We start from the raw sequence: 72089 nt of genomic DNA, 5'->3' as shown, positions 1-72089 counted from the left end.
CTGTGTATTTTAACATTTACGGATTGGCCCCATTCACTTCCATTGTAAGTGCCTCACTAGAACCCAGATTTTTGCCTTTTTTTGGTTGTTTAGAAAAAGAGGGACAGGTCGAAATATATTTTTGTGGTAATCAACATTATGCCTCAAATGCTCTCAAATGAGCTTAGCTTGTATTGAACCCAGAATATTCCTTTAATTGGTGTAACCTACTGTAGTCAGGTTGATTCAGTCCAATGAATGACTTGTTTGATGTAAATGTTGCCACATTATGTAGATTTTTTTAAATGAACTGAGAAAACGTTTCTTTTTTTTTACTGTGGATAAAACAAGACTAACTCATATTCCACTTATCTCACTCAGTATTCTTGCCCAACTAAATTGAATACATTTCATGACTAATTCTAAACTATGAATCATCATCAATACTCCACTATCAATAATGTCCTTATATAATGACTAATCAAATGATGCAGCATGAAAAAAGTTTCAAAATCATTGATTCTGTTATGACTGGTCACTCTAGGAAGAAAAGGGATGTTATATTGAACAGCCGAGAAAAAACTACAGCCTGCTGAAACTAAACCCTGCATACCACACATGCTTCAGGGGCACAATAGCTCTATTTACAGCATGCAGTAAAAATGACCAGAAGTATTTCAGTGGAACAGCAGCTGATCAGCTTGAACATTCTTGTTCTCATCAAACGTATTGGATCACTTTGGTCTGCCTTAACAGCTTTAGTTTATAGTAGTCTTGTAAAATATACTTAGCCATTTTAGGAAAAGTGTTTTAAATATTAGTAAAAATCCATATCATAGACTTTGAATCTCAGGGTTACTGACAAATAAATATCTCACTGCATAAGAATTTTTTAAAATATTCATAGAGAGAGAGAGAGAGAGAGAGAGAGAGAGAGAAATTGAAATTTCTTGACGATAAATAGTTTAGAACCGAGTATAACCAGAAATGTGTATGTTCACTATAGAAATTTCCATCATGATTTAAAATTCCTATATTTCCAGTTTTTAAAACACTGGTGAACCCTGAAAACAGCACAATATATGTATTTTAATGTGTCCCAAAGACCTGAAAACAGCACTTTAAGCTGACATTATTTTAATAAATGTAGAAGATGTGTCATTTTGATACACTGGACTTCAGTTATTAACTTTTACACCCACAAAAAGAAAGAGAAAGAATCGGTATCATTTCACAATTGTTTAATACGTGAGCAACACGTAAATTGTCATATTAGCAAATACCAAAAATACATGGATTCAGAATGCAACATTGGAAAACAATATATGTACACAAACACACACACTACATATTACAACATGTACAGGTCTTTATAAAACAAAGACATTGTGGCCGTAGCCTTGTACAGTCTCAAGTTTGGTGTAATCGGCCCTCAATGGGTTCTGTTATGTCCATGTATTATTGACCTCCATTAGTCAAGCATAACACTTTTGCACATGGTGTAATACCACAACTCGCTCACATGCCTTTCAAACTGAACCAAACACTTAAATTCCCATGCGGTGGCATACAAATCTGTAATCCCACGAAGTAGCACCAGCATTCAGATACTTCCTTCACTTAAGGCATGCCCAGACATCTTCCAGGCCAAACTGAGCTAGTACTTTGGTTAGCACCACTCATGTTTGCTGGGAAGTCCCACACTTCAATGTTGAGCCCACGCCTCACCACGTGTTACCAGTGCATTGAGGACAACCCGGATAAGAAGTAGAGTATAGTACGCCACACACGACGTTTTTACAGTCAGAAAGCCACTATTGCTGTACTCCACGGGTTTAGGTTTTTCAACATTTGGTCGCAGCAAATTTGCCCTGACCCAGAGTCACTCTCCTCGGCCTCAGCCTCGGGTTTGGCGCCTTCTTTGCTCAGAAGTCCCGAGAAACTCGACCCGAAAATTGTTATGAGGTTGGACACGTTACTTGTATCCATTTCCTCGCCTTCCTCGTTTTCGGACGTGTTTGAGGAAGTGACTTTGGTCCTTTTTTGAGGGGAGTCACCGCGTGCCGTCTCCTCAGCGCTCCTTTTCCTGTTTGAACAAACATGCGTTTTGGGTCCTTGCCCTTGTTCCCCGTTGTCCGATGGACTCTCCTGGTTTTGCTTGGGTTCGCAAATGATTTCAGACACCGATGTTGTTTCAGATGAAACGTTATCAGTAGAGTCCAAAGAAGAGTTTCGTGTTTGCTCTTGTTGTAAGGTGGAAGTACAAAGCCCTGGGTCTGATTTAACCTCATCATCGTGGTCTTTTTCAACTGCTTCGTCCATCTGACGCTGTTCAGTTTGTTGGGGTTCTTCGGGACGCTCGAACGGTGCGGCGGGCGGGAATTTCTCCCGCTCCGTGTCTAGAACGTCCCATTCCTTTCCTTCGTGTTCGTTCTGAGCGTTTATACAAGCGCCGCTATAATAGTCGCTCAGGTAGACCTGACGAGCACTCCGAAGGACCAGCGACACCAATAGATTTTTATGCAATTTAATACCCCCTCGCTGGACACGAGAGTTGTAGATTTTCCCTAAGGAAATACTCATAATCCGATGGGCTTCCACTTTGTATTCCATGGCTGGAATCGATCGATCCGCTGAAGGTCGCAATTACATACAAAGTTCGACGTCCGTTGTGTCTCGTGTGATTTCCTCGTAGGATACTCCTCAAAATATCACTGTAAATTCTTAAACAGTGCGAAAAAATTAGTTAGCAACGTCTACGTGCCAAATAAAATAACTACTTTTTTCCTCCTGTAGATGAGTCATTTAGATTAAAAAAATGCCCCGTATTTTTGTGACGTTGTTTGTTGTTTTAACAACGAGGGGCGTTCAATAAATACGAAAGCTTCATTCTCATTCACACAATTTAATATCGTTATTATTGGGTGAGAGCACGAGATTTCGTTGCCTTACACATTCTTCTCTGCACCCGTCAATGGTCTAAGGAGGAATGAGACCGTTTCTATTTATAACTCGTATTTATACTTCAGCGTCAGCGACTACACCAGCCAATCACATCTCGAGTTGAGTTCCTCACCGTTGTGAATCACGCCCCGCCAATCGTGTGATGGCCAATGGGCGAGCGCTATGGCGATGAGTCACATTTAAATACTAACGTGGGAGAATTGTTTAAAGGGAAATAATTGTTTTCAGGATTTAAAAGTATTTTTTTAGCATTTGATTCCCAGCGATTCCGACGTATAGGACGTTATGATTTATAAGATTCAGAACGGCACAAAAAACAATATCCGTTTGATAAAGGAATTGAAACAAATAAACGCAGACGTTGACTTAACCTATAAGAGACAAAAATAATTAAAACATGTTTGTAAAAGTTTAAATATTTCGTTTATATTTATAGCTGTTTAGACTTATACATTCCTATATTATTATTGTTTCACGATTTCCGCACATCACATCTTGTTTTACCGTTAAGAAAAAATGGTAAATTCCCCTTTAATTTTTTTCAACCGACATCCTCGACTGATGTAATGGTTTGTCTGCTACAGTCGTGTCACATGACTCTATTGTGCAAATCCATTGCGGTGTCTGGGCAAATGTGAATGGAGCTGATATTGGGGGGGAAGGGCAATGTTTTGTTTGAAGAAACAGTTAGTTACTACTATCACAATGAAAAGATTTCACGCTGAATAGTAGAAAATGCTTATAAATGGTGCTGCTTTATTCCCCCCCATTTGTAATCCATTCCATTTGGCTCGTGAGCTTGCCTGCATTAAGATGTGGGTCATAAACAAACCTGACAGGAAGAGCGCGGTATGACGTAAGGCGCTTTCAGAGATTGTTTACCTAAAAATAAACGATCGAGGACATGGCTGCCTCACAATCTCTATGCAAGTCCCTGATTTTAAAATACTCAAATAATTGTATCCTGAACGCAAAACCAAATTCAGATAATGAAAGTAGGCCTATATTCGTTTGTTGCTTCATTAAGGTTAATGTAATTATATGTGTGTTGTGCAGGTCCTCGAATTAAGTAAAGGGGGTACAATTCAATATCCCTAAAAAATATGAAATATGTGAATGTATCTTCAATCTTAATTTTTTTTCTACATGCTGATGAGAACCTGCAGTCAAGTGTCAGCTGATGCTATAAACGGCCAGGCTCAAAGTTACTAATCATTCATGCAGCTTTAGTTACAAACTTGCGATAAAGAGTTTCCTGCTGGTTTGCTGGAGTCACATCATACACAACATCTCAGTGGACAGCACTCGTGGGTAGATAGTCAACTAATGAGAAGGCAATACGCTATGATGAATAATGTATGAAGCATGGTGTTTTAGCAGGCAGGCAAGGTGTATTGCAACATTCATGAAGAGAAACCATTTTTTATTTATTTGTTTACTTGTTTGGGAGCAATTTCGTTTTTGTTTAGATGAGATCTGTGGCGTTGAAGTAGGAATGGTGCCATACAGTGATGGTATCAGATTTCATCTGTACATGCCCAAAGAACAATGGTATTACCATGATATAGTATATATTAAAAAACAGTGTTACCATGGTATTTTGTAAAAAAAAAAAAATCATGGTTGTAGCATGGTACCTTATGTTACTGTGGAGGACAGGAAGGGAGGGTATTTTAATACAAAAAAAATTATATATATATATATGAAAGATTTTTGCATTTCAGTTTCATAAAAAAATTACATGAAATTGTATTAAGCAATCATCCTAAAATATAGATATTTTTATTATAAGATTTATTCATTCATTTTTGTCAAAGAAATTACACCATTCAATTTGATGAAATTTTGTTATGAACTTAACAGGTGTAAATCTGATAAAATAAGCTTTTTAAATGCTTTTTTTTTAATTGTTTTTAATTATTATTTTTATTCAATTTTCTCCTCCCATTACTAAACTCATTCAAGGTGGCGGAGGACTCCGTTTCCTCCGTTTCTTATCACGTGGCTCATAGTGCATGACACAGCAGAGACTCGCAGAATGTGGAGGCTCATGCTACTCTCCATCATCCATGCACAACTTAACACACACCCCACTGAGAGCATTTCGATGTCAAAATTACATTGAATCAAATTGATCTGAAAAATAATATTATTAAATTTCATAAAATGTCTTGAAATTGAATTCCGTAAATCTTAAAAATAGTAGGCTACTTATAGGGTAAGATGGGGTAAGATGCAAGTACAGAATGATGATGATGCATCGTCCAACATATTATTAAGGGAGATAAATAGAAACATTTTCTAATTTTGTTGTCATAGCACAAAATAACAAATTATGAAAAGGGGCTGTCTTACCCACTACTGGGGCTAAATATATCAAGGATATTAACAATATTTAATCAATTTCAAAGTAAATTTGCAATATAACTAGATATAACTAGAGTTCAACTGTAACTACATATTGATAAAGCAAGATCTCAAAAAAAAATGTTTAATTCAGATCCTGCTTCTTCCAACTAACAATGGCTGAGTAAGATTAGTGTGCCATTCTGAAGTTAGCCAATATAATTTTGTCCTTCTACTACATTACAATAAACCAAAACAACCAACACAGAGCATGTTGGTGTTTATTAAAACCTTGTGTGTCATTAAAAAAAGTTACTCAGAGGTCCTTAGAGGACAAAAATGTCTGTATAAAAATATTATATATTAATATGATTTTCCACTTTCACTGACTTAACCAACATCAGTCCTGATCATAACTACCAAATATGAATTCATTTTCAGAATTTTAACCCTTTAAATGCCAGTTTGTTTACATAATGTCACTGTTGTTTACACACACACACACACACACACACACACACACACACACACACACACACACACACACACCATTTTAGCAGCATTGTTTATTCAATTAGCCTGCAGTGCTCTTTAATACAGAAAATAGGAAAAAAGCATGTAGTTGTTCCATAGGCTAAACTTGAGAAAAATTGTGCCATCTGGTGGAAAATATAAAAAATGTAGATTTTGAAGCTAGGGCTCCGGAATGAAAGCATAATATCCGAAAATTCATGATTTTATACTTTATTGGCACTGGAATCAAATATTGCAGTTTTAATGGGTTTGAACGGGCACAGTTTTGTCCTGAAGGTCCTGAGTGTAACTATTTTGTATACACAGTGTATTATTGATGTATTATAGGAACTGAGGGTGAAATATCTAAATTTCCCCCAAAATACACACCTTTGGCAAAATGTATGCCGTTGGCATTAACACAGACAAAATGCTCGAAAACACAAAAATGAAAAGGTCGCACGGTAAAACGGGAAGCGTGTGGGCATAGACATATAAATACATGTCTATGCGTGTGCGTATGTGTCTAGACGCTCTGTGACCCGGATGTGATTACGCCGAGCAATGGTGGTTGAGCGGATCCGGGTTCCGTTCCTCATGTAAACAACAAAACAAGCGCACTCTTTTGTTTGAGAAAAACGAAACCAGCGGCGATTAGGAGCATGAGATTATCGCACAAGAGTCGCCTCATTTGAGCAATAAAATGTCGATGGAAGATCCTTTTTTTGTGGTGAAAGGGTGAGTTTACAGCTCAGATCGGAGACTATAGGGAGGATTTCAGCGACAGTAGATGGGCATACTGCCAGATCTGTCAATTTAAGAGGAATCGGTTTTTATTTGATCAAGTTTTGTTTATCTAGCTGATTTTTGTTCGTTTAGAATCACTGATATGAGCGTATCGTGCGCCCACTTTGTTGGTTTGCTACACTTAATACATTTGCTTCAGCGCGATCGTTATCATGTTGCCATGGCAACCGTAATGATCGATTCTTCCCACTGTTGTGTCATGTAACTATATCGATATTCCTTTGAAATAGTACTGTTTTATGGTATCAAACACATGCACTTTTCTACATTAGTATTCGATCCCCTCACCAAAAATACTGTGGTGGTAACATATGGTAATGTCATATTTACATCGTACTCCAAGGTATTATGGTGTAACTATGATACACGTCCAAAAAACGTAAATTATTATGGTAGCATGTTTGTATATCTGTTTTGGAATGACTAATAACGAGGTGTGAATTATATTTGTTTTTTTCTCAGAGAGGTGCAGAAGGCTGTGAACAATGCTCAAGCGCTGCATCAAAGATGGATGGAACTGCTTCAGGAACCAGGAGGTGCCAGCAAGGAGGAGGTGGACTGGACCACTAATGAGCTGCGGAACAGCTTGAGGTCCATTGAATGGGACTTGGAGGACCTGGATGAGACCATCAATATCCCTTCTGTCCTGATATTGCTTATTTTTAGGATATTTAGGCACTTAGATTAGAGGTCGACCACTAGTGCATTTTGCCAAGACTGATAACATATTAATCTGCTGATAGATCTTTAAAAGATTTCTTTCCTTACTATGAAGGTTACAATCCTCAGTTATTTTCTCCCCAGTTTTAGTATGCCAATTCCCAGTACTTTGGTTACCTTGGTAACTTTTGTGTGTACTCTCTGCCACCTGAAACGCATTAACGTGCCCCGTGTTTGATACCTGTGCCGTGTCCTATCAGCCTTTAGATTATTGATGAAATACACAGAAAAGTTCCAAATGAAATGCTGAAATCTCACTAGAGCATGAATTCATGTAAGTGTTAACAGCTGCTCAAACTCTAAACAAACTGCATTGAGCATTTTGCGCATTCTGTTTATGTATATGTATGTGTGAAGTACGAAAGAGAGCACAGCAGCACCACTCATTCTCAAGCGCACAGTGCATGCAGAGTGATCTATTACATTTAATAACATCCGTCTGCTATTCAATTATTACATTTGTCCATATCAAGATTGGAATTAGATTATTTGCCAGATTGTCATTTATTTCATCTAAAAAATAATGTCACATCCTGTAATATTTTGTTAATGGTACTGAAATTATGATCAAGATAATATCATACTATTTTTAAATTTTTGGTATTGCGATATTTTATTAGTACTGGTAAATTTGCGCAACCCTACAACAGAGAAATGTAGGAATTAAAAAAATATTGCCAACTATCGTCATAGATTTTTGTTGATAACAGTTAGTTCCAAAAAGCAAAAAAAAAAAAAAAACGATATCGGTAAAACAGGTCTACTTCTATTTTCGATGGTATATCTGATACTTGTTGCCTTAACTTTGACCTCAAGTATTGTGGAGGCCAATCCAAAGAAGTTCAATCTTGATTTGATGGAGCTGGCCAAGAGAAAAGCTTTCATCACTGGCACAAGGCAAACTGTCAAGGTGCGTGAACTTCAGTGATGTGCGCAGCTCTGTACAAGTGTCGGGTGAAAATCTCTTATTTAAACTAATGTTTTTTTTATTATTATTATTATTATTTTATTTTACAGGATATGAAAGAACTCATGGCTAGTCCAATGTCCATTTCAGTGTCCGAGAGGAAAAATCGACAGGTTTGGATATTGGGTGAATTCTTACAACTACCTTTAAAGCAAGGCTGGTGCTAGGATGAGCTCTTTTGGGGGGGCACTTTGACCTTTAGGGTGGGCAACAGATTCTTGCATTGTGCCGCCCGACTAGGCAAAAGGGGGCTTGGTCATTTTGCTCTTTGAATGGGATAGGGGTCATCAGAAGTTTCTGGGGAGGCTAAAGGAAAATATAAGGGGGCATTGCCCCCCCCCCATCTCCCCTTTAGACCAGATCATGCTTTAAAGTTGGGAATTTACTTGATTTTCTCACAACTTTTATCATATTATGATAGTAACCGTTATGCCCCTGTGTTAGACGTTGATTGAGGGTGGTGGGTCTCGTGGACCAATCCAGCAACCCAGCGGGGATAAGTACACTAGACTGGACAGGGAGTTGCAGTCTGCAAACTCCCAGTTCATTGGGGAACAACAGACCCAGCAACAGGTACATCAGTAAACAAATTAATAAATACATTTTGGTTGAATCTACATTCATTTGAAATGCTTTTATGACTAGCCTTCATGTAAGGTCATTCACTTATTTAATAGAATAAATCAAAATGATAAAGTTAGCTGTTAACAGGTGATTAGAATATGCAGTATACAGTATGTAAGCATTTAGAAGAACAATATATTTTATATTTGGCTACACTGTACTGTAGCTCATAGCAGAACAGCAGGATGAGCAGTTGGAGTTGGTTTCAGGAACCATCGGCGTCTTGAAGAACATGTCGGAAAGGATCGGCCAAGAGCTGGATGAGCAAGCTGTGTAAGTCACTTGAACATTGGAGTAGTGCGCTTGGTAATGATGTCTTATGTCATTATGAAAGAACTTTATGGATCTGTATGGGTATATTTTCAGAATGCTGGATGACTTTTCACATGAGATGGACAGCACTCACTCCAGACTTGATAATGTCATGAAGAAGCTGGCTAAAGTTTCTCACATGAACAGTGGTGAGTAATCAAAAACAGAAGCCTTGCTTATAGTAAAGACATGCTTGGTTTACTGTCTCACATGATCAAATCATGTAGATAAAATGATTCTCAAAACAGTTTCACTAGTCATTGAACTGAAACATTTTAATATCTGACAACAAAGTTGAGTTTACTCTCGTGTATTTTTGAATCTTTCTGAAATAACAGAATCTGGAAAAATATTGTCATAAATCGTTTTTAATATTTCATGATTTATAAAGTTTAAGGTGTGATGTATGAAGGACAAAATGGCACACTCTCTAGAGAGAAATCTGTCATGTGTTTCCTAAGAAGGGGACCCCCTGACATTCTGCTGTAGTTAAAGTTGATTGCCTGGAACGGAAGCTTACTCAAAACAATGCCCCTTTTATGGCATAGCATGATCAGAACAGGAAGTCAAACTTCCGGGCCATCTCAAAGGAAGTGCTCGGTTGAAAGACCAAGAATTAAATCTGAACTTCTACCCAAACATAAGGGGATGTTTTAAATTCCTAGTTCAAGACAAGTTCATCTTAATCTGCAGCATTTGTGGCATAATGTTGATTACCACAAAAATTACTTAAGACTTGTCCCTCATTTAAAAAAGCAAAAATATGCACTGTAAACCCTAATGTTGTCATTACTAGAAAAATTATTAACAAAGTTGTTTAAATTAAATATTACTTGAAAAGTCAAGTTTTGGGCTCATAACTCAAATATCGATGTTCCTTGAACTTATTTTTCTTAAAAAATCTATATACTTAAGATTTTAAATGTTAAAAGTCAAAAGATTGAGTACAAAAGGGGCAATGCCCACAATGCCTTGTGCTTGAATAATTTAATGGTGTGGAACTTAAGGGAAATTATGGAAGCATTTACATAGTTGTTATTAAGAATTAATTGGTGTTTTAGCTCTTTGTAGTATTATTTATGTTGTTTTGTTGCAAATAGATATTTCTCATGATGACACCATTAGGTTGATCGGTGTCCCCTTTGGTCAAGTTGGACCCTGTTAACTTAATTTCAGTTAACCTGAATGTGCAACTGAAGTTGACCTAGAATCGGTTATAATCTTTATTTGAGCTGATCTGAATTTGAGTCCGTTCAACTAAAATGAAGTACAAACAACAACATTTAAATAGCAAATCGGAGTTACATCTACTTGCATCTTGTTTCCTTAACTTAAATAGTTAAGTTCTATATGAACACCAAGTTAAGTTAATTAAATTACACAAGTTTTGGAGAAGCCATTACTCAATTCAGTTGAAGGAACAAGTGTACTCAATCAATTGAGTTATCAGTTTATTAGGGTTTTCAGTGTGGGTTACATTGAGGCATTACAATGGTTCTGAACCCTAAAACGACTGAAAAAGTGACATTTAAACAAATTCACAACTTAAAGAAAACACGAGTTTTAACAGAACAATTCATGTAAGTGCTTTATTTAAATATAAGCTTCACATTTCTGCCTTTTTAACCTCCAAAACTTGCCCCCATCCACTTCCATTATAAGTGCCTCATCATTACCTCGATTTTTGCATTTTTGTTTTCTTTAAAGAAAAGGAGGGATGATTTTAAATAATTTTTGGGGTAATCAGCATTATGCATTATGCTGTCGATTAAGCTTAAGGTGTATTGAACCCGGAACATTTTTGTTTCCCCACTCTTGCCTTAAAGTTACACTATAAAACCTCTTAGCTATATGATTTATTGGTGGATAATGGATTGTTTAACCCAAATGTTTAATTTTTAAAGGCATAGTTCATGTTGTTCGAAACTCTTATGACTTTTGTTGCCTTTTTTTGTTTGGCAGAAGAAAGAAAATTAAATGGTTTGAAATTCCATAAGAATTTCAGAATTTTTGGGGATGAATTATCCCTATAACTCTTTATATTCTGGTCTAACCTCCACAGATCGACGACAATGGTGTGCTATCGGCATTTTGCTGGTGATCCTGTCCGTTGTGATCATACTCTTCATTGTTCTGTGAACAACACTCCATCCTTTGCCAGCTACAGCTCTCTCACCTGCATTTATTGAATCTAAGGTGCTTGGAAGGGAGAGAACGAACAAAAAAAAACACTTTCCATTCCAACTCTACTACTTTAGACTGTAAAACGCTGCTGCTTTGTGTTTTACCCTGTCTTTGCTTCCTTACAGACCGAGCTCAGACTGGTAACACCATCACAAACGGCGTTAAAAACAGCTCTGCTTGTTTGTCCAAAAGCACTATGCCATTTTTCTTTTCAAAAGACCATTTGACACTAATGCCGTCTCCGTCATTTCATTTGAACTGATCAACTGAAAAGGACATGAGACTTTTGTGGAAGTACGAGATTCTTGTTGTAATCCAGGGTAAATTGCGCACTTGTTACTTTTAGTGGTTTTTTTGTTCAAATGGACCACAACGTTTAGAAGACAAAAAATGCGCTAATTGCAGTGTGCTATATTGTACAGCAATCTAGGGCTACTAAACCAGATTTCATGTTATTATATTTACCTGTGCACTGCTGCTACAGTAGGTTTACTCCACTGTAATTATTCAACGCTAACTAAAACGTTCTAACAACTAATCACTAGAGTTTAATGAACCAGATACTGTTTAAGCGGGTATTATACTAATCGTACTAATGCAAAATTCGTTATTTACTGTAAAAGTGTTTTGATTTATGTGTGCTTTGTTTACTTTGAGTCTTTTAACAAGTTAACGATAATCAGTTATTTGTGAGGTTTATTCACAGACACTATACTATTCACAGGCACTACTATTTGCGCAATTTGCAAAACTGGAGGGAATCATGTTCAGTGAAAGTTTTGAAGATATTAAATGTTTGAAATGCTTTGAGGCTAGGGTATACATCGTTTTTCGTGTGCTTGTACATCTCACGTTTTTATCGCAAGCCCATATGGACGCATTCGACACATACACCCTAAGACAGCTTATGCGTGGACTGTCCACATGCAGCCCACTTTTTCTAGACATGTGGACTTTCTGCGCATACTGTACTGGTGATTACATTTATGTAGTCAAAGAAACGAAGTGTACTTCGGCGTTAAAGTTCCCCAAATATACTGACAACTCCAATATCCCCCAGATTTACAAACAACATTGTTGTTTACTAAGTTACATAGGTTTGTGTTTGAATTGTAGAGCTTTAGCAATCATCTTAAATTGCGTGAAAATGGTTTATTCGTGTCATTTATCTGTAGAAATTTAGTATAATTTGACTATTAAATATTTAAGCGGTTAGATCCTGTAACTATCTAGCCAGTGTCTTGCACAGAAGAGGGTAAAGTTATATTTACTTTTAGGACGCCGACCACTCGTGACTAAACACTAATAGAATTTCCCATTTTTAAACAGCTCAAAGCATCAAATTAGTATGATCGGCCAATATTAAGCTTTACATGTTTTGGACACTGTGGAACCGAAATGTATATCTATGACGCAGCAGTCACTAATATAAAAATCATTTAATTCATTAGTTTTCTTTGACAGTATGACACTACACATATTATGTGTAAACCATGGAGTACACTTATCTTATTGGATATTTGTATTGTTTTTGTTGGTTGTATTTTAAGTTTAAATGATCTCTTTGGTAAATTTCAAAGAAATGGCCTATTTCATGAAAATCAAAAGAATAAAAAAAAGCAAATTGTGCATGATTAAGCTGGTCATAAAAAAATCTCACAAAGTGAAAAATCGTATTAGTCCTGAAAATAGGCTGTTATGCAATATATCATTTCTTTTGTTTTGATTGGGGGCGAAATATGACCCTGACATGTTTTTGCCGAGCTTCGTGAGATTCACCCTCGTACATTTTCAACTGCCTGTTGTCAAGCAATCATACCATTTTACTATGCATTTCAAAAAGACAGAAGGGAAATACAGGGAATTTACAGTGTTTTCCTTCAAACTCTTGAAAAAGTTGAATCGGCCCGCAGATGGTGTTATAACTCATACTGACTGCCCTTGGTCACATGAAGCAGTGTGTCAGCTCACTTGATTCAAAGTGTAACTGAACTGATTGCTCGGAGATTTATATATGATACAAATAAAAACGGGGAATGATTGCACAATTGCATTACTGTTCTTGAGCAGTGACTGTCTGGAGAGATCAAGGTAGTGAACTGGCTCAAATTCTGTTCTTCCTGGTTGTGTGAATTTCAATTGTACGTGTTATGTTTGTTTGATCTGTGCTACTGAAGAGAATGCTAGTATTTTTACCACACTTGTTTTTTCTCCTTGTCTCCGAATATTCGGAATGTAAAACCACCCCATGTTTCCCACACCCCTCATTTGTTTGTCACTGTGTGAAATTCTGTGCCCCATTAAAAATAAATGCATATTATTTTTGTTTTTCATTCGAGTTCCTATAGATGTGTGTAACCAACCTAAATGGACATTGAAGGAATGTTCCACGTCCAAAACAATTTAAACTTTATGGAAAGCATTTGTAAGCTGTTGAATAACACAGAAAAAAACATACAAAATTGCATTTACAGTTATGCACTTACAGGACAAAAAAGAAAAAGTGTTTACAAACGGAAGGTTGTCAAAATTATTGTCTGTGGTATTTGACAGTGTTACAGATACTGCCAATAGAGCTTAACTTGTATTGCACTCAATACATCTCTTTAAGGGATATTTAATCAGCATTTTTCTACTGTTTAGAATTTGAACAAGCTAACCTCGTCTTAGATCAGTGCAGTATCTATTAGGAAATTACCATTGATTATTTTGTTGATGGTGACCGTCATCTATGAGTAGTGATCTATTGATCCAATAAGCCTGCAGGAAGAATAGCTGTTCCATAGAGGCCAAAGAGGGGCCATTCAACCCTGATCATACGACAGGTGGTGTCTTTCGCCTCTACCTCCCCCCATTTGTCTGAGCCAGTAATGATTATAAATCAACACCTGAGTCCCCCAACATTTAATGGTCTCCAAGAGCTGAAGCATTATGATTGAAACCTATACGGGTATTCTGTGTTCCCATATATTTGAGGCATTTTGGAGCTTACAGAAACAAATTGTGGATCAAATTGAGAAATGATATTTAGAATACTGCTACATTATATTATTTTAACAATATTATGTCTACTTACAAAACATTTTTGAAAATTTATATTATACTGAAATGACTAAATATATATTTTTATTTTCAGGAAGAAGAAAATAGTGCTGATTTTATTTTTATATTATTACTAATAATATTACTAAATATAATATGAGTGTTTATAGTAGAGAATTATAGTATTACAATTGTTTTCATATAGTTTTTGCATATCCAGATTTTATTGTCAGGTTTAAAGAGGTCAAGTTGAAAAATCTTTTCACAAAATGTAGTTATTACTAACAAAAAACTATAAATAAATTAATGTTTATATAGTAGAGCATTAAAGAATTATTATAGCCTTATTTAAATAATATTGTTGTAATCTATGTAATTACTATTTGAATTGATTATTGAAATTATTATTTAAATGTTTAAATATTTAAATGTAAAATAATTTTTACATTTATTATTTAAACGATTATATATTTAAATATTGCATTTAATTTGATATTATAATAGGTTTTGCATATGCAGTGTAAAATCTTATAATGCAAACTTTATTTTCAGGAAGAAGATTTGTCTCGAAATAGTGGTGACATTTGTGGCTAAAACTGGTTTTGCATAGCTGGAGTGGTTCTAATTATGGATTTATAGAGTTTGTGTGTATGTGTGTGTGGCAGACAGCAGGTGCAATTGCAGGTTCTGCATTTGGCTCCTTTATCCTGCAGTAAATGGAGGGCCAGCTGAGCTCTTGCACCCTTGGGGAGGTGGGGGTTGGGCTACAGACGCACTCCTCCTCCAGCTGAGCTCATTAGCATCGCTACACACAACACACATTCAGACAACACAACAAACTCGCCACTTGAGAGCACCAATCAGATTAATAAGGGCTGAGCAAGTGTAATGTCCTTGTAGAATGCCTATAAACAGAGTCCTTTAAAACAGTGTGACAAGCTATGAATATTAGGTAATGTATGTTAATATTAGTTAAGGTAAAGCCAAAGAGCAATTTGGCAAAATAAGGTATCCCAGGTATGCGGAGACTGGTGGTTATATTCATTACTATTTCAGACCACATTATATCAGATATTACACTTATTCTGCTGTGTCTCGTGGATGCATTTAATAAAATTAGATACTTGCTCCAATCTTGCAAATAAAACTGTCCCCAAAGCAGGGAGATTATTCAGCTGCTCCATCATGACAAGGCGGCTCCTTCATGATAATGCGCATTACGTAGTGGATGGAAACACGTAACAATTAATATTTTCTTGAGTCTAATTTTTAGAAATCCGCTTAAAAATGCTAAACATTTTGGATGGAAACCCAAGCACTTAGCTTTTCAAAGTAAACTATTTTGAATGTGACCCCGTACGGACGTGTTTAATGAATGCATACAGTGACAGTACTACACTTTGTGATGCTCTTAAGGACAACAGCATATGCAGACATTACATATATAGTACACGTGGACAGTGCGCATGATGAAATTTAAATCACATGCACTGTGGGTGAGACATAGATGCTTGCAAACAACCGAAGTATAAGTAGAATTGTTTTTTTTTTATTAATTGGGGGGATTTCTCCCCAATTTGGAGTCCCCAATTCCCAATCTAGGTCCTCGTGTTGGCATAGTGACTTGCCTCAATCCAGGTGGGAGTGGATGAATCTCAGTTGTCTCCGCGTCTGAGACTGTTAATCCGCGCATCTTATCATGTGGCTTGTTGAGCGCTTTATTGCTGAGACCTAACGCATATGGAAGCTTTAGACTACTCTCCATGGCATCCACGCACAACTCACCACATGCCCCACCGAGAGCGAGAACCACATTATAGTGACCACGAGGAGGTTAACCCAACGTGACTCCAGGTGTGGTAGTCAGCATCTAATACGCTATTGCTCATACTTATGGTTAGGGATATAAACAAAACCTAAGGCCAGAAGAATACTTTAGGGAAGTACGCGTACTGTATGTAAATGCAAGTGCTTGGCCAGCAAATTGCCAATGCCCAAATCTGTTCAATCCAAATCTATGCTCTTGAGTCTGACACATTTTGGAAAACAACAACACATGGAATCAATCTTGCATTGATCAAACGTCTGCGTTTACATACTTTCATAGAGTATGTTTCGGCCTTTAGTATTAAACTGAATCATAACTCATCTAGCACTACAGCTATGTGATTGCTACAGACATGAATGATACTTCAATTTGTTAAGAGTGTGCAATTGCTTTTTCTGGAAACCTAAAGACTTAGCAACCACATAGCAATGACCTGCTGTAAACCTCCATCCTAAAATCGTGATAATCTGTTTAAGATACACCCTGTCTCCCATTTTCATAAAATTTTGGGTGTCTCATGTATGCTTCCGTAAGAGAATCATCAATCAAATATGATCACCTGACATCAAATATTGTTGCTTTTGAAATTCTAGATATTAGAATCTTGCGGCATGCGAGATGTGAATGATGGTGGTCAGGATGGGATCAATCACTGTCTAATCAATAGTGGAGGACAGGCAAAACATTGATCCGCAAACAGACCCCTTCACCCTGACAGCTGGAGGAACCAAGACCCTCTTCAACAGCTTTGAGGTCTTCAAACCTTGTTTTGCCACTTTACCACTGAAAACCCCAATCCAGAGCTCTTAAAGGCCATTTGGCATGATTTGTTTTCAACAAAAGGTCTAGGACCCAATGAGATTATGAGGAGTAGATTGTGCTTCAAAGCTAGGTTTTGTTCTTTGTTGGACCCTTTGTAACTCTTATAATAATAGAGTATCACTGTCAAGCATCTTTTTCCTTGAACAAAGCCAAACCAATATTTATAATATGGATAGCTGTGATTCTGGATGTTAATTGGGGCAATACAGTAGCAACTATAACATAAAATACCTGTTCACATAGCTACTGTGTATATAACTGCACAGTCCCTATAGAGGCCAACTAATAACTTCTCTACATTTATGCCTCTCATCCACACTGCAACAGCGTTCATAATACTCCTACATCGAGCAATGTTATGAAAAGTTATAATGTTAGGCCACATCCACACTAATTTGTTTTCGTTTGAGAGCTCCGTTTTCAGTTTCCTAACCTTATAGTGTTCCAAAAAATTAAGTAATGGAGAGCGTGTTAGAATTGTTACGTTTTTTAACAATTTAAAGAATTTTAAGAAAATTCTGTATCTATGTGAAAGAGAGGTGTAAACAGCAAAATCCTTGCATTTAAAAAGAATTAAGGCCAAAATATGGTCTCTATTCAAATACAATGAATGCAGATACGCAAGCTCGATTTTGTGAGTTCCAAAATTTGTCAGACGGCAATTCATAACACAATGCTAGTATGTGTTGCATTGTCAATGTGGCCACAAGGGGTGCTATTGCAAGATTAGTTTTAACTGTCTGCTGATACAGAGAGTTTTCTCTTTCAAGTCAATGCAGAGCTTCATGGCAGAGCAACAGTTTGAAGAGAATATTGCTGAGCAAAGTATTCAATATATTTATTGAAACTTACCAAAATATTAATGCATTTAGTCCAGGCGTTTGAAGATAACTCTATAGCCCTTTTGAACACTGAGGTCTGTTTGCACCATAGTAACATAAATACGCACATAGGCAATATAATAGGGATATGATCATGGTATAAATATTGGAGAGGGTTGTACTTGCTTGTTTTGATTATGGGGGGGTTACCCCCTGGGTTATGGAATGATTTCGGTGGTTACCCCCTGGGTTATGGAATGATTTCGGTGGAGGAAAACAGTGTGGATAAGAGGCGTAAAAAGAGCAAAATCATGGCATAACAATGCCCTCAGCCCTGACTGTATTCACAACAAAGAATAATGCTTAATTGTAAATCAAACAACATACAAGGTTATTTCATATTTAAATTGATATCTTCCAGCACACAAATCTTAGAATGAAAAAGCAAAGCTATCCCACAAAAGCCATTTTATAGGAGCACATATATAAATGTAACAAAATACATTAGGTTGGTAGCTTTTCGTGTTGCGTGCACTGTAATACTGATATCCTTAAGACAGCACACCAATGGTGTTGGATTGCACTGCAGAGGCATTACAATATGCTGACTCGTGGAGAGATATTGAGCCAATTTGCTAAAGAGCATTTGGAGTTCAAGATCAATGCAATTACAGCTTGAGTGTTGAGCTCTATGCTGGTGAGCATTTTAAAGAGAATATTTAAACCATTTTGCATTGAGCACAACATAGTTCTGTGTATTTGTCAGCAGCATGGAGACTTTTTGAAGTCTGAATGCAAAAGCAACTGAGGCTCTGAATGAAATGGAAAACAAAATTTTATGAATAATTGAATTATAAAAAGATCATTAATCTTTCGTTGGTCATTTTGGCCTACACATTTAAGCCTAGATGCATTGACATTGTCCTTTACAATAATACTTCAGTTCTTCATAATCTGTTTATAGTAAATGTATCTTCAGTACTTGAAGTACACTTGTCATTCATTCATTTAATTGTACCACAGCAATATAATATTGAATTAAAAAATATATACATTTTTATATAGTAGCATTCTAGTTGTATAAAATGTAGGTCTTTTTGAGGTACCATAGAAAACTCACTGTATATTTGCCATTATAACGTAAGCTTAAAGGAATGTTCCGGGTTGAATAGAAGTTAAACTCAATTGACAGCATTTGTAGAATGTTGAATATCACAAAAACAATTTGTACTCATCCCTCGTTCATTTATCCGAATATTAAATAAAGCTAAAATCTTGTTTACAGTAAGGCACTTACAACAGAAGTGAATGAGGCCAGCCAATAAAAATACACACAGTTTCAAAAGTATAGCCACAAGACATAAAAAAAATAGTGTGATAGTATGATTTTAGTGTGATAAAATTGCTTACTGACCTTATCTATGTAAAGTTATAACCATTATTACAACTTTGTTTTCATGAAAATGTAATGCAGGTAACTCTGTTGTCGGGTAAACACCGTAAAATGCTTGACTTATCACTAACATAATGTGAACATGTATAATATTTACATCCTGTGACTATACTTTTGAATCGTGTGTATTTTAATAATTTTAGACTGGCCCCATTCACTTCCATAGCAAGTGCCTAATTGTAACTGCAATTTTTGCTCTCTTTGTTTTGATAAACAAGGGACAAGTCCATTTTTTGTAGTAATAGACATTATGCCGCAAATGCTGTTGATTGAGCTTAACTTGCATTATTGAGATTAATGCATTATTGCACAGTGCTGTAAAGCAGTGGTTCTCAACCAGGGGGTCAGGATCCACTAGGGGGCATTGGCACACTTCCAGGGGGGCCTAAAGATCTCTTACAATTATTTAAAATATAATAGATTATTATAATTATTAAAATTCAACTTACTGATAATGCAAAAAATGTAATACTCCCTTCAACAGCTTGCTTTTTATGAAGAATATACAGTTCTAGACATTTCTGGAATCACAAGTTTTAAGAAATATCTTATAATATAATTATCTAATACCCAACATGGGGGGCCTTCAAATATTTTCTCCAACAATGGGGGGCCTTGGAGTCAAAAAGGTTGAGAACCACTGCTGTAAAAGAACAGCATAAAGGAACGTCACTTTCCTTTACATCATTGCTTAAAAGTGCACAAAACAATGTTCTGACCATCTAAGCTCAAAAGAGCAGCAAAACGTAACACTGCCAGTTATACAAACTCTTCTCTGACTTCAGCGCTGATAGTCTTGAGTAATCAATTAGATATCAACTAGATATCACCCAAACAGACCATTATAAGTCAGTACAAGACTCAAAAAACAAAGTTTACGCTCTTCATAATTAGCGCTGGAGTCTTCGGTGCCGGAGCACACGGATAGAAGCGGTGCTGTTTTGAGTCATTAAACGGGTCACCAGGTCCATACTGAGTCCTGCAACCTTTTCGCCGTTCACCTCCAGAATCTCATCCCCAACTCCAAGTAAACCCGCGTAGAGCTTTTCAGTATTGCTGTCGCCCATTTCTTCAACATACACCCCTGTAGACACAGAGCATTTATTAGAGAAGTAAAAAATGAGTAACTACACATTTAGTCAAAACTGAGATATGAGCAGATTCAGATTTCTTAAGCCTAATCTATAAAATGGAAAGATTAACTTTTTTCTCGTGAACAAACCAAAGCATCCTAGTAAAACCAAGCCTTCGTTTATGCTATGCACGTTGTTTCAGAAGTAGTTTGTTGAGGAAAATGCATAAAGATTGTCGTGTCCAAACCCCATCTATAATTAGTTTTAACCAATCATCAATGCTCTTCACCTAGCAAGAATCTCCTAGGTCAAGAATATCAGGGTTGCACGTGAATGCAATAACTATCATATGAATATAAGGCTGGACAACTACTAAAATCAGTTGATGTCAGCAACCCATGTAGCATTATATGCCAATGGTGTTTAAATCCCTGAGATATAGGTTATGTAGGAGTCCCCATTTTTGTACTCACTCCATTTGGCCTCTTACCTGAGTCTGGCCTGCCTTTGCCTCGTGAGATGAGGAAGCCGAAGGGGCCGTTGGGAGGTCTGGAGAGCTCCAGCGAGATGGTCCCATCAGGGAAGGCCTGAGTTACACGTCCCACTGGGCGAATTGCACTTGGCCGGCCCACATCCTCTACACTCAAGGCATGCTGGAGACTCCTCACACACACACACACACACACACACACACACACACACACACACACACACACACACACACACACACAGACAGATTTAGCTACTTAACTTCTTAAAACTTTATGGACATCTATCTATCTGTCTTTCTTATTTATTTTATAACACCCTTGTAATTACCAATTTGTAACCTAAAAGAATGTCCTCCTAAACCACCCAAATCCACCCACACATTAAAACAATTATTGACTCAGAGGTGCTATCAAGTCACAATTGCAGAGACAAACACACTACATGACACTGTGAACCACCCAAACACACATACGTTCTTAAGGGCAGCATCTGCTAATATGCGCTAGAGACTGAATTTAGCAGCAGCTTGTAGACTGGAGATCATTCCCCGCATTCCATTTCTTTCTTTGGCAAACCCACACATCTCTATTTTTATCCTCCTCCGCCTACCTCTCTCCCTCTTTTTATCACTGCTGCTCACCCAATCAATGGAAAATACTTATCCCCGTTGCACAACACGACAGCTGTCTGGACATTGCATGCTCCATAGAACAAATTGCCTTCATTCACCACTCGAAGGTGACAAAGGGGTAAATAGACAAATTTATTATGATCAAGTAATGTTATGTTCAGAAGTATTAAATAATATTGACAATTACTATGGCAGTATCAGTTTAGGGATGGTATCACATTGTAACACTATATTAGTTTTTTGCACATGATAGTTGATGTTTAACATCGCACAATTTGATTAACATTCATATATAATGATATTTACATGGTACTCCAACTTACAGTATGTCAAGTAAAACCACAGTTTCACCATCATGACAGTTGCCCTTTTTTGAAAGTTAACCCTATGTAAGACATTGCATATAATATAATGTTATTAAATATTATATAATATATCTGCTTTTTTATTTTGTAGTATGAATCAGAAATTTCAAGATGAGTGTTTGTTATTCTATAATAATACATTATTAGTTTGTATTTCGTATTTAACCCTTGTACATCAGTAAAAAAAAAGTTACTCAGAGGTCCTTAGAGAACAAAAATGTCCATGTCAAAAAACTGCCATAATAATATAATATATTAATATTATTTTCCACTTTCAATGAGTTCATTTTTTTTAACCAACATCAGTCCTGATAACTACCAAATATTCATTCGTTTCAGGATTTGAAACCTTTAAATGCCAGTTTGTTTACATAGAATGCCACTGTTGTTGTTTTTTTTACACACAAATTTCTCAATACACTCATACAAAACACACCCTGACATCCACACCCACACAATTTTAGCTGCATCATTTATTCAATTGGCCTGCAGTGCTCTATAATACAGCAAACAGAAAATAGGAAAAAAGCATGTATTTGCTCAATAGGCTAAACATGAGAAAAATTGTGCCGTCTGGTTGAAAATATAAAAAATATAAATTTTGAAGCCATGAATCTGCAACAAAAACATAATTCACAGAATTCATGAATTTATGCTTTAATGTCACTGGGATCAAATATTGCAGTTTTAATAGGTTTCAGTGGGGACATTTTTGTCCTGAAGGTCCTGCGTGTAACTATTTTGTATACACAGTGTATTATAGATGTATTAAAGGAACTGAGGTTGCAATATCAAAATTCTCCCCAAAATAAACACCTTTGGCTAAATGTATGCCGTTGGCATTTACACACCTTTGGCAAAATGTATGCCGTTGGCATTTACACAGCAAAAATGCTCGAAAACACAAAAATGAAAAAATAAATAAATAAAATAAATTATCCCAAAGGTCACACAAGGGTCAAACGCGTTACCTGGACAGTACAGGGCTACATGGCAGTTCTCCTTGTGTATATGCAAATGAACGGTCTTTCTTCCTGGAAAATTGAAGGTTTTGAGCCGACGAGGATCTCCTCAGTTGGAGAAATGGAGAACCCTAGCGGTGAGAAATGATATTGTCAGAGCCGCTTTTATTATTTATAACTGCTACTGATTAGCCACATTAGCCTAGACATTAGGCCTACAACACATTGAAACCAAACAAATAAATGTACAAATAAAAGCATGCGAAGATAATTGTATCCCTTTAAAATGTTGATCTACAAAATAAAACATAAATAAAAGCCTAATAATGAATATAGTCGCCATTCAAATATTGTATAATGCTGGTTCCCAGAGTGTGATGCGCACAAAAATACGGAGGAAAAGGGCGGGAAATATACCTAGGTAAAATATATATGCTACCTGATGTCATGCAATGTTTTATTGACATAACATTATTTACATTGTGAGCATTACTGATAGCATCAGATATTCAAATACAAAATGATCGTATATTCGCATACGTCTGAAGTCCAAAAACACTATAATTTTCATAATTGGCGCGAACCAGAGATATTTATAGTAAGGAAGCAACAACCTTCACAGTTCTATCATTGGCGAGAGCATAACGGCTGTAACGATCAACTAGCATTTTACGACAGTTTGTTGATGCTACACAAATGAATGGAGTGAGCCGTAAACTGACACCTTCCGGTAGTAATATCGTCCGTGACTTCACTTATAAAACAGCGATTTTATCATAGTAAACGCCACACATAGTTCACTCCAAAAGGATTGTTCAATGTAAAATATTTGGAGAATTAACAGAAAGGCGGTTTATCCATTAAATGTTGAGCTGTTTCCTGTCAAAAATGATGTGAAGCATCTCCTCCATAGACATCAATTAAAATAACGGCCTATTGTCCATGCTAACTTTGTAGGCGTCAACATCAAAAGGGCTTTATCGCGAATTGCCTATTAATTTGCCCACAGTTGCCGTCACTCACACAAAAATATGGATGGTGTGACGAGGAATTAAGGTGAACAACAATAATCAATCTAATCATTAAAAGGGGAATGTCTAAATATTTTTTGCATTCACAACGTTTAAAATGTTATTCTAGTGAGTTAAATATGGCTAGATAGTCTGAAAGTTTGGGAACAAATGTTACAATGTAACACCAAATAGTAAGTCTGTGAAAGTTATTGTAAAATGTGTTTTTGGTGTCTGTATCTACTCACATCAACTGACCTTAAAAGCTTTCATAAGAAACAAATTCACATAGTTAAAAAGCATTGAAGTTTTTAAGAGACTTAAAGTTGTTGACAGTATAGTAGATGCTAACCAATCGTATGGTCTGCAGCGAGGGAGCTTTCTTCAGCTGGTGGTGGTGTTTGTGTGTGGGGCTTGGGGATGTTGAGGGTGAGACTGGGCTTGGGTTTGAGTTGGGTTTAGGATGCAGGCTGAGCTGGTCCATGCTGCTGGATCGTCCCTTCCCCAGCAGACCCATACTGTTCAGTCCCATAGCAGAGAAGAACCGCCGTAGGGAGAGTTTGGGTCGCCCTTCTCGCTGCTCTGTGTTTGAACCCAATCTGAAAAACAGGACAGTAAGCTCTTTGTAAGTCACAATAAGGTTATTTCATTATATATTTAGTTATTTAGAGACAGATTGTTTATAAGAATATAAGAAGCCAATCGCTTTGACTCTACATGTTTTTCTCTTTTTGTCCCTTTTAGCTGGAATGAATAAACTGCATTTAAGTAAGTAGTTGTAATGTTTGTATAATTGTGATTCTCAACCACTAGAGTGCAGCATGGTAATTTACAAGCATGGCACAAGAAGGGAAATCTCACATCTCTCCTGACCTACTTTGAGCCTGAAGTGCCAGAGCAATCCGTATGATTGTGGGGCCCGGAAATTAAATCAGGATTGGATAACTTTGCAAAGGATCTAGTTTGTTAAAGTCAAAAACTAAAAAGGGGATTATAGAGAGGGAGGTTGCACTTGCATAGGGTCGGTTTTACCAGTAGTTTTTTTTTAAACAGATCATTTATCTGTTCCACCCTCTCTTTCACTCTGTACTCACTGTGGGCCGTTCTCCCTTTGATGGACTGGTCTGATTGGCCCTCTGACATGTCCATCATTCAGCTGAGTTTGGGTTGAATCAGCACTGCTAGATAATGCATCAGATCCCATCTGTCCTGTTGCCTGAAGCTGTTCCATATCTTAGTAGAAACAGAAAATGTAGCTGTACATACCAAGGGATGATGGATGAAATGGGTTACTTTTCATAATGTACAACAAATCCACACTAACAATGGGTTTTAATTGAGTACAATTATGTAATTATTATTATTATGAGTAAATTACAGTAATTTATAGGAAATGGAGATCTCTGTAGTGAATTATAATGTTGTTGTTATGCTAAGCTGTATATTTCATCAGCTAGAAATTGCTCTTTGTGAGTGCAATCTCTACAAAAATATATATTTTTAAATAACCAGTAATCACAAACATTTGCAAAAGACATGGATATTCAAAATAAGTGGGAACCCTGAAAATAACATTGTGAAGCATCTGGTATAACTGAAACATACATGTAAAAGAGCCCACACATAAGGTGGAAAAAAAGGGGTTTGGGAGTGAGAGAGACAGGAAGAGAATAGTTGCTGATCACACTATTGACTAGCCCACTGTGGGATAACCCCACTAGGGCAGTATGGATCTGCTGATCTGGAAAATCCCACTGCGGCAGGAAAGCATTGAAGAGAGGCTCACATGTACACATCCAAAGGTGACACCTTGCTGACTGAACCAGGGCACATGGGTTATCCTGCTTCTGTGTAAAACTAATTAATTTGTAGATTACATTGTGCAAACATGTATTTAAAATCTAACATTCACTAGGGCAAACATTAGTTTCATCCCTTGTGGCATCAAGATCAGTCTTAAGAGATCTGAGTGATGGTGTGAAACAGAACAACATCTGTTACTTGTGATGCATTAGCAACTGTTGAGTAGTGATTTTGTGCTGTTGTTTATCATCCTACAGCCAGAAACATACTTTACATAAATGCGAGCACTTTGCTAGCACATTGCCAATGCTTTGACTGGCTGAACATGCTTAACGTACATTCATGCCTTTCTGTGGCGTTAACAAACTCTGTACCAAATGGAGCGATAGTTACTTTCAAAAGTCTGTGACATTAAACTGAATATGTTCTTATTCATGTAAGTTACTATAACTTATTGACTTTAACATACTTTTTCAGCAATATTCTTTTTAAACTGTTTCTCTGCCATAACATTAGCTAGCTTGAAAGAGAAATCTCACAGTAGAAGCAGACAGTTTACACTAATGTCTGCTACAGCACCTCTTTAGCCTGCAACACATGTTATTGAACTTGTGATGTGTTATGAATTGAGGTCCAATACATTTTGGAACGCAACAATGCACAAAATTGAGCTAGCGTAGCTAGAAACACCAGTTCATGTACTTGTGTAGTGTCTGTTTCGGTCTTAACAACAAAAAAGCAAACAAAGGGAAAGATGTGGTGATGTCTTGAAAAATGAATTTGTGTCAGAGTGGTTTAATTTCAGGACTATTATCATGAAGGCTCCTGGTTTGAGTCCTACAAGGGGTGATGCATGAGTTATTATTGTGACCTTGAGCAAGGCATTTTACCCTAGTTGTGTCTATACAGTAAACATTTTTCAGAGTAAGTATCATGAAATTCGCTGCTGTCTAGGTTAGTATTCGGGTTCCAGTAGGATTCCAAATAAACCAAGTGTATTAATATTGCATGTGAATATCTTAAGGAGAACAAGCGTTACTATCTAGACACGACCCTAAACCAATTGTTTTTCCAGGAAAATTGTCACTTTGGTTAAAAGTGTCTTCTAAATGATAACAATAATACATTTTAAAATGCTATTAGACCATTAAAATGAACAAACCTGCTGATTGAGACCTTTCTTCGCCCTGAAAGGGTACGTTTCGAGCATACATATCTGGGCTCGTTCTAGATAAGGGCCCAAGGGGGCTAGGAGTCGCCAACACAGATCTGTCCTCCCAGTTACCCAACCCAGAAGAAGGCTGTTCCTGCAAACAACTCCCCACAGTGCCCACTGCCTCTGAAGAGTGCAGATGCACCACATGGTACTCTGGTGAGGACATGAGTGTATCCATCCGCTGACCACTTGAACAGTTCTTGGAGCTAGATTTCAGAGCTGATTTTTTAAGCTGTAGTGTTGGAATCGTCAGCTGGGGAAGGTGGGAACTGGGAGGCTCTCCTTTTGGAGGCAAGGGAGGAGCCACAGAGCCTTTGATGCAGGATACAGGGCTACATGTGCCCGTTATCCTCATTGGTCCAGGATCAGTGGCATAGGGGTTGAGTGGCAGTGTTGCTATTCCGTTTGACTGACACATCTGAGTTCCATTAGGTGTGAATTTGTTGCAGTCTGGAGGCATTGGAGCTCGGACTCCATTGACATACAAGGGTTCCTGCTTGCTTTCTAGTTTCTTCACCTTCTTTTTCAGCTTCTGGAATGTTCCTCTTGTGCTCAAGTTATCTGCACTGATCACAGGGCTACAATGTGTTCCATCACTCTGGACAATTACAGAACTCGCTGTCCCAATGTAAGTCTCCTTAATCTGTTCAATGCGGACAAGGCGATTGGGAAGCGTGGGAGCCACCCAGCAAGGTATTGTTTTACCTTCAACTTCACCGTTTGCTTGTGGTAAAGACAGAGAGTTCGAGTTCAAACTAGGCCTGTTGCCCTCATTAAAATAGGGCCCACAAGAATCGCACTGTCTGCTTGCCGCCTCTGGTACCGGACCTTTGTAATGGCCGTTGCCATTCGCTAAGCTCCTTTTGGCTTTTACCTTCCAGAATATTGAATCACTCGAGCCATGTCCCATCTCTCTATGTCCATTGATGTATGAGGACAAGGTGGGTTTGGACACCAACAGGCCTTGTGTTCTTTCTCCAGCCCTGCGACGCTGACGTAGTCGTTCCAGGTAGCGCACTTCAGCATCCTTCTCGGATTCATCTTCGAATCGCACACGCGTAGGGGATTGACCGTGTCTATGCCGAGTTCCACATGCAGAGTCGCCACTAGAAGAGTCACTGATGTTTCCTGAGACCACTGCCACGCCTTCCTTCCCCACAAGAGGAGCCTGGTGTAAGGGTACACGAACCCAGGAGAGCAGCTCCCTGTACACACACACACACACACACACACACACATACAAACACATGAAATTTGTTGCATTCTTGTGCACTTGGATACAAAGAATATGCAGAAAAATACACCTCTCCTCTGTATGTGGCCTCAGCATTCCTGTCCTGCTTTTTTACTCATTTAAAGAAGATTATACTCAGTACCCAAAGAATTTCAATATCATCTGCTCTATGTTACAGACTTTTGCGCACATAAAAAGCAATGCAAACACATAAGTAGCCCCTTTTAACATTCCGTCTCTGCTAAGACTATAAAATAGTAATCTACAGCTAGCCTACATGCAGATGAAAATATTGTTGTGCAGTGGGAATTGTTATGCCCATTAAACTTTGAGTACTGTTTTGTGAAACCTAAGGGACTTTATAGAGCAGTGAGTGTGTGTTAAACAACCAATCCCACAAGACACAGCTAAATGTTAAGTTTACCCTGAGCAAGCTGACAGAAGTTTACCCAACACCACTGAGCTGTTTTCCCCAAAAAGGAAAATCAGAGAGGGAATTATGGAGAGGGAATGTAACAGCTGGCAGACATGACCGGTGTAGCGAAGCAAAAACGCAAAGCAGTTTCTTCAGAGCTCCAAATTAAATCAGGAGCTGGAGAGAGAGTTTAGAAATGAGAATTTTAATCTCTTTGTTTCCTATTGAACTTTTTTTTTTATTTATTTTTTATTCAAACCAAAATGTGGATGACCAAATGTAATTTTATTTATTTATAATAATATTAATAATATTAATAATTTGTTTTTATTTGCTTTGTTTATCATTTTTGTTTGGTTTAATGTTTTTTTTTTATTTTATTGAATTTCTTTATGAAAAATTAATCAAATATGCTTATTTGTGGCTAAATAAAACTAGTAGCATCTACACAAACCCATGAATATTATTTTTCTCTCTGCGTGTCTTGTTTCTTTGTGACATTTGAAATTGCCATATTCTGTTCTGGATGCCGTCATGCAACGCACACCGCTTGTCGTCATACCAAACAATGAATCCGCCATTAGGGGCGGCACTCGACTGTCTTTGTGTGAAAGTGCTGAGGTAGAGAACAGAGCGCTGGATGGGAAAGTGGGATTTTGAGGCACCAGCCATGTGTACACATTGTATAATGCAAGTTGTCTTCTATAACATATGGCAGGCAGAAGTGGAGCCGAGAAGAAGAGCTTGGAAATACAGAGGACACCCGTTTATAATTTTAAATTCAGACTAATATTATCTTTCTGATTACAGATGTAGTTTCACTCTTACCATCGAATGGACATCTTAGTGTTTTTGTGAAATAAAAACAAAGATTCTTCACCTAAATGGGATTTTTCACCCAAAAACATAAATGCTGTCATAATTTGTGAATTGCTTCTGTGCTTTTTGAAGCATCCGCTTCATGAAACACGGAAGATACAACCTTATAAAGAATCTTTATAATGCAGTGTTTTGTCCACAACACTGCTTGTGTAAAAGAAAGAAGCACCTGTTGCTTCTAAAAAGGGGACTAAAAATTCACTGAACACTCCCCCACCCCCTCCCTTTTATCAGCTGCCTCTCTCCACCCTTAGCAAAAACAATTCAGTCCAGCACCACATAATACAGTCCAAGATTTACATTCCCCTCACAAACCCACACACAAGCTTCCAAGTGTGTGTGAACAAGCAAGGGTTTCCTTGTTTTGTTTTGAATAGAGCCATATGTAGACGCCCTCCCTTCCCATGATGCATACAAATCTAAACCTCAAACCCCCAACAAGACAAGGATTAAAGAGAAATAGACAACGAAAACTTACGGGTTGTCCCTCTGGATGGGTAGGATGGTGTGGTCGGCTTTGAGAGGGTTGGACCGGGCCTTCATACGCGCTCTCTCCAGCAGTCGTTTGGCTTGCTCATGGCGAGGGCTTAGTGGAAGGTCGTTGCCCAACACAAAGGCCCTGTGGGATGGCCGGAGAGAGAGACAGAGAGAAAGATACACGTCAGCTCCAGTGCAAAGTGTGTGTGTGCGTGTGTGTGTGTGTGTGTGCGCGCGCGCTGGGGGGATTAAGTGGAGCAGGCCGTCACTGCTAATTAGGCTGACGGAGTTTGAATGTGTGTGTTTGGTTTTTCCCTGACTGTGATGTGCTAAACAGGCCTATGACAATGTTTACATGATCAAACATGTTTGAATATCATTCAGTAATTTCTTCCCCATTTAAATTTTTTTGCTCCTAAATAAATTAATTGTAAAATTTAAATATATGTATATGTGGTGGTAGGGGTGTAGTTGAGCACTGGCTTGGGAATGGAGAGCGAGATCAGGAGATGAGAATGGTAAGGATAATCACCTGGCAATGATTGTCTCTAACAGCTGTTTGTCATTGCAGTGAGAGTTTGAGAGAGTTCAGAGCGAGCCAGACGCCAGTGAGGGATAGAGAGTGTTACACCCCCCAAGACTGTGCAGTTCCCATGAGCATTTGAGATTGCACTGAAAAGCGAGTTTTTGTTTGTGATAATCCGACGCCTGCTTCCTCCTTGCACCCCATCACAAACTCGTTACAGTATAAAATCATAACCACTCACATGAGATGAGGACTCTAGTCATATCAGTAACCTTATAAAAACTGTTTGACTTTACATGGAGAGGGTCTGCACATGGAGGCTGCCATTTTAGAATCACATGACCAGCTGAACACTATACTCGCTAAATCTCAGAAACCGCCCTGTTGCTAGACACTTTCACTCTTGGATTACATTTTTGTGACTTGTGATTTTCTAAAATGTGCATCCACACAACTAGGTGTCCCTAAGTCCAAGATGACAAAAAATAAAAAGCATTTTCTTATTTTTATTTAATATAGAAATATGGCCATACTAAGACCTTAACCTCATATTTTGGCTTTGCTATATGCAACGCATAATTTTAATGAATTAAAACCATCTGAATACTGTTCGCAAGACTCTATACTGTCATTTAAGGGTTAAACTTCTGGCACACCACGCCACCTGACACAACAGCATGACAAGCCTCTGGTAAGAAACCTCTACGTTTGGTTGCATTTTTATTTTAGTTTGATATGCAGCTTTAACACATCTGTTAATTTTTCATACGTCAGCGTGCTGATAAACACGATGTCCACATATGTTGAAATTAGGACCGGGTTCCCTCAAATATTGAAAAAACATGTTTTCAGTCTGCAGATAAAGTTTGAACCACTCAACATGTTTGGCAGACATGGGACAATGATAATCAGTACACAGATTCAGAATTTTATAATGTATAATTGTATCTTAACATGGTTGGCAGTGATTTGATGATGCTGGCCATTACTTTTAATAATAATGATTTATTCAGCTTTATAGAAAATCAGCTGTAATGTCTATAAGGTCTCAAAAACATGAATAACCAACACTCCTGGACACATAAGAAACTATTTGATGGAAAAAAATTAGCCTTTCTATAGCTTGGTATTACTTAAAATGTAGTCCAGCTGTCATCATCAATTTTATGAAATCTATTTGCTCGAAAAAGAAAAAATATATATTTTTGCTCGTTAATTAGGTCCTAAGCCTACTAATTACAAATCAAAAAGTGAAATAGAAAATGCACACAGCAGTCATGCGTGGGTCTCAGGAGGTTAAACAGTATGATTTCATAAAGTTTATGAAATCATTCAAGCAATCATCAAGAATTTAAGAGTTATTCTCAGACAACTCAGTGCCATTTGTGTCTCATAATGTGTCCCCCCTTACTACTGATATAATTAACAGGAAACTTTATTATCTGATAGATTTAACACTGTTTAGTGTGTAATGCAAAAGGAATGTTAAAATGAAACAATTTGGTTAACTATTTCCTTTGTTGAAGTTCAAGTTGACAGAGAGGCAGGAAAAGTCAATTATATGATCTTGGCCCTCTGCTTGTGAAATATTGGTTTTGCCGCTTTTGTCTCCAGAGCTCACATTCCCTCTTGTACTGTATACTGCTTGCACTGCAGTAGGCATTTAGACATGTGGTGATGCTGTTTTTTAAGAGAAATGAGAGCACACTACTTTTGAGAGTCACAGAAATCTTGAAGAATAAAAGAGTAAAGCACTGATACCCAATTAGCACTCTTAGAAGCTAAATAAATACAGAATGTGTATGACAGTAATGTGAGAGCATCAGACTGTGCTGCACACCTTTGGCTTGGTTCACTACCTTGGAGGGATATCGCAGAATCCCAATCATTGGCATTCAGGCCACAGATACCTGTGGTAAGAGAAGACAGGAAAGGGTAAATAAACAGATCAGTTAATTCTACATGTTACATATGGAATATTTCAACAAAATCAGAGTGTGTATTTTCACCTGAAGCAAAATAGACACTCGTGAACAGAAGTTGCATTTGCCGGAGGAGGTAACGATAGCAACAGCTGGCTGTTTGAGCATGTTCCTATCAGTATCGGACTGCACTTAGACAAAACACTTGTATTGTCATTATTTATTGTCACTCTATTATTGATTTACATATCAGAAATATATTGCAAAAACATTAGGGCTGTCAATCGATTAAAATGTTTAATCAAATTAATTACATAGTGTCCCGATTAATTAATCGCGATTAATCGCATATACAAATATTTGCTGAGAAAGCCCCTCATATAACAATAATTCAATATATAATGATTATACATATTTATATCAATATATAATTATTCATAGTTATCTTTTAAATATAAAAAAAATATATATATATATATATATATATATATATATATATATATATATATATATATATATATATAGATAAATCATTTAGATAATTAAAATGCATTACATTCTTGTGGCAGAAGAGTTAATAATTAATATGACAATATAAAAAGCATCTTTATAATACAATATATTGTTTACTACCATATTATTGATCATAAGACAATCATTGGCATACAGTTCACAGCAATCCATTTTATAAGTGAATTTGTCAATCAGTTGGAGATTTTTTATGAGGGTTTGTTTAAGGACCCGTCAATTTACACCTACGTCAGACATGCTTGTGTAGCGTCTCAGGTGCATTACGTCATAAACATAAAATGTTTAGGTCACTGTGTCAAGTTAAATATAGTTTAATACTCAATCTTTAAACACATCTTGAGATACCTTAGCTCGCATTTGCGCCCTGAGTGTTTTGAACGCAAGAACGTAACGTTTGTGTTCTGCCCACTGAAGTGTTTTCTTCACTGTATAAACTGCACGTTGCTCATACAGCTGAAATTTCACTTACTGCCCTCTGGAGTAAACAGGTGGTACTACAAGCATTTCTCAGGAATCTTCCTTATTATGGTCCTTGGGCATGCGATTAATTGCGTAATTTTTTTTAACACGTTATTTTTTGTAAAAATAATCGTGCTGAATTAACGCGTTAAATCAACAACCCTAAAAATAATTATACAATTGTTTTGATAAAAGTAGTCTTTAAGTTAGTGGATGGTTAACCGTTAAAATCATTGTATAGATCATTTGTTTTCTGCATATGATGAATCATTCTTTAAGATGTCCTTGATAACGCAAGTGAAAAAACAAATGCCTTTCTCCTCAAATACCAGCAAAGATGTTTGAATCCAGATTACAAAGTGACCATTAAATTAATAAATAACTACAATGTTGTCGAAAAATAAGATGGCTGTACAATTAATTTGCCTGTGCCCTCCACTATACCACAATTCCCCTACAGTGCAGCTTCTATTTTAAATCAAGAGAACTGTGTTATCCCTTCAGCAAAAAGCCAGTTGTTTATCTCACTTGTCATTTCAAGGTCATGTTTCTGGTGCTGTGAAAGTGAAAGTTTCAACAACAAATACACCACAATTAATCTGAATTTCTCTCTTTACCTTTTCCTTTCTTTATCTTTCTACCCCTTTATTTGAGTTATTTTTAATCTGTGTAATTCTCATTCTAATCCTTCTGTCCTCTCATATCTGGATTATCCAGCTCTTGTGTCTATATGACCTCTGCTTCATTCTGGAGGTCATTTCGTCCAGTGCATGTAATCCTGATGAGTAACATGGAAACATGTTAAAGTAGAAAGTGTCATCTCATCAGGCATGAGTTAATGGCATTTAACACCTGTTTGATAACCTCAGATTAATTCTGCCACGCATCATAGTGTACCTTGCCTTACATTAGATAAAGCAGATTACATCTGAACCTCCGGAAACAAGATAGTTGTTCTGATTTAAGTACCATCCGAATCAAAATGGATTTCACAGTGACACAGGTTCCTGGATCAACATATTTTGATGGGTCTTGGAACAACAAAGTTGTGTCTAGGAAACATAGCACTAACCTTATCCTTAACCTGCCAACCTTTACCATGAACTACCCATAAAAGCACAAGAAAGGATAAGTTGATAAGAATGGTTTACAAGCCCCTTACTCCAGCCCAAAGCCTAACCCTAAACCTATCCCTTTGCTCACACTGAAAACTTTGAAATGAACAACTGTCACGGCGGAGCAGCAATTTGAGGACAAAAAATATTTCTGTCGTCTTTTCAGAAAATACAAAAGGACACAGTCCTCAACTGTCGACATGTTGACTCCACCACATCCAGATTGGTGGCTCCTAAAAAACTATTTCGCCCCCTTGTGGTCCGAGGTTTGTAACCACCACAGCAATGCAAGAGCACATGTTATGTATGTACAATAGGACCACTCCGTTTGTGTACTTGCGTGAAGTATGTTTGGGCCTTAGGGCTGTTCAGACCAAATGTGTTATTGTGCTAAAAAACTAAATGCAGGTGTCACCTAGTACAAGATGCTGACAAAACAGCGAGACACAGCACAACAGCCAAAGACGTCGGTCTAGCACATGTTTACATAGGAAAACAACTGAAAAAAGAACAGAGGGATGCAAAAATGTGCTGCTGTAAACAGCGTCTTCTACAGCCTCAAAATCACAGCTGATCTCTTTACCTCTTCCTCCGATGTGTGTTGGGTTATTTAGCATCTGCACCTGACCACCCTCTGCGTCTTTGTTCTGGGCTTTTTGTAGCATCTGTTTGAGAAGGCTGCGGTTCATCTCGACCCTCTCAGCCAAAGACAGTGAGCTTCCATTGCTGCACATGCTCTCCAAGCTGTCGGCCCGCCAGAGTCCACTTTGCAGCATAGCTGGTCCTACCTCACTTTGATTGTACCTGCATAGGTGGCTCTCTAGGCTGTCAGACCTTTGCAGTTCCCTTTGAAACTTGTGGTCTATTTTGGAGCCAATGGACCAAGGTAAGGTTCCTCCAACTGGTCCGTCTTTCACCATTGATACATCCCCATTTGGAAGCCGCATCTCTGGCCTAATGGATTTACAGAAGCACTTCGGTGGCATCCATGGTTTATTGGATGGGAAAGCTTCATTTTGAGTACTACAGACATCACTCAAGAGGTTTTCCAGGCTTGTTTCTTCTCCAAGGCCACAAGGAATTGCCAGCATGGCTGCAGAATAGATGGGATCATAATCTACAAGATCTCTCTCTACAAGGTCTACCTGAGTCTTGGGTTCTCCTAAGTGGAACATCAGAGGTTTACAATGTTCTGTATCCTCATCACTGCTGCTGGAACCCCAAGCGTCAGTGAGAGTGTATCCCAACAAGAAGGTCCCTGGAACCATCCTCTTGTACTGGCTCTTGTTTCCAGGTTCTTTCCAAGCAGCTTTGTGCTCAGAGAGAGCCTTGACCTTGGACTGGAGTGCTGATACTGCAGAACCTTGTGCTTGCTGATTAAGGGGTGAAGAAGGGGAGCCAAGTTCTGGGCTGGTGCTGGAAGGAAAGCCATCTTCTGGCAGCTGGAGTTCCAGTCTCTCCCCATGGTGGGCATCAATGTTTTTGAAAGCAGCAGGCAGGGGTTCAGCATCCTCAGATACAACTACTCCCTCCATTGTCAAATCATTGGAGTCATTGGAGCATAATGGTGTCTGAGGAGGAAATGAAGTTAACAAGAAAAAGTAAGTCAGTGTTTTCATGTTTAAAGTGAACATGTTATTTATTAAAATAAAAGTCCTTTATTAAATAAAAGCCATTTGCCAGTTCCTCAAATTATTACCTCAGACACATTTAGTCCTACACTAAATCTTTCATTGAGTTTATGTAATATATTATCAAACTATAACAGTCAACTATGTCTCTGCTCCTGTCTGGACCTCAGTGGAGTTTGTGGGAAAATAAAGGCTAAAAGATTGACTGAAAAGTGAATTGTCTGTAATCACCACACTTTCTATCTGTAACCATACTCTGACCAAAAACTTTCACACTTTTCTCGTTATCTGTCACCATTTTTTTACTGTACTGTATTTAGTTACTTAATTACTGTCTTTGCTTCTAGCCACACAACTAAAATATGAATGAAGTCTTAAATCTATTCATAATCTGGAAGAAATCTCGCAGTGCAAGCATTTACCTTTTTGACTGGGAATTAAAATGTACATTTTTTTAAGGGGAAAACTGAATAATTCTGTGCCAACAGGCCTTAATTCATCAATATCAGTTACTGGATGATATGTTGGGCATTTTAAACTTTCTCCTTGAGGCTCTGTTAGTGGTCACAGAGGATTTAATTGCCCTCAGACCAGTGGAAAGTTTGGCCAGCAGCCCACATTCTTCAATCAACTGTTGTTTTGTTAAATCATTTCTTTTGACAAAAAATACATTTACATTTACATTTATGCATTTGGCAGACGCTTTTATCCAAAGCGACTTACAGTGCACTTATTACAGGGACAACCCCCCGGAGCAACCTGGAGATAAGTGCCTTGCTCAAGGACACAATGGTGGTGGCTGTGGGGTTCGAACCAGCGACCTTCTGATAACAGTTATGTGCTTTAGCCCACTAAACCACCACCACCACTTAAAATAATTTTTTACCTTTCAGTATTTCCAGATAGCATTAGCCAGGGCTTGTATAAATATTGATCACATTATCTAAAATATGTCTTTAAAGTCATGAACAGCTCAAAAACATTATGCCATCATTGCCTTGAAATGTGAAACAACTTGAGATTCATTGTTTTTCCTAGCCTGAGGGAAAATAAGTGTTAATATTTTGACATATCACATGCAAAGTTTTTGTGTAATCCACTCTGCTAACACTACGGGAGCAGAACAAATAGTTTGGCTGTGAGCAGTAACCGATTCCTCACGCTAACCTGTTCTAAGAATAATGCCGGGCTTGTTGACCCCTTATACTCATTTTGTTGTCTGGCTTAACAGAACTGAACTGCTTTTAAAACCTATTACCTTCATCAAACACAATACACTATCATCAAACTAACTCGAAACTGCCTTTGACAGCTTTCAATTTTAATAAACTGAAAGTGTTCAGTGTTTGAAACATGCACTTGACATCTGACAGTAATTATATGTGACCACTGGAACATAAAATGGAAAAGCAAACACTGAAAGGCAAGTTTCCTCTGAGGTAGGTTCATAAATGACTGAGTTTTCTGGAAGATTAATTTGATTTAATTGGACTCTTAATTAGGACTCCCTACCAGTACTCTGGTCTTCTTTTTCCTCCAAGTGTCAACCAAAACTTAAAGCTCAGATGCCTTATACTGTCAGAGGAATTATTCCAACATAGTCTTAAGACAACTTGTAATACTTTGTACGAGATGGTGAAGATAAAATGTTACGACTTTTATTCCCATAGAGTTCAATCAACAGAATTTCAAATCGATACAATACAGGCATCACATTTTAGCTAGCCTCCCATCCAACACTTTATTTAAAGATTGGAAAGTCTATATTTATTTAGCCTATACAATAAAAATGACTGATGTCAATAACCTACTTCCCTCGTCTCGTTCCAAATCCAGATGGTTTACTTTCTGCTGGTGTACACGAGTTATTTGACTATTAAAATCATTGTTAGTGTGAGGGATGTTTGAGTATGGGTTAGACTTAATGATTAGATTTAGGTTTGGATTAGGGGATAAAATTAGGAATAATTGTATTAACATTCGCAAGTTCATTCATTTTTCTCTATGGGAGTAAAAGTAGTGCGTTTTTGTACAAGCCAACTTGTATGATTCCGGACCATTTCGCATCTTGTACTATTATTATGACTTTTCATGAGATTGGGTTGGTTAATGTATGTCTTAATACACATAAATAAGGTAAGAATATAGAGGAGAGAGACTCTTCTCTTCAAAAAAAAAAAAAGAAGTACAGGAATGTTGTTCGAGGCCCATCAAATTTTTTAAAACATCAACAAGCCATATCCGAGATTATACGAATTATATATTTCAATTACGAATTAAATTACTATACTTTATAGTTAATTAAAATAACCTTCACAAATATGATCAAAGTGTTGAAGTAGCTAGTTGCAACAAAATCCAGTTGTTCAATGACTAGAGATGCCGATATACTTGATGGACTAACATCTAACTTTCAAAAGAGAGGGGAAATGAATGATTCTGGAAAACCAGAACTATATTACAAGACAAAAATAGTCTCAAGGTACAGAATGACTCCCATTCCTTATCAATAAAAATCCAAATAATTAATTACAGTTACTCTCAAATAAGGAAAGTATTTTTTATCTGCTGATGACTGGAGAAATTAAAGGACATGAGACTATATCAAAGGAATGGATGAGTAAACATTATACTGCATATGATACATCCTCTACTCCCTGCCTTGAGTCCAAGTTGACTATCAGCACATTACACAACAAGACTTATATTAAAACTGTTTTAATCAAGTTTCTGTAAAAAAAAAAAAAAAAAGGCTTTTGACTTATTCAGTTTGATTACATTGGATTCACATACGTTTGATACATGGGTGTTGACCCACAATGCACATGGGGCTCACTGTGTCAAACCAGGAAAGAAAACAATCATCTTTGCTGGGAATGGGGGCTTACATGGGACTATTTCTCTCATCTGACATTTATATAACACTAGGGTTAACAGAAGCATGGGTCTCAAAAGCACACACCATTCCACCCAAATGCACTGACTCAGACACAGGTGGCTTTGAAAGCTAGACAAACGACTTTAATTTTGCGACTACACATGATTAAATGCCTAAGAATAAGAGAACACATTAAGGGGTACAAAAACAAATGGATCTTATTCAAGAATCTTACCTTATGTTCTGAGGTCTGACTCCCATAACAGCCATGTGTACCCTTTAAAAGCTAATTTTAAGTAAAAAATAAATAAATAAATCATATTTAGTTACAAGGAGTCAGCAAAACATGGGCCACCAGTCAAATCCCATCTTGCTCTAATTTCTGCTTCGCTTTCAGTTCTTATCTTCTCAACTCTTCCCTCATCTCTCTCTCTCTCTCTCTCTCTCTCTCTCTCTCTCTCTTGTGCCAGCTGTTTTGGGGCAGCACAAGTGAGCGGAAAAAGTCTGCTCTGTACACTCCCACTTCTTAAGGACGCAAATATAACCTCTAAACAGTTGACTCCACGTCTCCAGGCACTGACAATCATTTACTACCCACCGCTCCAAACACTTTTCTCGTGTTATATGCTAAGGGACTAACTGTAAAACTGGACTGCATGTCTAAAGATCCCTGGGTTACTATGGAGACAGCCATGACCACCTTAGAGACAGATTGGCCTGTAAAAAGTTTCTGTTGGTGGAGCTACAACAATAGCTCCACCCCTTGTAGGAGGAGTGTAATCCTATCCTTGAATATGGGAGGAAAGGTTCTGAAATGCTGCCGAGAGGAAGTTTGCAAGTCTCCAGGCACATATTCCAGCTGCCAAGGAATTTCCTTTGTTGATTGTGAATGTGGGCCACCTGATCTGCAACCCGCTTTATATTCACTAACCCAGACATCTCTGTGACTTTTCCATTAAGGGAGTTCCATTTAAACAAATCTTGATATGGCATCTGGTTTGATTTTTCAAATCGGATACCCATTAGAAGCCACTCCATACTTGATTATTTTGCTTGCAGTAAATTTGAGACCAGTTTGAAGCAAAGCCAGATATAATAGAGAGCATTTGGTTGAGTCTTGGACTCGTACATTGTTAGGTCCAAGGATGCATAAAAAAATGTATAGACTTTTCCACTGTGCATTCCACTGAAAATGACACAGACCCAACCCTGCCTAACCTTGTTCCAGTTAAAGCAGGAAATCTGAGCAAAACAAAATACTTGCTGCAATCAACTTCAGTTAAGTCTTCAATTAAATTCATTAAGGCTTTTTTGTATAGAAAACACAAAAAGTTGTTTTTGTTTTTTATTTAATTTAGTTTTTTGGTTTGACTGATACAACTTTATCAGACACTCATACAAGCAGGTCTCCAAAGCCCTCCGTAAAAGCAACATTTGTTTACTAGAAAGGTGTTAGTTGCATTTATCCATTAAGTTGTACAAAACAGATATGTTTTCCTCACTTCTGAAACCATTGACAAGTGCCAATGCATTCACCTGCTATCCCCTATGCAATTTATATGGTACTTACCTGTCACTGGTGCCATATTCACAGTTGGCCATCATAAGATCTAGAACAGAACAGTTTTCCATCTCCAAAAGAGCAAATGCATTCACTGTACTTCCTCCAGAACAATATATCCCTCTCTAGCTGGAGTTTGAAGGGAAAAGTCAGATTCAACAGACCAACTAAGAGTTCATAAGTTCTCCTTGCACACGATTCCCATGGAGGCATACAATTGGTTCGGTCGATTAATCTGCTCAAAGACAAGACAATATCTGCAACAGCCAACCACTGGTGAGATGTTGTTGTGTAAATCACTTCAATCCGGCCCTCTCTTGCCTCCCCAGTTTGAATGATGTGGCTCAGATGAGATTATTTCATCCAAGAGCTCAGCTTTGCCAACTGACTCGTGACGTCACCCACTGTGATCCCAGCTGTTGAGATGGGTGCGAGAGGTCAATGAGCTGGATAAGGCTTAGGCAAATGCAGTTTTGATAGTACAAATTCAGAATTTGAAATTAGTTGAGTTACATGTCATTTAGACACACCTATGATTACTAAAATTATGTCTACCCAGATAGCAAACATACATCTCTGAGATGTCTGATTTAAATCTTTTAATCTGGAAAGCATCACAATCTAAAAACGTGTGTCAGATGTATGTCTCGGATGTCAATAAGACATTCAGCAGATGTCTTTGAGGTGTTCATGATTTAGAATGTTTTGATCTTTTAGAGATGTTTAGCAGATGTTAACTAGAATGTATTGAGCTGTTTAGAGATGTTAACTAGAATGAAAGGGCAGTGGTGGCTCAGTGGTTGAGGCTCAGGGTTACTGACCAGAAGGTCAGCGGTTCAAGCCCCAGCACCACCAAGATGCCACTGTTGGGCCCTTGAGCAAGGCACTTAACTCCAGGTTGCTCCGGGGGGATTGTCCCTGTAATAAGTGCACTGTAAGTCGCTTTGGATAAAAGCGTCTGCCAAATGCATAAATGTAAACGTAAATGTATTGCTTTCCAGATGAAAAGGTCTAAAACAGACATCTCGGAAATATATGTGTGCTATGTTTTAATATTATTTTATGCAAAAAGGTATTTACAGAACATTTTCCCAGTTTAGAGTAACGTTGCTCCATCTAGTGGTGTGCAATTGCCTAATTCAACCTTTTCCTTTTGGACATGATTATTACTTCTGTCTATATACACAGTAGCATTATTTAGTGTGGGGCACAATCACTCAACAATCACTTATTTGACCGATCTTTTAAACATTAACGAATAATTTCACATTTCTGTCCATCATTTTGACCGATAAAAAAGAAACAAGAAAAACGTTTTAACCCAGTGCATCAGTTTTGACTTCATGTTGCTGTGAATGTGCCCTGTTTATTCCCTGGTATTAATATGTGTATTAGATATTATTAACTGGCACCATCATCATTTACACCTGGTTTTGTGCGTCTCTTTTGTGTTTGGATTTTGTGTAGAGGTTTTCTGATTTGCATGATATGCATGCATTTAATATATGGCAAACATCACGTTTAGAGCAGAATTGTCCGTTATTTTAGTAGAGTAGCTGTGTTAACTGAGCTTCACAGATGTGCATCTCATGTAACACTTTATGTTTACATCAGGGACTCTGAAGTTCTGTGAACTTGTGCACTTATTATTATTATTACATTTTACTATACAGTTGTAATATATTTCTGTCACAATTTCTTCCATTTCAGACATCTAGCTTATATTATGATGTGTGTTTTTTGCCGGAAGCTTCGCTTTTCTGGATAAACAGTTTGTGACATGGCCCAGTGTGAACGTTGAAGACTTTTAAGTCATGTCTGAAATCTCATCTCTTTACACTGACCTATGAGTCTGACAAATTGAAATGTAGCACACAGTTTTGGAGTGTTTGTATATAAATAAAGTTGAGCTGAGAATAAATCACAAATTCTGTGATTTAATTATATAAATATATAGTCTACATGTAATACGTGTTTTACAGTGGATTAGTGCTCTGCTCTGTCATCTGATACAACGTGAATGATTCTCAGTGTCTGTGCAGTTTTCAGTGGATGAGTGGTGTGATTTATACAGTACGCAGCTCATCCACACCAAGATTGCAGCCTATTAGCAGTTTAGTAAATCACACATGGACATGCCACTATTTTAATTTGATTATTTGTCCATTTCAGTGTAAAAGAAGTAACTAATAAAGCCTGTGAGCATTTTAAAGCTGTCGTGAGTCATACTGCATGCTAGTTACCAGTGTTATGGATCAACTAGTTTTCAAGTTGACTGGTGACCTTCTTCCGTTTTACACCACATGTCAACGACCGACCGCAGATTCATCAATTAAGAAAATCATGCTTCTGACTCAATATTTTTCTCTCCATTAAATGTAAACCTACTACATGATTCTGGCATTATTGTACAGATTAAAATAAGATCAATAGATCAAACGGCAGATGTACGTAGTAAGTTTATATTTAATGGAGAGCAAAATATTGAGTCGAAAGCATGATTATCGGAATCAACGAATCTGCGGCCGGTCGTTCACATGTGGGGTAAAATGGAAGAAGGTCACCAGTTAAAGGTGCACTCAGTAATTCTAATCCAATTCACTTTTTTGTCAAATTCTGCAAATATCTCTTCACAGTCTGCTCGCTGTCTGTTCTGGGAGTGGGCTGAAAAAATCTAGTATTTGTACACAGGCCTGGCTGTATTAATGGGACAAAAACAAAGTGGATCTGACTAATCCACACAACACTTCTCCAGCCAATCAGCAACAGGGGGTGGTTGTGCACAGGATGGGGGGTGGGGGCAGAGCGAGAGGGAAATTCATTAGAAGAGTGATTGCAAATCTGGCTGGTGCGAACTTTCTAAACTCCAAGGAGGGCAAATGGCTGAGGAACAGACCAAGAGAAAAAGGTCAGTCAAATATAAACGAAAAAAAGAAGGATTAGGAAAAGTCGAGGGCTAGGAGCTGCGTCAACATTGGTGAGGCTTTTCAGCTTGCATGAATTTGGGAGGCGGAGCTTCCAAAGTAGCACTGAAGGGAGGGGTGTGTTTGTTATGGCAGTTCGAATATCAACAGTGTTTCTCAGGAATGGCTGAGTACACCTTTAACATGAAAACCAGTTGAACCGTAACACCAGATATTCGGTGCTCAGTACAACGGGAACAGCATCGACTTGGTACCGAAGTACCGGTCATTTTGACAACACTAGTGTGTATATTATCTTACTAACTCGAATGAAAAGCATAACAAAACTCATCAAAATGACGGCAGCCATTGTAATCTACTACAAACCAATGCACCAGCAACACAAAACCTCAACGCAATAGCATACAATTCATTGAAATGATGAACGATGCACTTTTACTAATCCATCCAGAACAATAATAACTCAGAAAGAAAATAAAAAGAAAGTAAAGGACAGAAGGAAGAGGGCATTCATTGTAATTAATTACGACATGGCTTGAACGCAGCTTCACATTTGCTGTAGTAGCTTTCATGCTTTACCCTTGTGTGATCTTTGGGACATTTTTCTCTTTTTCAGGACCTTCAGGACAAAAATGTCCCCTTTGAAACCCATTAAAACGGCAATATTTGATCCCAGTGACATTAAAACTTAAAATCATGAATTCTATGATATTATGCTTTCATTCCGGCAAAATTTATATTTTGTATATTTTCCACAAGATGGCGCCATTTTTCTCACATTTAGCCTATGGAGAAAATACATGCTTTTCTCCTATTTTCTGTTTTCTGTATTATAGAGCACTGCAGGTCAACTAAATAAATGATGCAGTTAAAATTGTGTGGGTGTGTTGGTATGGATGTCAGATTGTGTGTGTGAAAAACAACAGTAGCATTATATAAATAAACTGCCATTTAAAGAGTTAAAATCCTGAAAATGAATGAATATTTGGTAGTTATGATCAGGACTGACTAATTGAAAGTGGAAAATAATATTAATATATTATATTATTATGGCAGTTTTTTTGACGTGGACATTTTTTTCCTTAAGGACCTCTGAGTAACTATTTTTATTGACGCACAAGGGTTAAAAATAATTATACTAATAATCTAAAACCAATCCTAGGCTAGTTGTTGCTTTTTTGGCTTTGTTTACACTGTTAAAATGACTCCTGTAACTTTTCGTTTATTTTATAAACCTAACCTTTGTACCTAAAATACAAAAACACGATTGATCGATTACAATAAACATTGTCAACGTCCTCCTCTCTTTAAGTTTGGCCTCTTTTTTAATACACCTACATGGCGAATACATACATTATTTGTCGTATGAAATGTATCTGCATTATAATGTGATAAAACGTTTTTTTACTTAATAAAAGTCTTGTTTGATCATCTGATACTGTGACAAGAAATCAGCTGAGCTGAGAGGAGGATGATGATGTCATTCTGCTAGTCGGACACAGAGCTCAAACATCAAAACAAAGAGGGTGAGTTTACTTCTTTTATTCATTTGTATGGCTGTTTCACTTCTTAAATATGAGACTTGAAGTGTTTAAATATGTTCGGGGCTGTTTTTAAATTTTATTAGTAGTATTGGTAGTCTATTTTATTGGTTTGTCGTCGTTATTTAGCACAACGGCGCAGCGAGCATTCAGGCTAACTGAAGTGACAGGCTGAGAAGTTCAACTGTTAAACTACATTTACTGTAAAATATAAACGTATCTGCATGTGCTCTATGTAATAACAAATACTTAGAAATGTATTTAGGCTGGTATTAAGAATTAATGCATTTCGTTTTCGACAGGGAGTTCAGTTTTTGCAGGATGGCGTTTGTGAAAAGCGGATGGCTGCACAGACAGAGTGAGTGTTGATTACACGGTAATTTTAGAATAAACTCTTTATTCTGATCCATTTAACTTCGAATTGGAAAGTTTTCTGTTTTAAATATTTTTTATAATTGTTTTATAATTCGTTTAAGAGATTAAATTGCCCTTGTGTACTTCACAACCTCTTCTGAGAACTCCTAAAATATCAGTGAATTAAATGAAATGTTAAGTGTTTCTAATCTAAAATTTGTCAAGTTTAGTTTTAGTTTAATGCAGCAAACTGGATTAATAGTTTTTCCACTTCTTGAAAAAAAGTTACATTTGGGACAAGTTAAGAGTTTAGAAGGAATTAATCAAGTTGGATTAAAACAGAACTAAACTTTGTCTATGGCTGTGTCTCAAAACATGGTTAGCTATCTAGACAGCGTTTGTGTACATCATAGGTTCAAAACCTAATAAGCTGTCTACCTAAACAACGTTTTTAGGCAAAAACTAGTCGCAATGTAGACATCCTATTAGGCATCATAGTCCCAAAACCTAGTGTGCGGCCTGTAAAGACAGTATTTTTGGCATCATAGTCCCTAAACCTAGTGTGCGGCCTGTAAAGACAGTATTTTTGGCATCATAATCCCAAAACCTAGTGTGCGGCCTGTAAAGACAGTATTTTTGGCATCATAGTCCCTAAACCTAGTGTGCGGCCTGTAAAGACAGTATTTTTGGCATCATAGTCCCAAAACCTATTGTGCGGCCTGTAGAGACAGTATTTTTGGCATCATAATCCCAAAACCTAGTGTGCGGCCTGTAAAGACAGTATTTTTGGCATCATAATCCCAAAACCTAGTGTGTGGCCTGTAAAGACAGTATTTTTGGCATCATAATCCCAAAACCTAGTGAACTGCCTAGTACCTATTCAGATTTAAGGCATCATAATCTCAAAACCTAGTGAAATGCCTAGTACCTATTCAGATTTTTGGCATCATAATCTGAAAACCTAGTGAACTGCCTAGTACCCATTCAGATTTAAGGCATCATAATCCCAAAACCTAGTGTGCATCATAATCCCAAAACCTAGTGTGCGGCCTGTAAAGACAGTATTTTTGGCGTCATAATCCCAAAACCTAGTGAACTGCCTAGTACCTATACAGATTTTTGAGGATCATAATCTTAAAACCTACTGTGCTGCCCACCTACTTATTTATTTAAATCAAAACATTAGAAGCTACCAACATAAAAATCTAGCTCACTAGGATTTGAGACGGCTTATTTTTTACTGCGGTCCCCTATAAGGCACCATCTTGCGTCGCTGGAAGAAGAATTGGTTTGATCTCTGGTCAGATGGACGTCTGGTGTTCTATGATGACCAGCAGCGGCGAGACATGGAAGACGAGATCCACATGAAGGTGGACTGCATCAACATTCGCAGCGCCAACGCCTGTAGAGGTGGGTGTGATCCATACTTAAATTGAAATTGTGTCTTCATTTAATGTTCTTCTTTACTTTTGATCTGTAAGAGGTGAGAAACATTTTGAGAAACCAATAAATACTTGAGGGCCTTTTAAATACAACAGAAGATGAAAGTCATTATTACATTGATTCAGTAACCTTCTGTATCTCTTGGTCCCTCTTGGTCATTATTAATTCCCAGATCTCACCCCACCTGATGGCAAAAGCAAAGACTCTCTTTTGCAGATCGTCTGCAGGGATGGTCGTGTCATTAGCATCTGCGCAGACAGTGCAGATGATGCTCTGTGAGTTTATTTTGGTTGTTTATAGTTTGTGCATCAAATTAGGTTCTGAAAGTTCTCGAATGACATTTTCTTGTTTTTTTGTCTTAGGGCTTGGTCCATTGCTCTTCAGGATGCCAGAGTGAATACTGTGAGTTACTGTGCACTTAAACAAACACAATATGGGTGGGGAATGCAAGCACATGTTTGACTTCCCAATAGCACAGCCTCCAGGGTTGTGTTTATACCAATGCATGCTAATTTTGGAACTGTTTAAATAATAGTTGCATTTGCTGACATGAATCGTTGGCAACCTGGTGTTATTTTTTGGTTGTAGGCTGTTGCAGCCACTCAGATCGGTTTTGCTGAGGAAGTTGTAGCGTCAGCTCCTCCCCCTTATTCTGAATTGAATCCGACTCCACAGGTAATGTGTTGTCAATGTGTCATCTGTTTTTTTTATAAGAAAGTTTCCAAGTTCAATACAAATTAAGCTCTTATTGTATGTCGATTACCAGACAATAATTTCAACATGGCACTAAAAAATAGCATCTTCAGTAATGTACTTACAATTGAAGTCTATGGGGTTAGGCATTAAACCAGGATAAGCGTTAAAATACAGACCATGATGAAAGTATAGCTACAAGACTTAAATATTATGGGTGTTGTCATGAGAATTGTATGAAATAAAATCACTTACTTGCCTTGTCTGTGCAAAGTTATGTGCAGTCTTTCAACTCTTGTCATGACCATGCAATGCCAGTTAACCCTTTACAAAAGAATAAATAAATGTGCTTTTAACAAAATGCAAGGCACATTTCTGCTTTTAAAGGAATGTTCCAGTTCAATACAAGTTAAGATCAATTGACAGCATTTATGGCATTAAAAAAAAAATAATAATAATTTTGACTCTTTTAATAATTAAAAGTTGCAGTGACAGTTAGGGCTGGGTATTGATACAGATTTCCCGATTCTATTCTGATTCACAAGCTTTCTGATTTCGATTCAATATTGATTGATTTGGGTTTATTTCAGTTATAATGTCTCTTTTGCTTGCCTATAAAATAAATTATCACCTAGCTAATACTGTTAATTATGCAGGGGACATTTGAACTAGGTTCATTAGAAAATATTAATTTTACTAATTATATTTGATTCATTTTTCATAATTTTAGTCACTTTGGCTTTTTAAAAATTAACAAATAAATGTATTCAATCAATAAGTAAGATATTATATTTCAGATATTATCTTGGTTACATCTTTATTGTTAAATTGCACAATTTGTACTATTTACAAGTATTTACATTGATTTGTTGACCATGTGATAAAACCGGTTATGTCTCTTTAATAAAAAAGGCATTTCTGTAAAGTGTGTCTGTAGAAGAACGCATGTTAATGGGAGAGGACTTGAATGGCTTTACCTCATCTGTGCGATTCGTGAGTAGAATTACAAAAAACATTGTAGTTGTTTTTGATCAACAACTGACTGTAAAGAAAAGAAAGGGTATTAAAACAGACAGTGTTCAATGACAAATGAGTTGCGTGGACCTCGCTTTGGACACGTTACACGGAACAACTTTTACTCTCAACACGCTGTGAAAGGATCTCACTGCTGAACACTTAACAACTAAACTACACAATTTCTGGTAAGTGAAAGGTAAACGTTTACAGCCAGTTGCCAAATGTATTCACTTTAGTCACATAGTCACAATTTTCATTGTAGTAGAGGGTTGCGCATTGAGTGAAAGATCGATCTATGGATTTAAGAATCGAGATTGAGACGGTTCAAATGAAGATTGCGATAAATTGGAAAAACAATAATTTTACCCCTAGTGACAGTGAGACAGTTAATATGGAACTGAATGGGACTAGTCCATAAACCATTAAAATGCACACGGTTTTAAAAGTATAGCCACATGATGTAAACATGAGTTTAGTGTGTTAAAATCAGGAAATGACAGGCGTTAAGTCATCGTGACAACGAAGTTGTAATATCGAATATAACTATACACAGATACGGTTAGTAAGTTATTTTATACATTAAAGCCATGTTAATGTGTATTATGTTTATTACTTGTGGCTATATTTTAGAAAATATGTAATTTAACGTTTTTACATTGGCATTCTCTTCCACTATCAATTAATTGTAACATTTTTCAATAAATGAGGGACAAATTGAAATATTTTTTGGTAGTAAGTAACTTTGTCACAAATGCTGTCGATTGAGCTTAACTTGTATTTAACATTCCTTTAAACTAGTGGTTCTCAACAGATTTTGCATTGGACATTAAGTGGCAGCCAACGTAGCAAAAAACATAACCTGTTTTTAATGTAGCCTTGTGCTCATGGTTTTCAAGTATAAGGGCATGTCAAAATATCACAGTTACTGTTACTACTGTAAAATCATAATAGAGTTTCAGTAAGGGTGATGATGATTTATAAAAACCTTTATTTTTGGCGCTTGGCACAATATGGTGTCTTTGCATCCTTAGTGCTGTTTAGCATATCGTGGCTGTCTATCCGTTTGAAAGGTTTGACTTCCTCCATAGCTCTTTAATTCTGAAAATCTTCACTAGAAATCAAGTTGGCCACAACAGTTTTGTGGTCTGAGATGCAATAACGAGTGAACCTCGTTGACGCGCCCTTCAGAAATAAGGTAGGTTTAAAGCAGATTATTGCCGCGAATGGTTCCGTGATGGCTCGCACCACACTTACGCAAAGATCACAGGCTCCAAGCGCACAGCGAAAGTATCACGTTGCAGATGAGAAGTATGTTTAACACATATAGAGCGCCTAACATGAGACCGTACAATTACATTTGCCTCGGCTGCCCAACATTTCGGTTGAGTGGCTTCTGAAAAATGTTCAGTAGCGGGAGAACCCTGACATTTGTTCTTTCGCTGCTGTCCATGACCTTATCCGAACAGACCTGCGACCCACTATTGGGTCACAACCCACCAGTTGAGAAACACAGCTTTAAACCCTCTAAAAAGCCTTGCCCCTTTTACTTTCATTGTAACTGTATTACAGTAATCACCATTTTTGTTTTTACAAACTGAGGAAGAAGTTGAAGATATTTCCTGTTGTATTGACAGCATGCAAATGCTTTCCACAGAGTTTAGCAATGTAGTATCAAACACAGAACATTCCTTTAACAACTTATCCGGCTCAAACATATGTGTGACGTTCTTTTCTACACTTATATCTTCACTTCTTAATTTGTATATAGGCCACTCTGTTTGCATAAACTTGTTTGACCAGGAAAAACTATTGAGGTCAGATTACAGGTTTACAAGGAACTCATAAAGAAGAACCACAGTAAATTGACTGCTATAAAAAGGATTCAAGTATAGGTTATCAGAAACGAAAACGGTAAAGCACAGCATAAAACAATTGTTTCAGGAATCCAGGGCGTGCTGAGTGACTCCAGTCAGGCTTCCTAAGCAACCAATTGTCCCAGTTGCTAGGGTGGGTAGAGTCACGTTGGTTTAACCTCCTCGTGGTCGCTATAAGGACTTAATGCATTGGGAATTGGGCATTCCAAATTGGGAAGAAATTGGGAGGAAAAAAAAAAAACGATTGCTCAGTTTCGGATGATCCAGTGGAATAAAACAGGACCCAGAATCACAAATGTTGAAATTAATGACAATGTTTGTTGTTTTCCAACCAGGTTTTCTATCCTGATGGATATGGAGGCTATGTTCAACAACCTCCACCTTATGCAACACAGATGGTCTACTCGGCAGATGGGCAGCAGTACACAGTTGCCTACCCTTATCATTATCAAGGTAACAGGAAGTTGCCTTTAATTTGGGCCTACATTACATTGCTTGCCCTATATTTCAATCCCCCCCCTTCTAGGTTAAAAGCTGAATTATTGTCACTACTTGATGCAAAGTAAGTGTCAGGTGGTTTCTTTGTCTTCATTAACTATATTTATGTACTCTTTTCTGTTGTGTTCTCAGGGCCTTACACTCCCGGTGTTAACCACGTTATAGTGCAGGAGCGTCGCCGTGATGATGCGGGTGATGTCGCTCTGGGGATGTTAGCTGGCGCTGCGACAGGATTGGCTCTCGGCTCTCTGTTTTCTGTATTCTAATGTCTCCATGGCAACCCAGTCCAACCCTACAGCGGGAAACTGTTCCTATGCTGTTTTAACCTCTGCAATGTATTGCATCTGATAATGTAGCCAGGCTGGAAATGTTTGGTTTTTTGATTTATTAATCAAATTTGTCTTTGTACTACAGATTAATTGTACTTTTGATTAGGCACAGAAAAAAAACTTGTTTGCTTTGCAAATGTAATCTGTATATGGAGATAATAGTCAAAGTTTATAGATCACCCATTCTTGTCAGCTGTCTTGGTTGAAAAGGTTAAAGTGTTTCAGTCATTTCCAATGGTTTTGTCCTGTATTTGCCTCTTCCTTTTGTGGATGGCCTTCACTTAACCGTTGTTTTATTGAATTGCTTGTGTTCATTTATGCCTTGAATTATCAATACCATTTTTCCTTTTTGTCGATAATTTACACTCCCATTTGTGCTTTATTTAGTTTGTTTGAAAATGTCTGCTGCTTAATTGCTATGATTTTGTTTTGACTCCTATTTGTGTGTGGATGTTTTACATTAGTTTTTTCACTCTTTCTTTAAATAGTTAATATAAAAATGCAAGATATCTCAAGTGAACTAGCAAAAATTATTCACAACGTTTGTGATTGAATGCTTCAGGTGAGAAGGGAAACTACAGGGAAAGGTCACTTTAGGGATACTGCCATTTCTGGTAGAGACATGTGGTGTTGGACCTACTCATGTGAGCAGTTAGATTTACTGTAACATCTACACTCAATTGTGTGATTGAATTTGTTCTTTAATTTAACTGCTGATGTGTTTACAATGCTTTGAACTCATTTAAAACTATTATATGACAGGTTATGAGTATTTAAGCTAAAATGATTGTAAGAATCTCTAATTTATACAGCATAATTGTAGCAGAATGGATTTCGAATCATGGTTTAGTTTAACTCATGTCCTTTGTTTTAAACATTTGTGACTTCCTGAGTTTAACCAACCTGAGTCTTTCATCATTGATAATACTTGATGCTCGTAATATATCATATGCTTTCGTGCTGTGTTGTTTTCTTTATTGCTTTGCTGTTTGAACCTCAAAATCAAGTTTCATTGTTTGAATCTTATGTTTTACCATGTTAATCATGAGTGTGTGTTATTCATTTACAACTATTAAAATAAGATGATGTGTGGTCTATATGCTCAATTGATTCAGTGTCATTGAACAAAGTGAGAACCCTTTGCTTAAGTCTTTTTGAAATGCCAGTGTTTGACATTGCCTTAGAAATTAAGGTTGCTAACTGTCTTGTATTAGCCGCTAGGAACCAGGGTCAGAAATGAAGGGGGGCTCTGGGCAAAAATGCCCCTGAAATTCCAAAGTGGGGCAAAAATGCTCTTGTACTGGATTCTTCATTTCTTAGTAACATGTTAAATGGTTCTTATATATGTTCTATTGTAGCTCAGTTATACATATTATAAGAGCTAATGCATTCTCAATCTCGAGAACTTTTCATATTAAACTGACTAAACTGAAGTGTTTACAGGTGTGACAACAGTTTATTTTTATGTGGTTAGAAAAAAAATGCCTATGATGGGGCCCCCCTAGATTTACCTTGGTAACATTGTGTCCACAGAGCATGTACCTCGACATTGTGCTGTCCAATGTTGCCCTCTGCTGTCATCACACAAACATACAGGTGAAACTCGAAAAATTAGAATATCGTGCAAAAGTTCATTAATTTCAGTAATTCAACTTAAAAGGTGAAACTAATATATTATATAGACTCATTACAAGCAAAGTAAGATATTTCAAGCCTTTATTTGATATAATTTTGATGATTATGGCTTACAGCTTATGAAAACCCCAAATTCAGAATCTCAGAAAATTAGAATATTGTGAAAAGGTTCAGTATTGTAGGCTCAAAGTGTCACACTCTAATCAGCTAAACACCTGCAAAGGGTTCCTGAGCCTTTAAATGGTCTCTCAGTCTGGTTCAGTTGAATTCATGGCACAAACACCATTCAATCTGCTCTATGATCTTAGTTTGTGGGCATTACATACAAGTGAAAAACAAACCAGATAGAGTTTGTAAATTTTATTTACAGATAAAAGTAGGAAAACATTAAAGTAGAAAAATAACCACTCTTCAAAGAGTTGGCAAAGACGGAGATTTGATATATTACCCAACGCACATTTCATTTGTAAACACTATCTGTTCCCACTGCTCACCTTTCATTCTGGTCCAAAATTCATTTATTAACAGTTGGTCTTATTTTTCCAAAACCTAAAAACAGACCAGCTATTAAGGCACTTAAGTAATGCATTTAAGTAACTGACCAACCAATATTTGCGCTGATGACCTTTTCAAAAGTCTTGATAAAAATATCTAATGCTTAATCATTCCTGAAATCATAACCATTAATTGATTATGTTTAGGAGAATAATAGAGCATCAAACATGGACCAATGTGAAAGATTTGAAAAAACTAAAGATGCAGAAACAGCTTGGTTGAATAATCTGGGAATACAAACAAAAACTAAGCAAAACCCATGTTTTGTGGCATAGCAAACACATTAATTGACAAAATATAAATAGATGCCACAGTTAGGAGAAATGTATATAATTTCCAATGAATTAAACGACAAAAACCCTGCACAAAGTTTGCTCCCTGTGGAACAAATGAGTCCGTTCTCTTGGTTTAACCCTCCTGGCCAAAGTCTTCAGTGAACTTCTTCAGTTTTTCCAGATCCTCCTCATTCACGGTGGGTTTGGTTTTCTCAAGTGACCGGGACATGTCCTCCTGAGAGCACAAAAACACCCAACAGTGGTCAATACAAGAACATGTATGTGTAACTTAACTCCACAAGTTTCGCTGGGCCTACATTTGGGTTTCGACCCCTTTAGATCCTTTAGAATTTCCATGACTTTTCCAGTTGTTCATGAGTACTGGATAAAGATTTTTTTTATTATTATTCCATAGAGATTGTGCTCACAAAAAACTAATTTTATCCAATTGTCAGCTAAATATTTCAGAGTTGAGTGTAATTATACAAAACAAAAATTATATCGGTATTGGCCAGATATGTGATGGCAGTAGGGATGCACCACAATTATACGCTTATTGGTATATAATTTAGATATGCCTATAAATTCTTGACTGGAATCTTATGAAACCTGACAAGAACATATCTGGGTAAAAATGTCAATGTTATGGCCAATCAATAGTTTAAATCAATAGATTTAAATCCTACAAGTGAATCTAAGCATCATAACATTATTACTGTAATATTCATTTTGAGATCTGTTGACGATTACGTTGAACAGTGCTAAAACATTATTGGTGTTATTAAAGATTAATTTAAGTTAGTGCTAGATGATGGCAAAAGTATTCAAAGTATAAAAATAGGTTCAAAGTCCGTACACAATTTAATATCCATTTTGGCCGATAAGTATCGAATATTGGCCAATACGGATACAAAAAAATATATATATAATTTGTTTAATAACCGATATGGTCCCGATATATCATGCAGTCCTAGAAAAAAAAATATATTCACTATAGAAATGTCCATTGTTTTGTCAAGATTTTCATGACTTTTCCAAGCCTTTTCCCCAATATGTTTAGGTTTTCCATGACCGTGGGAACCCTGTTAAATTGAACACTGCTTTTTCTATTGCATACTTACCAAGCAAACTATTGGCTCTAGGAGTTTATCGCTCGCCACATCTACCCAGGTCAACTGTATTGCATTGGGGTCGTTCGGAGAACAGGGGGTCAAGAGGTCATCCACCATGACATCAGGGTTGTTCCATGCTTTTCCTTTGACCTGTAAAAATGGAAGGTGAATCTTATAAAATCTGGGTCAAACTTTATCCCACAATCAAAAGGAAATAACGTAAAATGTAATTTTGGTTAAAACAAAGTGCATGTTTTTTGGAAAATAAAGTTATTTTTTTTTACATTATTTTCAAATGTGAATTCAGCACATTTTCCCCCCAAATGCACATTAGGCAATTTTATGCAAAAATAAATGTGTATATCTTTTTTTTATAAAATAAAAAAGTAATTATACTCCATGGCAATATTTAATTAACTGACTTTTATTCAGATTATAATTTTTTATATAGTTATTTATTGTTATACCATAAAAAATACAGTATTTAACCAAACTGATAGCTACAAAAACCAAAATCTTTTCTTTCATACCTTTTTAAAGTGGCTTGCTGACTGAACTTTGCGAATGGGCTGCATGAGGGCATCCCGAACTACGATGCTTATGTCAGCACCTGAATAGCCATTGGTCTTCTTCCCAAGTGTGACGAAATCAGCTTCGGTAAGAGTATTGGGGGTGGAGCCAAGGTGGAGTTTGAACATAGACATGCGAGCGTGCTGCTCGGGAAGAGGGATGTAGATGCGTTTCTCGAACCTAAACAATAAACAAATGCCAATCAAGATATCTAAAGCGTCATATTGAACTTCATATCAATTTGCATAAAAAGTAATGTACCTTCTTCTAATGGCAGAATCAAGTGTCCAGGGTATGTTGGTTGCTCCAAGAACCAGAATTCCTTCATTGTCATTTCCAACGCCTGTGAGAACAATGAATGAGAACCTGATAACGCAAAACTAAAAAACTTTTGCCTTGCTACTTTGCAAGGTGCAATGCCTATCCTAAAATTGTAATGGTAAATGGTCTGCACTTATATACTTTTTTGAACTTTAGAGGTTACCAAAGCGCTTTACACTTTGTCCCAATCACCCATTCGCACACACACTCATACACCAATGGTGGCAGAGCTGCCATGCAAGGTGCTAGCCTGCCATTGGGATCAACTTGGGGTTCAGTATCTTGCCCAAGGACACTTTGGCATGTGGAGTTGTGTGGACCGGAAATCGAACCACCAAACCTGTGATTGGCAGCCGACCCGCTCTACCAACTGAGGCACATCCTAGCATCTGGCTCACCATTGGTCTGAACAGCAGTCTGAACAACAATTTACACCTGAATAATGACACTGATAACCATTGTATCTAACCAATCGGAGAGAACATCCAGGCTCTTAAGCCGGTCCATTTTTCAGGCACATTGTTTCATGGCAATTGCCATTTTACCAGCTTATTGTATGGTATTTACCTTGCATCTGGACCAGAAACTCCGTCTTGATCCTGCGGGCTGCTTCGCTCTCGTTCTCATTTCTCGAGCCGCACATTGAGTCAATTTCATCAATGAATATGATGGACGGCTTATTCTCCCGAGCCAGGCTGAACAGACTCTTCACCAACCTGAAGACGATAATACTATAAGTAATCTGAATTTGAGGAATCATGAACATGAAACTTCTTGATAGAACATTGATCTCCAACGTCTTAGCAATACCTTGGTTAACATAGAACACATTCCAAATCAACATTTCCAAAGAGCCGGTCCAATGTAACTCCATGACCAGAACGTCAGTATTAGGCAAACGCAGTTCATGGCAAACACATTTTTGCATTGGTTTTCCATTGTTTTCCTACGTAAACATGCTAAACAGGTGTCGTTGACCGTTGCACCTAGTCTCTCGCAGATGCCATGTCAAGTTAAAAAGAACGTCAACTTTTAAAAGCATGTTTCATTGTATTTGTTTCACTAAATCTATCTTACTTCTCACTTTCTCCCAGCCACTTGGACACCAGGTCTGATGACGAGATGGAAAAGAAGGTGGAGTTGTTGGCCTCAGTAGCCACTGCTTTAGCCAGGTAGGACTTTCCTGTACCTGGAGGGCCAAAGAGTAAAATCCCTCTCCATGGAGTCCTTTTCCCTATTGGGAAAAATAATAAAGACCTTGGCTGTAACAGGAAGAACTTATCAAGACACTTTTTTATTTTATCCATTTGTCCAATCATACCTGTGAAAAGATGGGGGAATTTAATTGGCAGGATGACAGCTTCTTTAAGGGCCTCCTTTGCTCCCTCCAAACCAGCAACATCATCCCACTTTATGTTGGGTTTCTCCATGACAATGGCACCTTTAAAATATGGAAATCCAAGTTCATACTAGGACTTAAATAAAGGTATATCCATTAAGTCCTTTGGGGTAACAGACCAAAAAAACATCAAGCCAAAGAACCTTGGAGTTGATTTTGGAATTTCTTTTTCTCTGAATCGCCATCATCACTATCATTCCTGTAAAAACAAAATTTGACAAGAATGTGTTGTAATTCACACTTTGTTATCTTACAGAATGTTTATTAGATGACTCAACATGAATCAGTCTCTCACCCTTTATCATCAGACTGGGGAACTTTCACAGGTTTGGATGGCGGTGCATTCTCTTTCTTCTTCAGATACTGCTTTAGCTGCTCCGCTCTGTCCAGATAATCGGCACACTTTGTCCTGATGCTCTGCTTCGCTTTTTCTCCCTGAGCTTCATCTGCACCGTGAAACATCCAGAGCATGTTTCATCACTAGTTCATGCATTTGATGATGATACAGTTGTTTCCAGGCCTATTGATCTGTCAATATTTGGCCTTTTAAGGATTATTAGCATATGCCAATGGCAGATCAACAGAAGTGATCATAGTGTGTAATATATATATATATATATATGCCAGTGTGTGTATATATATATATATATATATATATATATATATACACACACTGGCAGCCAAATGTTTGGAATAATGTACCGATTTTCTTTGGCAATTTCAAGCATTGTATAACCTTCATCCCTCAAAACAATGATTGATTGATGAGTTTCTAGAGGAAGCGGTTTCTTTTTTGCCATTTTTGACCTAATATTGACTTTAAGACATGCCAGTCTATTTCATACTGTGGCAACTCAAAAACAAACACAAACACAATGTTAAGCTTCATTTAACAAACCAAATAACTTTCAGCAGTGTTTGATATAATGCAAGTCATTTTCTTGTACCAAATTAGTAATTTATTATGATTACTCAAGGGTAAGGTGTTGGAGTGATGGCTGCTGGAAATGGAGCTTGTCTAGATTTGATCAAAAATGATTTTTTTCAAATAGTGATGGAGCTGTTTTTTACATCAGTAATGTCCTGACTATACTTTGTGATCAGTTGAATGCCACTTTAGTGAATTAAAGTACCAATTTCCTTCCGAAACAGCAAAATCTGTACATTATTCCAAACTTTTGGCCGACAATGTATGTATGTGTGTATATATATATATATATATATATATATATCATTTTTTTTTTTTTTTTGCCATTATATTGATCATCAGCCACCAAAAAGATTATAACAGGAGCTGATGTATTTGGACATAAATATATATTTATATCTACATATATCAGTCTATTTATCAATATATATCAGGACGTCAGCCACTCTGCTTTTCATTTTTTATATGAAAAGATTATAAATGGATTTGATGTGGTAAAATGTAGCTTACACTATGTAGGGTACATACAGTTTGAGAGATGTAATTGGTGCATTTGGCTTTTATTTCAACAGGTGCTGATGCTTTTGGACAATATGAATTTATGTTTAGACTGCTGTTGCATCTGGATCAGAACAACCAGCATGGATGCTTACACTTCACCACATGTAGAAAATACTGGATTGCATGTTGATAGAGGCGCAGAGCTTCCTCGTAGTTTTTCGCCTTGTCTTCCTCTGAGGCTCTGCTGGCCAAGTCAATGGCTTTCTAAAGTGCAGAAAAAGGGAATGTAGATTAGATTCTTTATTAAATCACTAATATAATGCAAAACAGATACAGTTTCCTATATAGATAAACAGACTCTCTTTATACAAGTGTATTAAAAGGACAGCATAAACATGCTTAAAATATTGAGTTCATCTCTGTTGGACCGGCAGGCTTGTCTGCTGAATGTTGATGTTACAAAAGATTATTATAGTGTGGTGTGATGTGCGAATAACAGGTTTGACCAGTTTGAGAGCAGTCTGAAAGCATAACACACAAGAGTTAAAAAGGCTTTAAAATTTACCAAAAATTTAAGGGACACTTGTGAGACAAGTAAAAAAGCAGAACAAGTAATAAAAAAAAAAATAATAATAATAATAATAATAATAATAATATATATATATATATATATATATATATATATATATATATATATATATATATATATATATAAATTGAACCGAGATGTTCATAATGTAACTGCCAAGCCAACATATAGTCTAAAAACAGAAATGCATAATTATAGTTTTTAGAACATGTTATATTTTACACATTTAACTAGAGTAGAAAACTGACTACACATTATAAATAATACACACAATATCAATTTATCCTTTGAAAAAAAAAAAAATGTCAATTCGTTTTGTTGTCAGATCATGCCAAAAATGTCATACCTGTAAATTGGCATTAGTCATTGTGAACGCGATGATTCGTCAATATATCTGTCCTTTAAAAGTGAACTGATGTTCGGTTACTGCGTCTCAGTAAGACTTCCGAATTTCCACATTTTTACCCCGGTATATTGAATCAGTGACCAGCATAAATCGCAGTGAATATAGTTCAATCACTTCCGCGCTGAATGTTTACCGTGATGTCACGGATGACAAGCCGTTGAGCCACACCTTTCAGTTATGACGTCAACACTCAGCTGTTCAAACATTCAGTTTAAATTGTGTCATGATTTTCTTTCTGATTGCGCATTTGTGCTATTTATAATTTTTTTCAATAATTATATTTATATTTTATTAAATTTGATTTATTAATTTATTACCTTTTGTGTTTCTTTAAACTTCATTTATTTAATTTAGTTCTCACTGTTCTTTGTTTATATAGTTTTTATATAAAACAAGGAAACCATTTTAAAAAAATGTGTTTTTACATTTTTTATTATATTTAGGCTCAATGCAAAGACGTTTTGGACTGATATAGAAAATGTCATTAAGGTGAAACAAAATATATTTTTTATAAACTATAAATATTAAGAAATGTTGTGGTATTTTGCTTAAATGTGAAAGTAAACAGGCTATTAGAGCCAGTAATATTATTACAAAGTAAAATACTGATAGAGAAGTGACACCTTTTGATTTGTTATTTTTCTCTCACACCTTATTCATATTTTACTTTTCCCCGTTTACGTCATGTTAACCATGTAAATTATGTGACGTTGTTCATTGTAGACAACCAATGGAGTCGTCTGGTGTTGTTTATGTTAATATACATGCATAATAATATGCAGTAATAGAACTGAAAAAATGCATTATTCTGTTAATTTACTGTTTTCAAACATACAGTTTACCATACATTCACAAGACAAAATGATTAAAAAAAAATCAATGTTAAGAAAAAAAAATATATTGAAGCACTTAGTCCAACTTAGTTTAAGTTTGAAAACTAATGCATATATTAAAGTCTGAATTGCATTTCACTGAAAAATATATATGTCAAAATACATCTCTCAGCAAAGAGCCGACAAGTGATAAGCTTGTACTGAACCTTTTTATTTGTATATGGCTGGATATTGTCTTTATTTGTCTTTGGAGAACGTATGACACTAAAACAGATTTATGAGCCCAGTTATATTTCATTAAAATATATTGACATGATAAAAAGTCACTGCAACATTATCAAGTTTAAAACAATGCAATAAATGTACCAAACACATTTCTGCAACAGCTGCATTATAAATGGGCCAATTTTATAGATGCTAGAGACTGTGACATTTATAAATAAATTTAAAAAAAGCTGAATCAAATTATTTTCATGTCATAACATTTCCAGGAGAAAGAATAAGCAATAATGCTTGTCAGTGCATTTGCGTTGATCTGCTGCAAGCTGCAAGCAAGCTCCATTAAAAACTGCTGTTAAAAGACTGGAAAGCTGTAACAGGCAACCACTGCTCTGTTTTCAATAACCTCTCTTGGGAGGATGTAATGCATTTCTTTTTCGTGGACCAAAAAACAAACATGGTAAAAAAGCTACGACCAAACACAGCAGTCATCATCAACTCCCTCCATTCTGTATCGTCCGCCGCAGGAGTCTAATGCGCTCATTCTGTGTAAGATCTTCTGGCAGTTCGTTATTCTGCACAGAAAAGGTGATACAAGCAGTGAATCTGGGACAATAGAGCCAAAACCTTTGTGGATGCATTTTATTATCTATTATGAAATGAGTTGATTACTGAAGCATTTATCATTTTTATGCTACAGCATTTGCATTCATGTAACTACACACACTACCAAACTAGCCAGTAGATGTCAGTGCTCGTATTAACAGTTTGGACAACAGGGACTTTTATTCTGTAGCTGCCTCAAAAACATTAACAGACCTTGTTGGGTAGAGGTGGATCAGCATTTGCCTTCAGCAAAAGTGCAACTGTTTTTGGATTCCTGCAAATGACGGCTACAGTACAGTTCTACAGTAAATGGCACATACAAATTCAACAAACAAATGGCATAGGGGAAATATGCAATATTTGCTTCAATAAAACCCAAGAATACAAGCCAGAATGAGCCAAAAAAGAGAAGTAAAAAAGAACATTACTAGGGATGCACTGATATTATTATTATAATTTTTTATTTTTTGTGTAAATTGTATGGAAGCCCTGAACTGCAAGGTGAAAAAAACTGTGTCTTCACTTCTGCAGTAGACAGTGTGTTTCAAAAGCATAGATAACTTGTTAAATTAAAATATATTATTATAATTACATTTCACCATGGAAGTCTGCACATGACATTTACATTTATGCATTTTATCCAATTACTACAGGAACAATCCCCACTGAGCAACCTGGAGTTAAGTGCCTTGCTCAAGGACACAATGGTGGTGGCTGTGGGGATCGAACCAACAACCTTCTGCTTAACAGTTTAGTGCTTTAGCCCACTACGCCACCATGAGACATAAGACATTTTTTTTCAACTTGCGGTTCAGGGCTTCCGTAGTTTTCTATGTAAACATGCATGAGAGGGATGTCTTTAAAGGTCATGCTGCATCTCTATTTTTTTTCAGCTTCTCGAGCAAGAGTTTACCATAACAGGATAAATATTTATTTGTTTATTAAAAGACAAATTTGCACTATATTTATACAAATTACAACTATATAACACTGATTGTGTGAAAATGGTAATTATCAGTATCCCATATGCGTGTACACATACATATTATACATGCTGTTTCTTTCTCAATGTAGCGCTGATGTGTCAGTGACTTGATTTACATTTGAAATTGCTATTTGACAAGGAAGCAACATGGAAGTAAACTATAGCAAGTTTAACGCATGACCAGTATGGTTTGGCTAATTGTCATTTGGGTGTACTACTGAAATTATGTAAGTTGTGTGACTATTTACTCAGAAATTGCCTGAGAATATACAGTATGTGCAGATTATGTGTACTTTATGTGTTATGTGTAGCTCAATATCATGAAATTACAGTGTGGAATAATGAATTATGTCCTATTTTGTTGCATCGTCACTTTGATAAATGAAAAACATAAAAATAGATCAGAATATATTCTATTCTATTATCTAATTGTCTTGAAAATGTTTTGAATTTTTATTAAACTATTTTAGCATTTTGAGATCCATTTATGATAGCTACATGAGTATGTACTAACATTTGGAGAAAAACTAAAAAGCATAAGCGGGTTAAGAAAAAAACGATAGTGTTAAAAACGTCTCGGTTACGTACGTAACCTCGGTTCCCTGAGACGATGGGAACGAGACATTGCATTCACTAACGCATATTTTACCAGTGAGGTGTCGCGCTGGGGCAAGTGTCACACAGTGCCTAAAGCCATCGGCTGTATTTCTAGCCTTAAAGGCTTTTCAGTCAGAAATATCAAACTGTCATGGCCTGGTTCGCTCAGACAACATGACAGTTGTGGCATATATAAACCACCAAGGCAGAATTCAGGAGACTTCACCCTCAAACTGTATTGAGGATTTGGGAAATATCAGTGGAGAACACCCATTCTCCCCTCTGGTACTCAAAGTCCCAAGTTGTCAGGCAGAAAGTGGTGACCATGGATGCTTCCAACACAGGTTGGGGGGGCGGTGTGCAATGGACGCCAACGTTCTCGTAACTTCCCATTCTGATATAATTTAATGTATACTGGAAATATATATATATTTATAGTAGAAAAAAAAATACTAAAAAAATAAGATGTCTAACTAAAAAAAGTTTTGGGCTCATAACACAAATATCGAAGTATTTTTCTTAAAAATCCTAAATTGACTTTAAGTGTCAATTTAAACTATTGAGTACAAAATTGAGGTAATGGGGAATACCCACAATGCCTTGCGCTTGACTTCTTTAATTATGTATCCTTGCTCAAAGGTAACAGATTGGGCATTGAAATAGCTGTTATTAAACATGTATAGAAGTTTTAGCTCTATTGTAGTATTATTTATTTTATTTTGTTGTGAATAGTTGATCTGATACGATGATCTGTCTTAAGTCAAGTTGGACCCTGTTAACTTGTGCATGTGCAACCGAAGTACAGGTGTTTGCATTTCTATGCATTTCTGTAGAAACATAAATGTATTTCATGATTGACCTGTAATAAGTTATAAGCTTCATTATTTAAGCTGTGTTATTACATGACTTAAATTTGAGTCCATTCAATTTAAATGATTAAGTTCACTATAGTATTCTATAGAAAAAACAATAATTAAATAGCAAATCGGAGTTAAATCTACTTGCATCTAGTTACCTTAACTTAAATGGTTAATTTAATTCTATATGAACATCAAGTTAAGTGAACTTAACACAAGTTTTGGAGATGCCATTACTCAATTCAGTTGAGGGAATAAATGTACTCAATCAATTGAGTAAAGTCAACTTATTCGGGTTTTCAGTGTATATATTTGAAATATTTAAATTTGTATTTGCAATTTTTAAAAATACTAAGTTTTATTAAATATAAAACTTTGACAGAAGGGCCTGACAATTACTAACCACTTAATAAAATGTGTAACATTTTCTGTGAGGTCTATACTTGACATGGCCTAATTAGCAAATTGTGCAGTTTTTATAAGATGATGCCTAATTTGCATATTTTAACAGTTTAATTGGGTAAAGTCACAATACAAAATTATGTATACAGTAACTTACAATAAGACAACAAAGTTTCATCTTGATTAACTGAAAGGAACTGCATGTCCTACCTCCCATTTAACACATGTGTATGATGAAAACTCACCAAAATATGACCTGCACAGACAATCGTGGGATGAAATGAAATAACAGGGGTAAATTATGGCACTATTATGACACAACTGAAGAACACACAGCTTGACTGCATGTAAAAAAGAGAGACAGATTACTCAGCAGTCACCCTCATAATCAAGGTCTTGGTGTGCATGAACCATACTTTGTGGATATGGTGTCTTTACTGGTACGTTCATTATATACAAAACATGAGACTATCAGACAAAACACATATATCAGGCATTCGAACATTGCTGACTCGGTCTAGAATAAACTATTCAACAACAAAAGAAAATAAAAAATATGTACCACAAGCTTTTAATCAGACTTGTTTTCCAGGGACAGCCTTTAAGATCTTTTGGAAATGTTTTATGTATTTGTCAGTGTTTGGTGGAGTTGTTGGTTGGGGTAAGGATTATTTAAGTTTTGTTAATTAGGGCCTTCCTCTTTCGCAATAACATGGTATTGGAAATCATAACCATATGGACACACCTTCCAAATTATTGTACGGTATATAATGCAAAAGACACTGAAACTAACCAGCCATTAACATTCTGCAGAGCTTTTGCATCAACATGTTTGGTAAGTAAATTCTTTTCTTTTTTTATTATATATATATATATATATATATATATATATAATTTTATAATATATATAATTTTGTTAATGCTGATCATTTGCAATGTGGATTGTCCTTTGATTGAAGAGAGGTTGTTTTATAATACAGGCCCAATTTAAAAAGCTGGAAGTGTGAAAACGTTAAAAACTTTCAGGTCACAGTTTTTGTCTTCTTTTCTAAATCTGTATCAAGCACATAAGGTGGCACTGTTTGGCAGAGCAGCATTGTTTGCCCTCCTGATGTGGGCACCTCTTCAAGTGGCATCAGATTCAGAAGAAGAGGTTGACTCAGAGTGGAGGCTGTGGAAAAAGCACAATGAAGTGTCCCATGATGAAAAGGTTGGTTTGAGTGTGGCTTAGTGGAATAATGTTGCACAAAAATAAAGAAATAAATAGCTTGTCTGATTGCGGTTACAGTGAGGCACTAACAATGGAAATGAATGAGGCCAATGTTTGGAGGGTTAAAAGGCAGAAATGTGAAGCTTATAATTTTATAAAAGCTCTTTCGTTAATTATTTTGTTAAAACTTGTGTATAATTTGAGCTGTAAAATTGTTTAAATCATTGGTTAAATCATGGGTGTTTTAGGGTTTGCATGTCATCATGGCAAAACATTTGTAAAATTGTATATAACTTTACACAGAAAAGGTTAGTAAGTGATTTAATCTCACTAAAATCATGTAAACATGCTAATTGTTTACGTCTTGTAGCTATACTTTTGAAATAGTGAGTATGTTAACATTTACGGATTGGCCCCATTCACTTCCATTGTAATGTAACCCATATATTGTTTTTATTATTATTAATTTATTTGAATGTTATTCCCTTTTTCTCCCAATTTGAAATGCCCAATTCCCACTACTTCGTAGGTCCTCATGGTGGTGCGGTTACTCACCTCAATCCAGGTGATGGAGGACAAGGCTCAGTTGCCTCCACTTCTGAGACCGTCAATCTGCGCATCTTATCACGTGGCTCGTTATGCATGACAACGGAGAGACTCACAGCATGTGGAGGCTCATGCTACTCTCCGCATCATGCACAACTTACCAAGTTTTTATGTTGTATATTTTTTTTCAGTGCTGTTTTTCAATAGTTTTTCCATGTAAAAATTCTCGAGTCTAGACCAACGTTGGCTGCGTGTCATGGTTTTTTCAGCGTTTTTGCCATATCGAATTAGGGGCCGTTTAGACAAAATGCGTTCTTGTGCTAAAACAAACTAGACGCAGTGCCACAAATGGAGCAGAACACAGGTGTCTCGAGATGTGTTGTCAACAGTTGAAGTTCTTTTTAACGTGACACGGCGTCTAAAACAATGTAGCTCTTCTGTGCAAGGTGCTAAAAACAAAATGCGAGACGTGGCGCAATGGTGTACATCTAGTGCATTTTTACAAAAAACAACTGAAATAAAGTGTGGGTGGACGCAAAAACATTTTCGGTATGAATGGCCCATCAAAAAAAAAAAAATGCAAATAACAGCTCCTAAAAGTCACTTTTATATATATATAAAAAGGCTGCTACAAAAATAAAACTATTCTACTATACTACAATGCTACTAGCAATGCTTACTATTTTCAAATGTTAATATGTGCTGATTTCTCCTGTGAGTTGTAACTCATCATTTTATTCATTCCGTCCTTTTTGTCTTTATATTTGCAGCGTGATGATTCTCAGAGGAGGACTATCTGGGAGAACAACATGAGAATGATTGACAAAAACAATGAACACTTTCGCTTTGGATTGTCATCGTTTAGCATGGCAATGAACAAATATGGTGACCTCGTAAGTAAAGAAAAGTCCATGCGCATTTCTTCTTTGTTTGAGTCAGGTTTGATTTATGATTTACAGCACAATTAGAAAGTTTTGTAATTATGATTATGAATATGTACATTTGTTTTGTTTATTCTCACCTCTCAATTCTCAATCTGTATTCCTATCTTATTTTTTGATAATCTGCAGACCCAATTTGAGTATAAACATTTACTGGGTGCCACAATTAATGGCCGGATAAATAGAAGGGGAAAGATTGCATCTGCTCGGATGCTCCGTTCCAATGCTAAAAGACTGAGACTGACCAAAGTGGACTACAGAGCAATGGGATTTGTTACAGAAGTTAAAGACCAGGTCAGTCTTTCTTTCCTTTATTGCTATAGTTTTTTTCTTCCCAAACTTATAAAGTCACATAGCCTTTTACTCTTTATTACCCATTTTCATTACCACAAGTTTCCTTAATGAAGTGTTGTTTTTATGTCATTAATATATAAATAAAAGCAAAGATGCCAGTTGTTAAATAAAGCCGAATTTAAGGTGCAAAATTAACTGATTTGTTGTCATTGTCCAGGGATTCTGTGGGTCGTGCTGGGCTTTCAGTACTACGGGTGCCATTGAGGGACAAATATTCAAGAGGACAGGGCAGCTGGTGTCCCTAAGCGAGCAGAATCTGGTGGACTGCTCCAAGTCTTACGGCACGTATGGCTGCAGTGGTGCCTGGATGTCAAACGCCTATGATTATGTGATCAAGAGAGGGTTGCAGAGCTCTGACACTTACCCCTACACCTCAGTGGTGAGTGATTAAGGTCATATGAGTTAGAGAGATAAACCATAATTGTAGGTTGGTGTCCAAATAAAATTTTATTTGTCAAATACAATGTGAAAATAACACTTCCACCGCACTGAAATGAAAGAGTTCTGTGGAAGACTGCTTATATTGTACATACACTACCAGTCAAAAGTTGGGACACTTGAGAGAATAAACGTTTCTCCAGTGTTAGGAAAGCCACTTTGAATCATGCTATCGTGAAGCTCCTGTTCTACCCACTCTGTACGGGACTCGAACTGGCATCTCCGACATGGGAGGAGGACGTGCTAACAATGAAGCTAAAGGCTACAGCCTCTAGCATCAGTCACTAGTGCACCTCTTGAGATCAGCAGAGTGAGGATTATACACATTGTACAGCTAACTTTCAGCTGGCTCCCATTACACTAACCCCCATCTGGGTCACGGCACCATTGTGATGCTCCTGTTCTACTCGCTCCATACGGGACTTGAACCGGCATCTCTGGCATGGGAGGAGGGTGCGCTAACAAGGAGGCTAAAGGCATCAGTCGCTAGTGCGCCTCTTGAAATCAGTAGAGGGAGGTTTATACACATTGTACAGCTATCTATCAGCTGGCTCTCGTTACACTCACCACCCCCAAACCTCACCCCCATCCGGGTCATGGCACCTTTGTAACGCTCCTGTTGGGAGCTCCCAAAGCTACAATAAGTGAACTGTTTATTTTAACTTGTACATTTATTAAGATTCAACTTTATTGTCATTGAGCAGAGTACAGGTACAGTCAATGAAATGTAGTTGTTTTCACATATCCCAACTAAGCTGGGGTCAGAGTGCAGGGTCAGCCATGAAACAGCACCCCTGGAGCAGATAGGATCAAGGGCCTTGCTCAAGGGACCAACAGTGGTATCTTGGTGGTGCTGGGGCTTGAACCCAGAGCCTTAACCGCTGAGCCACCACTTGGTTTCAGATTTCCTAGCGCTTTATATGAAAGAGAGGACTGTTTAGGTGAGCATGTTTGATCGTTCCCTCAACAATTTAATGTGACAAATCAAGCATTTTCTCTAAAATATGTTTGTAATGTCACTACATTTAGTTTAGTTACCCTACTCCCCAACTCTGTGGTTTTCATTATCTTTGCTCATGCTTAAATGTTTGAAATTCTTTTGTCGTTAAATATAAATTATGCTTATGTATTAATCTTTTACAATACTAAAATGGTACTTTTTTAAATGGATGAATTGAAACGTATAGTGACTGAAGAGCAGCTACATACAGTAATTACTTCCATTTGTGTTATTTCATAATATTGATGAGTTTACTATTATTCTAACTAGAGATCAGCCAATATTGTTTTTTAATAGCCAATACGATACTGATTAATTTTTAGTTGAAGTGTCCGATAACCGATATGCATAACTGACTTTTAATTCTTGTTTTATTTCTGCTTTTAGGCACATAAACAACTTAATCATTTATCACTAACCTCTGGTGAACTGATTTACAACACTAATATTGCACATAGTCTACAAATAATTAATTTGACTAGTTTTAGTTGCAATATAAAAAAAACCTCACTTAGCAGAATTACTCTTTTCCAGAAACATGTTTTGTTATTCTGGTTGAAAGTCTCTTCACATCCTGATAGCAATCAATAATTGTAATGGTCTAAATGTAAAACACACATATATATTTCTTCTGTAGAAGGGGCAGGACTAAAAAATGTCGACCAATCATTGCATTTGGTACGAAGGTAATGATAGGATGTCCTTCCTGTCTGTCAATCTATATTTGCATACCGCCGCGCAACTTGTTCGCGCAGAAAATCACACGTCATCAGCGCGGGTTCTTTGATGCTGTGCAAAGCGAACGTCAGAATTACATTCGTTCTCTTACGAGAGGTTCTCTCGTATTGCGTAAGCTAGCTTACGCTACAGGAAAGATTCATCTTTTCTGAGATATTGAAGCCAAAAAATTATCTTTAATTTTTGTATCCATTGTCAACGCAGTGCGGCAGCTGCAGACCTTGAGCGGGCTAGCTAGCGAGCTCATAGGTTGCTCTGCGGCAACTGCTGCAGCCTATAGACGAGCTTGGGCGAACTCGCATCCAATGAGAGGCGTCCGCGCACTCACTGCATCAAAGCCCGCCAAAATGGGCGTGACTAGAGTGCATATAAGCGTAGTTCGTAGGCTGGAACCCTGGTTTTCATTGACTGAAGCGAAAAGTCGCTCGTGGCGCGAGCACGGCCGGCTACGCAATACTCGTTCCCTCATCTAGAGAGAACCGAGGTTACGTTAGGTAACCGATACGTTATTATCGTAATGTCTAAAGGTGCGTACACACTGCCAGCGACATCGCGCGCGACAGTGACTCAATACCATTCATTTTCAATGCGAGCACAGCGACTTCCGGCGACACAAGCTGTCGCGACCGTTGGCGCTAGATGTGGGCGTGTCCAGCGACACGACAAAGTTGAGAAAAGTTCAACTTTGGAGCGACTAACGGAAGCGACAGCCAATAGGAGAGAAGACGGGAGAGCTCACGTGATCCTTTCTCTCTCTCTCAGCTCCTGCAGTAACGGAAAGGTGGATGAAAGGCTAATTCTTGCTGTTAGAAATTTTCCAGTGCTTTATATGTCTCTTCAAACGTACAAGGACATTTTTAAGAAAAATACTGCGTGGAAAGGTGTATCTGAGATCGCGGGGATTTTATGGACCCAGACAGACCGGCATTTGCATTTTCGCCGGAGATAAACAGCCGCTATGGCAAACAGCACACCTTGTTTCTCATTCATCTTTGATATAAAGCATTTTATGTACTGATTCCATTTATATTTAGTCTTTTCCCTCCAAAATGTTTGTTTTTAGTGGCAAGAAAAGAGATTCGCTGTCAACAGCAATGGAGTGGCATCCGTGAATGTCATTTATAAACGTTACTAGGCAACCAGTAGTGGGAACACCCACTAGCGACTTGCAGCGATAAAGTCGCTGGCAGTGTGTGAATGAGACATGAGGCAATCTGATACCATTGCGATCGATTCCACCAACACGTCTCTCCTCCTGGCGCTTAGACTCTGCTCTGTGTGTGTGTGTGTGAGAGAGAGATTGAGGAGGCGTGGTTTTGGGACCCCTCTGAAGCAAGGGCGGGCTCTATGCTTTCAAAGCTAGCTTGCTAACTGCTAGCCTCTCTGGATTACACACCCAAGCTTTAAAATTTAAAGTCTTTTGTGTCCAAATTTATCAGTAAACCTAATATTAAAAAAAACAATAAACGATTAAGTGGAAAAGTGTTAATATCGGTCAAACTAATCTGTAATCACTATAAAAGTTTCTAAATCTAACATTTGGAAAACAGAAGTAATTTAAAAATGATTAGCTGTGTCCAAACTTTTGAATGGTAGTGTATTTCTACTTTGTATTGATTTTATAATGGATCCCTATTGATTTCTTAGTATTGATCCAAATGTACCATTACAAATATGGAAGTGTCACTGTTTAACTTCTCCGTGTTTATTGGTTTGTCAGGATACTCAGCCCTGTTTTTATGACAGCAGCCTGGTTGCAGCCAGAATCAGTGACTATAGGTTTGTCCCAGCTGGAGATGAACAGGCACTGGCTGACGCCATGGCAACTGTTGGTCCAATCACTGTTGCTATAGATGCTGACCACCCAAGTTTCCTCTTTTACAGCTCGGGTAACATGTTATTTCTTTCGATTATCATATAATCTAATATACATTGTGACAAATCTATTGTTTTGATTTATATATAATCTTCCAATATGATTAGATTACAATACTATATGTTACAATTTAGATTAAACAAACCTATTCTAAAACCTTCCAACAGGGATCTACAAGGAGTCTAACTGTAACCCTAACAATCTCAATCATGCTGTGCTTTTGGTTGGTTATGGTTCAGAGGGTGGCAAAGATTACTGGATAATCAAAAACAGGTGAGAACACACTCATCATAAAGAGTTTTGATGACATTGAAACCTCATCCACACTGTTGGTGACACACAGACAGCTTTGTTTATTATTATGGGGGTGTTCTAGTTGATGCATTACATTTGAGCTCATCTTTTTCTTTCCTCAGTTGGGGAACAGGATGGGGAGAAGGAGGCTACATGCGAATAATCCGCAATGGCAAAAACACCTGCGGGATCGCCAGCTATGCACTCTATCCCATTGTATGAGAGGAACATGATATTTCCCAATAAAGACTAATGAAGTCTGAACTTTGTGTCAAAAATCACTTCATTTAGGGGGCTGTATTAAGGAAAATTTCAAACCCATAAAGGAATATTCAGGGTTGAATACAAGTCAAGCTAAATCAACAGCATTTGTGGCATAATATTGCTTACTACAAAATGCATTTGGACTTGCCCCTCCTTTTCTTTAAAAAAAAGCTGGGTTACAGTGAGGCACTTACAAAGGAAGTGAATGGGGGCAAGAAACTATTTGTTTAAAGAGCACCTATTATGATTTTTAAGCGTACCTAATTTTGTTTTAAAGGTCTCATACAATAGATATACATGCATCCGAGAGCAAAAAACACTTTAATTTGCTCATAATTTAAATTGCATTTTTACCTTTTTTCCCAGTGTCAAAAACGACTCCTTCAATGATCCGTTCTAAAGC

General features: G+C 37.1%; 6 protein-coding genes across 7 annotated transcripts; 3 read left to right on the top strand and 3 right to left on the bottom strand.

The window, feature by feature from the left end:
• Positions 1–1205: 1205 nt before the first annotated feature.
• Positions 1206–2964, bottom strand: LOC127639356 (immediate early response gene 5 protein-like). Its single transcript, XM_052121311.1, has one exon. It carries the CDS (start codon positions 2590–2592, stop codon positions 1783–1785), a length of 810 nt encoding a protein of 269 aa, XP_051977271.1. The 5' UTR covers positions 2593–2964; the 3' UTR covers positions 1206–1782.
• Positions 2965–6352: 3388 nt separating this feature from the next.
• On the top strand, positions 6353–13726 carry LOC127639357 (syntaxin-6-like). The gene is made up of 8 exons (XM_052121312.1): positions 6353–6540; positions 7072–7241; positions 8145–8239; positions 8347–8409; positions 8741–8869; positions 9087–9193; positions 9287–9381; positions 11295–13726. The coding sequence occupies exons 1-8, from the start codon at positions 6506–6508 to the stop codon at positions 11369–11371; spliced, it is 771 nt and encodes a 256-aa protein (XP_051977272.1). The 5' UTR covers positions 6353–6505; the 3' UTR covers positions 11372–13726.
• A 4187-nt stretch (positions 13727–17913) lies between these two features.
• Positions 17914–39457, bottom strand: LOC127639354 (uncharacterized protein KIAA1614-like). Its single transcript, XM_052121310.1, has 10 exons — positions 39237–39457; positions 35076–36063; positions 32306–32375; positions 29941–30081; positions 26881–28139; positions 25010–25148; positions 24268–24514; positions 22915–23036; positions 20946–21118; positions 17914–20466 (listed from the first exon to the last, which is right to left on the bottom strand). Exons 2-10 carry the CDS (start codon positions 36025–36027, stop codon positions 20273–20275), a joined length of 3297 nt encoding a protein of 1098 aa, XP_051977270.1. The 5' UTR covers positions 36028–36063; positions 39237–39457; the 3' UTR covers positions 17914–20272.
• Positions 39458–44914: 5457 nt separating this feature from the next.
• LOC127639358 (pleckstrin homology domain-containing family B member 2-like) lies at positions 44915–52650 on the top strand. 2 transcript variants are annotated; one of them, XM_052121313.1, is made up of 8 exons: positions 44915–45012; positions 45330–45385; positions 46639–46791; positions 46997–47099; positions 47187–47226; positions 47413–47499; positions 50744–50861; positions 51039–52648. In XM_052121313.1, the coding sequence occupies exons 2-8, from the start codon at positions 45349–45351 to the stop codon at positions 51170–51172; spliced, it is 672 nt and encodes a 223-aa protein (XP_051977273.1). In that variant the 5' UTR covers positions 44915–45012; positions 45330–45348; the 3' UTR covers positions 51173–52648. The 2 variants fall into 2 exon arrangements, with proteins under 2 accessions (XP_051977273.1, XP_051977274.1); XM_052121314.1 differs by having other exon boundaries at positions 44950–45012; positions 45330–45403; positions 51039–52650.
• Positions 52651–52953: 303 nt separating this feature from the next.
• Positions 52954–59644, bottom strand: LOC127639755 (vacuolar protein sorting-associated protein 4B-like). The gene is made up of 11 exons (XM_052121966.1): positions 59467–59644; positions 58684–58795; positions 57398–57548; positions 57246–57301; positions 57025–57144; positions 56781–56937; positions 56271–56419; positions 55644–55725; positions 55343–55562; positions 54822–54962; positions 52954–53935 (listed from the first exon to the last, which is right to left on the bottom strand). Exons 1-11 carry the CDS (start codon positions 59485–59487, stop codon positions 53834–53836), a joined length of 1311 nt encoding a protein of 436 aa, XP_051977926.1. The 5' UTR covers positions 59488–59644; the 3' UTR covers positions 52954–53833.
• A 5094-nt stretch (positions 59645–64738) lies between these two features.
• On the top strand, positions 64739–71686 carry LOC127639787 (procathepsin L-like). The gene is made up of 8 exons (XM_052122003.1): positions 64739–64860; positions 65090–65235; positions 66552–66674; positions 66852–67016; positions 67234–67455; positions 70973–71141; positions 71296–71401; positions 71545–71686. The coding sequence occupies exons 1-8, from the start codon at positions 64854–64856 to the stop codon at positions 71642–71644; spliced, it is 1038 nt and encodes a 345-aa protein (XP_051977963.1). The 5' UTR covers positions 64739–64853; the 3' UTR covers positions 71645–71686.
• Positions 71687–72089: the final 403 nt, after the last annotated feature.

This window comes from Xyrauchen texanus, chromosome 48, assembly GCF_025860055.1.
Source record: "Xyrauchen texanus isolate HMW12.3.18 chromosome 48, RBS_HiC_50CHRs, whole genome shotgun sequence".
Lineage (NCBI taxonomy): Eukaryota > Metazoa > Chordata > Actinopteri > Cypriniformes > Catostomidae > Xyrauchen > Xyrauchen texanus.
The sequence above is the reverse complement of the archived record's forward strand: the minus strand, read 5'-3'. Positions and strand labels throughout refer to the sequence as shown.

Coding starts and splice junctions, on each gene's coding strand:
- LOC127639356 (XM_052121311.1), bottom strand. CDS start 2,592: ATGGAATACAAAGTGGAAGCCCATCGGATTATGAGTATTTCCTTAGGG.
- LOC127639357 (XM_052121312.1), top strand. CDS start 6,506: ATGTCGATGGAAGATCCTTTTTTTGTGGTGAAAGG. Junction 6,541..7,071: donor CCTTTTTTTGTGGTGAAAGG/GTGAGTTTACAG, acceptor TTTTTTTCTCAG/AGAGGTGCAGAAGGCTGTGA. Junction 8,240..8,346: donor GCACAAGGCAAACTGTCAAG/GTGCGTGAACTT, acceptor TTTATTTTACAG/GATATGAAAGAACTCATGGC.
- LOC127639354 (XM_052121310.1), bottom strand. CDS start 36,027: ATGGAGGGAGTAGTTGTATCTGAGGATGCTGAACCCCTGCCTGCTGCT. Junction 32,376..35,075: donor AACACACATCGGAGGAAGAG/GTAAAGAGATCA, acceptor CTCTTACCACAG/GTATCTGTGGCCTGAATGCC. Junction 30,082..32,305: donor GGTAGTGAACCAAGCCAAAG/GTGTGCAGCACA, acceptor GCCATCCCACAG/GGCCTTTGTGTTGGGCAACG.
- LOC127639358 (XM_052121313.1), top strand. CDS start 45,349: ATGGCGTTTGTGAAAAGCGGATGGCTGCACAGACAGA. Junction 47,227..47,412: donor AGGATGCCAGAGTGAATACT/GTGAGTTACTGT, acceptor TTTTGGTTGTAG/GCTGTTGCAGCCACTCAGAT. Junction 47,500..50,743: donor AATTGAATCCGACTCCACAG/GTAATGTGTTGT, acceptor TTTTCCAACCAG/GTTTTCTATCCTGATGGATA.
- LOC127639755 (XM_052121966.1), bottom strand. CDS start 59,487: ATGACTAATGCCAATTTACAG. Junction 56,420..56,780: donor TGGCTGGGAGAAAGTGAGAA/GTAAGATAGATT, acceptor TATCGTCTTCAG/GTTGGTGAAGAGTCTGTTCA. Junction 54,963..55,342: donor CAGCAAGCCACTTTAAAAAG/GTATGAAAGAAA, acceptor CCATTTTTACAG/GTCAAAGGAAAAGCATGGAA.
- LOC127639787 (XM_052122003.1), top strand. Junction 67,456..70,972: donor CTTACCCCTACACCTCAGTG/GTGAGTGATTAA, acceptor TTGGTTTGTCAG/GATACTCAGCCCTGTTTTTA. Junction 71,142..71,295: donor TTTCCTCTTTTACAGCTCGG/GTAACATGTTAT, acceptor ACCTTCCAACAG/GGATCTACAAGGAGTCTAAC.